The sequence below is a fragment of the Corvus kubaryi genome, unplaced genomic scaffold, assembly GCF_017639235.1.
Source record: "Corvus kubaryi isolate FWS band 111438036 unplaced genomic scaffold, C.kubaryi_AGA036_p1.0 65097, whole genome shotgun sequence".
Taxonomy (NCBI): domain Eukaryota; kingdom Metazoa; phylum Chordata; class Aves; order Passeriformes; family Corvidae; genus Corvus; species Corvus kubaryi.
Window position 1 is genome coordinate 1 of NW_024581764.1, and position 53,271 is coordinate 53,271.

Here is a 53,271-nt window from a genome sequence, read left to right on the forward strand (position 1 = left end):
AAGGAAAGGAAAGGAAAGGAAAGGAAAGGAAAGGAAAGGAAAGGAAAAGAAAGGAAAGGAAAGGAAAGGAATATAATCCATGGCAAAACATAAAAATTTAATTCAGAACAAAATTTTAGATAAATTTCATCTTCTTAAAACCCACAGAAATATATTTTCAATGTTCAGAGAAAGATCTCACACCAAACATCCTGGTGGTGCTACAGACAAATGATAATAATTTTAATTATATATTTTCCACATTGTATTTTTATTTTTGTGAATATAATAAAATGCTTAATTTACCAATATTTATAATAACTATTACATATAATTGTAATATTAAGTACTAAACATTAAATATTTTATTTTCCAAGTGTTTAGGGCAAGGTTGGACAGGGTTTGAGGCAAGCTGGGATAGTGGAAGGTGTCCCTGCCCTTGGCAGGGGTGGGACAAGATGGGCTTTATGGTGCCTTCCAACCCAAACCATTTAGGGTTTTGTGAATCAATAATCCTTTATATTATTATTATTATATTTTTAGTATGTATTTTATATCATATATATTATAATTCACATATTTCAATATTTTCTTTCTCTGGCCCATATTTCCATAAAATAAAAAGCAAACCAAAACAGCAACAAAAAGCCATCAGTGGTAACAAACCACCGATAAATCCACCACATCAGCGTCATGGGATCAGTGTCACGGGATGAGTGTTCTCCATGACCCAAACTGAGGGACTGGTGAACATAATTCTGTTAAAAAGGAAGGTGCTCTAGGGATAAATCACCCAGCAGGAATTTCTAAACCCCATCCCACTTTTCCCAATGCTGCCACAGCAGCTCAAGATAAAGATGATCAGCCCCAAACTAAAGCACCACGGAATTATTATTGGGATCTCTTTGCAGGAGGAAGGACTAATGGGAATTGTGCAGATTGCATTCCCTTTCCTGCTGAAGGCAACCAACCTCCACCACCCAGAGCAAAACCTGAGCAGGTTTTTTTCAGCTGTGGAAGAGCCACTCAGGTTTGAATTTATTTCCAAATTGTTGATTGCTTCAAGATTTAGAGCACAAGTTTCTCTTCCACATCATTACAGGACAAGCAGCCCAGCATCATTTTTAAAGGCACACAAAATTTTTCATGGATTTTAATGGCTTTAAAGGCAGAATAACTCTACTGCTGTATAACATCATCATCTGATGAGAAAGGCTGTTCTAAAAGCTCTGCCTCCATTCAGACATTCCCAATCCCACTCCTCCTGCTGATGTCCCATCCCTGGGTTGGGATAAACTTCCTGAGGATCTCCTGGGTTCCTTTGCCTGCCAATTTTCAGGGCCCCTCTTTAGAGTCAGCAGCACAAGGGGGTCCTGAGGCTGCCCAGCCTCAGGGGCTGCTGCTGTTCAAATCATTAAATACCCCTTAATACAAGAGATTTAATAGAGCTCTGTCTGTACTTTGTTCACTTTGAACCCATCCCCTAAAAACGAGTGCTTAGGAGCACTATAAAATCAGTAGCTGGCAATCTCTACATACAGGACTACCTAGAAAAGCACTGGAAATTTTTTAAGGCAGCTTCTTCAGGCAAAGGGAAGTGGCTGCAGGATTTAATTTGCGCTGTTTGATTTCTTGTTTCTTTAAACTTTTGCCAGAGGTGATGGGGATGCCAAACGCACATTTTTTTGGTGTACTTTAAAATCCAAATAAATACAAATAACATATGCTTGGGTTTGGTGTTTCCCCTACAAATTTTTTTTTCCCCCAGTAGAAAAAGCAGTCAGTAGGAAAATAGGTATTTCCAGTCTGTCATGAGAGCAGCCACAACGAGGAATCAGCAAATCTCTCTTAAAGAATCACTTACAGAGGGATTGGGAGATGAAGAGACATTTGCCTGCACTTGAAGAGATTTGTAATCAGTGGTGTTCTTTTGTGCTGGATTGATGCTTCCAAAAGTACATTTGCTGGAGCGCCGGTGTTTAATGCTTCAGACTGAAAAAACAAACAGGAACGAGCAAAAACAGAGCAGAATGCTCAGATGATCAGCTTCCTTGTAAAGGTCCTCTTTGGCTCACTTGAATTCACTAAGTACTCAAATATAACTTCTAAGAAGCTTCATGACAGTGGTCTGAAGTTTGGCATTCATTCACTCCATGGGAAAATTAGATTATTTAAATATAACCTTCATGAAAACTGTCCAGGATACCTTAAAATCAATATTTGTAAAGCAGAATATTTAAAAGCCAGCAGTTATAATTAGAGCATCAGTTCATTATATCTGCACGTACGGCTTAAATTCCTTAAATTCTTGGAATATTTTTAAGCATAGCCTGAAGTATTCAAAGTTTTTACACCACCAGAAATTTCTGCTTACTGGAAAGGAAATCAAATGTGGGTTTGATTAATTGGTGTAGTCACATATTAAAAACTTTTGCTTCTTATCCCATTAAAAGTAACACTAATGAGCAATGGCTGTGACCTTCAAGGGGAAAGCCACGTGTGCTTCAACCCCTCAATATTTACCACCCAAATTTAATCTTTATAATGGACACCTTAAAAGGAATCTGATAGGAAATACTAAGAGCTGCTCCAAAAGTAAAACACTTAAGGAAGATTTTGATTAATGCCTCGTGATTAATCAATTGATTAATACAGTTTTCAATACAGATGTGAGGACAGTGTCTACTTTAATCAACCCTCCTGAACATGGTGAAGACAAATGATGTATTTTTGAGTCGACTGAAAAAACAAAGCCCGTTTTAGCAGTTATGTAAATTACAAGTCAAGCCTTCCTTACAATGCCCAGATTTTCCCTTTTACAAAAACCTTACACACAGGAGCTGTTAATTAGGTAATTGTCATCCTTTTGGGAAGGAACTTGCTATGAACCTAAAAGTAGTCCCACTTTCAGCCAAATGAGTGCACTTCTTTAAAGAAATTGTTTTAGAATTGCACTGTAATCCATATTTAAAGTCCCTCTCCCTGATATTTCTTTATTCTGAGACTGTTTCTAATTTGTGATTATGCTTTCTACCATACTAAAACTGAAATCTTTATTCTAGTCAAAAATAATCACCCCATAATTACTGTGACAAACTGCCCAAGCTGTATCATTGTGGCCATTCCGACTAATGATATTGTATTAGAATGCCGAGCAATAGACTTCAAATGGAAAATATAATTATGTGCATTAGTTTGTCTAAGCATTTATAAGATCACATATCCATCAGTTATCAGGTCTCATAAAAAAAGCCATATATCACTGTCACTGCTGGTTTTGTTATTGGAAATGGGGGCTGTTATGAACTCTGCTTAGGATGTGTGGCTCAAATTCCATTTTTTCTGTTGTCCAGTAAATCCTTGTGAGCTGAAGTCCTACAAAATGAGCAGAATTCTCAGCTGATGGCAGGGGAAAAAAATTATTTGACTGTCTCACCAAACTTTAACTCAATGTTTATGGTGCCAAATAATCCTGGAGATGTGTCTGACTTTACTGTGCACAAAGTGGTTCACAGAATCATGGAATCTTTCAGGTTAGAAAAGCTCTCCAAGACCATGGAGTCCAGCCTGTGCCCAATTCCCACCTTGTCAACAGCTCAGAGCACTGAGTGTCACATCCAAGAATTCCTTGGACACCTCCAGGGATGGGGACTCTAAACCTCCCTGGGCAGCTCTTTCCAGTGCCTGAGCACCCTTTCCATGGAGAAATTCCTGATACTGTCCAACCCAACCCTCCCCTGGCCCAGCCTGGGGCCGTTCCCTCTCCTCCTGTCCCTGTTCCCTGGCAGCAGAGCCCGACCTCCCCGGCTGCCCCCTCCTGTCAGGGACTTGTGCAGAGCCACAAGGTCCCCCCTGAGCTCCTTTGCTCCAGGCTGAGCCCCTTTCCAGCTCCCTAAGGAATTCTCCAGCCCCTTCCCAGCTCCCTCAGCCGCTCCTGGGGCTCCAGGCCCTTCCCAGCTGCGTTCCCTTTCCTGAATATGCTCCAGCCCCTCAGTGTCCTTCTTGTTAGAAGGGGCCCAGAAATGACCCCAGCACTGGAGGTGCCTCACCAGCGGATAAATCCTGGCTGAACATCTCCGTACCTCCAGCTTCCAAAGCTAAGGAAATGCCTGAGCACCCTCTGAGCATCCTGAGCAAGCTGAGCACGAACCCAGCTTCACCTTGGCAGAACTGCAGTTCTATTTCACTCAGGCTCCTTCTCTACACACTTTGCTTTCCTTTGGAAAACCTGAACAGTTTAGGACCCTGGTAGGGAGAGTTCTTTCCAGTCTAAACAATTCCACGATTCCATGTCAAGGAGGATATGCAGAATCATAGAATAACAGAATGGTTTGGGGTGGAAGGGATCTTAAAGCTCATCTCCTTCCACCCCCAACACCTTCCACTATCCCAGGCTGCTCCAAGCCCCGTCCAGCCTGGCCTTGGACACTTCCAGGGGTCCAGGAGCAACCACAGCTTCTCTGGGCACCCTGTGCCAGGGCCTCCCCACATATCATCACACAACAAGGAGAAGTTATTACGTCACCTATTACCACATCACAATGATGAGTTACCCTCAGGAAGTATAAATAACATTTTCCTCCCTCTTTTTGGGTCATCTGGGCTGCATCTCTGCGGTTCCGACACCCCGCTGAAATAACATCGCGCTGCATTCTGGTGCCAGTATAAATTTCAGCCATCCAAACAAGGCTGTGTATTTGAACTGACAAAGAATAAATTATTTGCATCTGGCATAACTGATGGTTGTGTCAAAGCCCTGTCTTATAATTCTTAATCTTATAGATGCCTGTTTACTTGTGCATAAGATAGCAGCGCTGAGTCTCTTCCCAGAACAATTATCAAGTTATTGCTACGGGCGAGCCTGGAACTTCCAGGGGAAGCCACATGAAAATGCAGCCAACCCGGAGCAGGCTGAAAGGGAAGTACTGAATTAGAGCTCACTGCTCTGCTTTCCTCCTCTGTGCTCCCAGGAAAATGGGAATCGGAGGGTGCCAGGCGGGCACAGAGCCGCAGGTGTGTCTTTGCTTCCGTGTGCTTCCCAGGACAAGGACCCCAAATATCAGAGGAGAAATGTCACCCATCCTCCTCCACAGGCTGAGAAGATTCTGGGATAATCTACATCCTATGATACAGGATATTTTTTTTAAATGAAAACTACTTTTCAATGAGCAAGGAGTTGATTTTTTGAGTGGTTTCTTTACGGCTGCTTTTAATTAATAACGGTTTTATACGTTTAGAAAGAAAATCCAGCAATGCAGACCTGGAGAATGTTTAAGATACGTTGTTTTCCCAGGAGAATTTTCAGTGATTTTTATTAATCCTGTAGTTTGCAATGGCTGGGTTTTATATGATGTTGTGTGGTTTATATTTATATTTGTATTTAACCTATTGTATTTGATTCTCAAATATGCAACAAAAGACATGAGAACCACAAGCCCTCAAAGGAACCTTCACTGCTCCCACCTGTTTTACCCCCATAAAGAACTGGGGCTCGATTCGGAAAGATGAATAGGCCATGAAATTCCTGCCTCTTTATTAGCAGAATTAATTTTAAAGGGTCAATGTACATCCTAGAAAATTTGTCTCATATTAAGATGTCCAGATGTTTTTGGTCTCTCTGTCTGACATTCCCACCATCAGAATAAATTGTATTTCCAGCCTAATGCAATAGATAAGAGAGAGGAATAAATCTCATCCAGTTCAGTTGATAAAATTAACATGCTGATGATATTTTAATGTTTCCATATAATCAAGAGAGCACGGATCATGCCTCCACCAGTTCCAATGTAATTCTCTTCTTTAATCTTTTCTCAAGGAAGGAAAAAATCGAGCATTAGAGAGGAGTATGCAGCGAACAGCGAGTGCTCCAGCCTTGGGGCGAGTCGTTTGCGATGCGGTTGAGCAGCTTTGCCCAAAGGTATCGCAGAGCAGCAACCAGAGGCTGGGGTCAGCACCAGCCTTGCTGCAGTGCCACCGTGTCTCTCACTCATCAGGGCTGCTGGTGGAGCAGCTCCACTGAGCTGGAGAATGGCATTAGCATCTCAGAGCCACTCAGCGGCCGCACGACCTTGCACAGAGGGCAGAGAATCATCCTTGGCTCACACAGAGGGAATGGGAGCGGCTCCAGGCCTAAGGCAGGCGGAGTGTGGCCCAGAATTGCTGGAGCAGGACAGTGGTACAGGGCAGGTGGAAATAAAACTGTGTTTTGTGACCAGACAAAGTAAAGACATCAAAGGCAGAGGAGACAGAAAGCAAAAAAGGGGGAAGGAAAAAAGGAGAGGAGAGGAGAGGTCTCTGTACTGAACCTAAGAATTATTCCTACTTGGCAGAAACCATTGGTCTGTGGTGGAATTCTTCAGGCAGAAGACTGTAGCTGAAGGGGTTTAAAGACCCAATTCCCACTACATTTTGATGCTCTTTGGGTATTTAACTGATTCACAAAGCCTTAAACTCCTGGCTTTGGTCTGTACTCTACGAAATATCAGGATGCATCCCCTTCACATATTTGCAAGGGAAACATTCATCAGGTCCAGGAATAAATGGGACACATCAACAATCCCGATATATTCATATAATCTCCCTACTGTGTGTACTCAGCTTCCTTTGGCATCGTTAAAAATAGAAATGTTATATGAGGAAATTATTGTAACATTGTTATAAGTTATTGCAATGATTGTATCGTTACAATTATTGTACATACGGTTAAAAACTAATTTCAAGAAACAATGAAAGATCATCCAAACTGAAAAACAGGGAAGCTTCATTTTTGTTATATGAATACTTGATTCCAAAATAATTCCTGTGTCTTTGCAGGTGGTCTGTGAGCCGGGCAGAAACCTGCTCAAGAGGAAGGCAAAGGCAGAGGTGACACAGAAAATGTCCTGCTGAGGACTCACAGCTCTGTTTTGGCCAATGCAAGACCCAGAGACAACCCACAGAACAACCATCTCCAGAAGGAATTTCTACAAGGAAAGGGTTGCGAAACATTGCCAGGGGCTGCCCAGGGAGGTTTGGAGTGCCCATCCCTGGAAGTGTGCGAGGAATGCCTGGACATGGCACTCAGTGCTCTGGGCTGGGGACAAGGTGGGCACCGGGCACAGCTGGGACTCCATGACCTTGGAGCTCTTTCCCAACCTCAACGATCCTGCGATTTCCACATCAGGAAAGTGAGACTGCAGAAGGGTGTTTTGGGGATGTAGGAGGATGAGGTAGAGGATGCACAAGTTTGAATCTCAGTTATATTCTACAAAGCCTTAAAAACCATTCCCATTTTCCTCACGCACTTACAATTCCACCCTCCCGCCAGCATTTCCCAGCCTTGGGGAGAAGAGGAGAAGGACCAAAGCTGTGCCATCCCCCCAGAGCTCTCACACGTGCCCAGAGCTGCCCAACACGTGTGTTCAATGCTGCAGGGGCAGCATCCTCACCCCTGTGCTCGTCAGTCATGGCTCTGCAGTGATCTCAGAGCTCCTGGAGCAGCACAGCGCGGCTCAGACACCGCGGAACCGCTCGGAGCTGTCAGCACATTTCCAGCAGATTGATGGCTCTGAAGACCTCCAGTGTAGAGGGTAATGTTAAGGATCTGCAGTTACTCAGCTGAAGCTGAGATGAGGGATGCCTCCTTTCCAGGCCTGGTTATTGAATTTGAAAACCCTCATAGGTTTTGCTGTCACTGGTGTTGCTTAAAACAGACTGCTATAGGAATGAGTTAAAAAGGAACCACTGGGAAAAGAAGTTTAAAGGAAAAGGAAGATGTATCTTTATGGTTTTCAGGTTAACGCAGCGACAAAAAGATAAAGTTTCACCGTATAGTAAAAAAAAATAATCTTTGTGTTAGATTCTGGTCCTCAGAACAGCTTTTTTTACAGCCAAAAAACTCCTTAGTGTAGAAGTAAGCTCAGAGCCAAAACATTTTATTATACAAAAGTTTACCATAAGCGGAAGCTACTCTGAACTGAAATGCAATTTGCATATTCTATTTCACTGATTTTACTTTATTTCCTAATGAATAGCCTTCAACAGCAGGTAAAAAACTGAAGATAGAAAGCAGACTGTAAATAAGTGCCAAGTCAAAGAAACATTAAAAACCAGACCAGCAAAAAAAAAAAATTAAATTTTTTTCTAACTTGCTACATTTGAAACACAAAGAACTATCTATTTTCATGTAATTACTTCTCATTTTCTCTGTGAAACCATTTCTATTCCTGAAGTAAGATACACTATTAACCCTCTGCCTTCCCAATCCCACACACTCCTTCACTCACCCGCCTACAGCTCCATGAACTGATCATGCTGCACATTTGGCCTTCATTCTTCGAGGTATCTTGGTGTAACCAACACTTCGTGCAACTTAATGAGAATAAAATGGCAAAAAAATGGGAATGGGAACTTATGAAAAATCTCTGAGTGACAAATTTAGTTCTTAAGTGGTGAACCTGGCTGTACGTCTGCAAGTTCATGAGAAATGTGGTACTAAAAAATAATAATATAATCCTGAATACGTATCTCTCCCTTGGGACTGGTTTCTTTGCACCAGAAAACAACGTCTTTATTAAAGAACAAGTCCATTTTTCATTAAGCATCAGGAAGTAGCCAGAATAGTCTGGTATAGCTGGAAGGGAAAGCTTCCCCCTAGAAAGAACAGTTTGAGAAGTGCTTCTTTTCTGAACTTTCATCTGTGACTTAAAACCGAGAGTTGTCATCTCATTTGATGCTGCTGACTGGGAGGTCCATGGGGAAAGCAGGATTTAGTGAATTTTGTTGGGAATTAAGTGCTTACATTTCTTCTCCAGAAGCATTTGCCTTTGCAGAAGAAGGCTGCCCCTCTCTTCTTCCAACTTCTTGGAGATATTTTATTCCCTCGCCCTTCATCAAGCTTCCAGTCCCTTTCATGAAACCACCAGCAGGACTTTGGGCAGCTCCAGCAGGGCAATAATTATCCAAAAAATGGGCTCGTAAATTCAGAGAGTGATATATTGCTCTGGGATCCCTCTTTCCCTCTCCAGCACAACCCATCCCTGCCCATTGCTGGTTTTTCAGCCACCCAAGACCCTTTGCAGAACTTTTACTTCTTCAGTGAACCAATGGTATAAAGCTTTCCCTATAAAACAAAAGGCAAAGCTGCTCACGAGGATTCTTTCCTCTTCTTTTCATCTGTCAATGAAATATTTAATGAATCAATCAATGGAAAGTCTCTAGGCAGGAGGGTTCTAAACTCACTGCCATAAGTAGGCATTTAATTTTGATTTACTGAGGTGGTTATTGCTTATTAATCAGATAACATTATGAAAGCTGAGTACGTGTGTGTCAGTTGTACATTAATTAGTTACTAAAGTAAGAGAACTTAAAGAGCACCAAGAGCTGCTTACATGTCCCCAGAATCAATTTAATTACAAGGAAAAACTTCCAGAGCACATTCTTCCACATGGGTAACCATTCATATGAAAACAAATTGCAACAAATAGTGAGGTCTTCAGACAAAAAATGGCTTCTGGAAGTCACATAAGCAGCAGATAAATGCTTAAACTTCATTTTAAAAAAAAATCCAAGTAATTTTTTTGACAACAACTTTATCAAGTGTATGCAGGAGTCAGAAGCTTCCTTTTTTCCAAAATTATCCATGCTGTGACTTAGGAACAGTTTGGTTGTAAAGATGGACATCCCATGCTATGACCAGATTACATCATACATTTCCAATTCCCAATAACTCTCAGTTATGGCCCACTATATCTCTTTATATTTTCATTCTCTAATTAAATATTACTCTAAAATATTCACTGGGCACAGCTCACTAATGGAAAATACTGAATATTGTCAGTGTTTTGCTCTGCCAGCCACCCCACACTGCTCCTGCTGCAGGGAAATGTTCTGGGATTCATGGATTTATTCCTGGGATGAAAAGTGCCCTCGGTTGCCTCACTTTTCCCACCACTCTGATTTATGTTCCCTCTCCAGCACAGGCTGAAACAAACTTTCTAAATCTGACAATTGTTTTATCAATTTTGGAAATTTGGCTGATGTGACAACATTATTTCTTAGAAAGCAAGCACATATTTACACTTACCACGTTTAAATCACCTGCTGCAGCTGAACATTAATCCCAAGGACTAATTCCAATTGTTTTCCTGGTGATATCCCAATGCAACCAGGTAAGGAAGCTGCCAGGTTGCTGCTTGTCCTCCTGTGACATCTCCTGCCCAGCTGGGCCCTTTTCCAGAGCCAAAGCCAGCACCTCTCCATGCCCACACGTTCTGGGAATGTAAAAACAAGCAATAGCCTGTGTCATGTGGTGACAAACACAGTTCAAAGTGCCATTATCACTTGTTCTCATGGTGATAATTAATCCCATCATCATTATCATAATGAGAAGCCACACTCCGAAAACGCTGATTGAAAAACTCCAATGTAAAAAATACAGTCACTCACTGCCCTTTCAGCCTGAGGGATTCTTACATTTGCTGTTGATTAGCACACAGCCTTCCAAAGAATTTTTATGCCCCAATCCAAACTTTTCTAGTGTTCTTATGTCTCACTTCGTGACTTTTTAAAATGTTCCATTCTAGCATGAAGTGCCAGGATTGCACTTTTGTTCATTAATTTGTGATGGATCTTTAATCAGATTTTCTTTTTCCTGATTTCTCTCCTCTCCCATGGAGGAGGTGACAAAGGAAGACAAAAAAATTGAGAGAGAAAGAGATTGTCGTGGCTTCAACTCAGCCAGCAACTAAATCCCACACAGCCACCTGCTCCCTCCCTCTGTGGGATGGGGAGGAGAACTGGAGAAACCTGTGGGTTAGATAAGACCAGATTAATAATTGAAATCAATTATGATAATGTTATTATTAATAATAATAGTAATGAAGAGAGGGAAGGGAAGGGAAGGGAAGGGAAGGGAAGGGAAGGGAAGGGAAGGATAAGCTCTGAATTGCCATGATTATAAAAAGAGAGGTGGCTTTGGGAAGGGACCCCATGTAATGCCATGTACTGGCCCTTGATTCCAGGCCTTCCCACCAGGCAGAATTCCAGCCCCTCCTACAGCTGCTGAACATCCCCCCCACACAGACTCTCTTTTCAGCTTTTCAGACATCTTTATGAACATTTTGAAGCTGATAAATAACCCGAGCCTGTCCCACAGACACTCCTCTTCTGCAAGGCTGATAAGGCAAATCTATACCACATATAGATAAACATTGCATTTTTAGAGGCCTCAGATTTGTCTCTGGTTCTCAGCTCACCACTGGGCTCTGCAAGCATAAAACGAGGTGTGTGAGATCCAAAACTCCCTGTAAATGACACAGTGCCACCTTTAAAATCCTGAACTTCAAAAATATTTGTGAAATACGTTCTTCACATTCCATATTTCCATATTCTGTAGATACAGAGATATAGAATGACCTGATACTGGTGAAATTTAAGTCTTGCACTATAAACAAAGGTGAATTGGTTCATCAGAGGGGCCTTCTCCCAGTGTTTTTATCTGTTCTGGATGTATTAATTGGCTGTACACATATGCACAATCATTCCATGGTAAATTAAAAAGGGGCACATAATAAGCTTAAGTCACCATAAATCATACAATAAACATCTGAAAGAGAAAATTCATTAAACAACATGTTCCCACAACAACTTCATCCCCTTCCATTAAATCCATAACCCCCTAGGACTTGTTCTACTATTCCCAATTCCTGAGTACACATTATCTATTAAAAAAATAAAATAAAAAAGCACAACTCACCATGCCAGGGTATGTCTCTTCCTCTCACATTTTGGTCTGGCAGTTTGTTTTCTGTGGCAGGAATTCCACCCTGTGGCTATTTTGGATAGAAAATTGTGTCCTCCTAAATGAAAATTTCCTTCATTTTAATAATGTTTCTAATCTGCATCAACAAGAAACCCAGTGAATAGGTGAATGGGATATTCCCAGGGAAAGAATCTCCTTGTAGATGGTTACTGTGCCTTTTTAAGGCCAGCAGCTTGGATTTGGGATTCCTGCATCCCATATGAATGAGGACCATTCCCAACCAGCTTCTCCAATAATGCAAAAAAGAAGTTTCTTTTCCTGCAAATATTTTGTTGAAGCAGCTTCTGTCTTTGCTAGAAGTAAACTACTTTTCCCAGCCTAAAATTTCCAAGTACATATTTCATTTTAGGCAGAAAATGGATGTTCCTCTGGAGAACACACTGGGATTTAGACCTTTTCCTTCACGGAACTCCAAAGTGACTTTGGACAAATCGCTGTTAATCCTACATTGCTCAGGTGTCAGAACTGATCTTATTTAACAATTTTAATAATTAATTTGACAGAGGATGTGAGGACACCAATTACATTGTTTTTCCTGACATGAATTTGGAAGGCAGTGCCGACTCCAAGGAATATCAGACGACAGGTAAATGAAATGATCTGGGGATTTCAATGACAGAAGTAGGATAACATCTAGCAACACAAAACTGCAAGTTCAGGAACTTAGGAGTGAATAATTGCTACTTTTGAGGCTGGTTTTGGAAATGGAAGAAGAAGGCAAAGATTTCATGATATGCTTGAACATAAATCACTGATGCAACAGCCCCATGAACACAAATGGTGGGAACATCTTCTGATGGGGAAGAAATAATATTCTCATTATAAATAGGAGAATATTCCCACTCTTCTACAAGCACCGTGTTGGGACTGCCTAGTGCTGCACTCTATTCACAGGCAGGAGGAAAATTCATCAAAATATGGAATACTCAGGAAAAAGTCCAACCTCACTTAAGTGATGAGAAAGAAACAAAGTCACTTATTTAGCAGTAAAATGAATGAAGACTTGGATAAAACTACTTGAAATCGCTAGGAAAGGTTGGTGCCAACATGAACAGGCTATAAATAAATTCAGCTTATTAAAAGAATACGTGTAAATAACATCTTTTGGCAGGAGAAAGGTTTTCCAACAGGAATAGAGAAGGCAAAAAGTTATTTTGAATTACAGTGGTCAAACCCAATTCCATTGCATGCTTCCCTGGAAAAGCTAGGGGATTTTGTAGCCCTTGCTGCTGTGACTTTGAGTATGTTGAGCATTTTTTGTCTATTCCATTACACTGGAGATGAGAGCCTGACATTCTTAGAGTTGCTTCAAAATCCCAGGCAGGACCAACAGGTGTGGGGTGTTGGGTGCACCAGTTTTATTGGCACTCTTTAAATTGGATCTGTCAGCCAGGAGAGAGGTTTACATCCCACATGGATCCTCATAAAGTGCTATTGCAGCACCTCATGTCTCTGTAAATACAGATGAATATATAGCTAATGAATACAGATAAGAAATATAAATAATCACAGGTACCACATACATGAACCCATACACAGCTCAGGCATTCACATGCTCTGTAGACAAGGATGGATCTCAAAGTGAGGTGTAAATGTAGGTTTGAGATTCGTGTTATTATCACATTAAACAATAAATGTGTGTAAAAGAGGATGTTTTGCTATTTCCACTCGTTCTAAACACAGGGTACAGCCTCCCCCCATATCCAGCCAAACAGCAGACGCAATCCAGGTCCTTAAGCCACATCTTCTTATGCTAAAACCTTCCATCTTTTGCAAGTAACTCATCTGATTTCCATGATCATAAAGAACTGGATAACACTAAATTATAACAACAGCAATCAGGGACATGGGGAGCAAGAGGATCCTCGATTGCAGCCCATGCATCACTCAACAGCCCCACAGAAGAAGAGATTGAAAAGCACATCAATTCACATAACTTCCTCCCAGTGCCCATTGTCTTTTTCAGTTCCTAATGATGCTGAAGTGTCTCCATGATTAAAATTTAAAGGTTTCCCAGTAACCAAGTAATTTGCCCAAAACTCCTTATCTAGCACTCACCACGAAGACTCTGATTTTAATATACCATTAATCAAGCTCCAGCCAAGTTTACTACTGATACTTTCAATTACAGAGGAACTAACTTCATTCTTCTCAGTGTGGCAGAGAGAGACCACTTCTCTGATTAGCCACAGCCCCTAAAAACAGATGGATAAAAAGGCTGGGCTGGATGCACTTTCCTGAAGGAACTATTTGTTGCGAATTACGATTTAGTAAACAAAATTGGATCACTCTGCTGCAGGATAAACTTCAGCCAAATTTTGAGCCCTACATACCCTAATTACAATAAAAACCATGAGCCGATTTCAAGTTTTACGGTGTAACAATAACGTGGGATTTGATGAAATGTAAATTGACGCGACGGTGAATCAAACGGGCGAGTTCCAAATATCCGCGTATTTCCCACCACAAACATTCCCACAAATGCCCGTGGTGGGTGTTTAATTGAGGCACATGAATAGATCCACAATCTTCAATAGGACATCTCGTGCTCTAAGTGATGCACGTGCACAAGTGATTGCAGGATCAGTTATCAGAAAATGATCCCCGGTACAATTTATAAGAATTCCAACAGATTGCAAATAGCTATGATTTGTCACACAACATCTGGTCTCTTCTCTCCACAATCAAATGGACAAATGGAAATAACAATACAGGCTGTGAAATCGCAGCTTGGAAAAAACAATTAGAGGGAAAGGGACCCCTACCTTACCCTGCTGGAGTGATGGAATTTGCACAGGGCTGCCTGGCTCAGCTAACGAAGAGTCAGCACTTGTTTGAGCTCTAGTGTGATTGCCACAAAAGAAATATTGAATTCTGAAGTTGTTTCCACAGCTGCAGTCAAATTTTCAGGCAAAATGGGATGGTCCTGTTACTGCCCTGGGAAAAACTTTCCCTGTTCTGAGGGATCAACGTCCTGTCGAGATGGGTGAGCAGATGGACCAAATTGTAATGTGTTATTTAAATAGATCAGTATTATCATTATTTATAGATCTATGTATTATTACTATGTCAACCCAATCCCTTGGTTCTGGATGCTGCCAACCATTAATTCTATTTAATTCACCTAGAGAACACTACAGCACATCCAGGAACCTTTCAAAATTGCAAGAACTTTCTCAGCAGTGAAATCAGAGGGACAGGTAACAATTAGTTTGGCTGAGAATTAGGAATACCCATCACTAAGCTCAGATTTATGCAATACAATTTAAATTAAAAGGATGTATGTAAAAATGTTGAGGAAAAAAATTAAAGAGGGTGTTTACAATAACAGCAACTGAGACAGATTTCCATTGACAGCATTACTCAAAATCTCTGGATGGCACCGTCTGCTGGTAAGTTTGATTATCTGGTGAAAAATCAGTTTGATCTTAAAGAAAAGAGCAATGAAACGTCTGAGCTTCCTGTCATTCAAACCCAGCCTTCACAGAGGAGTTGACATTCTCCACTTGAGTTAAATAAAAGTTTCAGCTCTTATATGGGAGCCACTTTTACTAAGACGAGAGACATTTGGGTGAGGTAACAGACTTCCTTTACATTGATGTCCAAAGAAATGAAAGATTTGGGTATTTTTTCAGATAATGAGTAAATCTGCTCTTTTTGGAGTGACCTCAGCACCGACCTCCTCTCTGTACCAGCTCAGCACAGCTCTGCAAGCAGTGAACTCAAGGCAATATCCAGGCAAGGAACTTCACTTTTATTTGGTATTCATCCAAAAGTTCCCAAATTCCTGCTGCTTACTCTTCTTTCAGAATTTTTGTTCCCCAGCAATAATCAACAGTGTAAAGTGGAATAGATAAGGCATACAAAAGAAAAATAAAATTGCTAAGATTGTTCCTGAAGTTCTCCTTTATCCCAAACACACTAATACCTTTTTGGAAGACGTACAACGTTAACCAATTCTTTTCTGTCAAGTAGCAATTTTTTGGCAGATCCCTTTTGCATGATTCATGAAGGACCAGTAAAAGGCTAATTGTTCAAATTAATTTGCGTAAATGACTAAGCAAGAGATAACAAAATTACATCTGCACTTGTTTGGCAAAGATTCAATAGCAGCGGCCCTGTACTGCCAGCTGCTTCCAGACAACACTCTCGCAGAAATTAAAAGCTACAAATATTAATTAATACACTTTTTTGGTACGTTAATTTGCACTGAAAGGTTCCGGAGTACAAAACTGCTGAGAAGATGAACCATGATAATTAGAATTAATGGGATGGATGCATGTTTTTTGCAGCTGAAGTTTTAAAAACCCATGAATGGAACTGGGAACTTGGAACTGACATTCTCATAAATCTCTATGATAATGCTGCTATTAGTATTAGAAGGATTAAGTGCTGTGGCTCCGGCGTTATCCATCACATGACACGTTGTATCCCATCTGTCACCGCAGCGCCTGAGACATGAGCGCTGTCCTTGAGGAAGCCGCGTGAAAAGCTTTGGGAATTCAAGGAATTGCAGGATGGATGGCTCAACCCCCCGACTCTCCGGCAGGAATAATGGCTGGTGCTCTGTTCTTGTCAGCTCAGGGCTTGAGCAAATACTCTGGCTGTGGTTAAGTTAAGTTAAGTTAAGCAGCCTGAATTGGAGATAAATCAGCAACAGTCAAATGTCACAGATTTTTATAGTTCACTCCTTCCTGTCGTTGTGAGATGGGCGCCTCTGGAACTGGTTTTTACTGGTGTTCACCCCATTCATTTGGCATTTTTTAGGGCAGCCAGCGCCACTGGGGCTCCACTCAGTGCACTGAAATAACAAATAATTTTTACATGAAATCACTAACGAGATCATTTACATTTTTCACAATGTTATCTCCATGATACAAATCCCCTTCTCCATGGAAATGCTGTCAGAAAAAAATGAAATTTTAGATGCATTCTGTCTTGAAATTTTGCCTGGAAAATTACCTTCAAATTTTGTGTTAGGGCTTTCCAAACTTTTGAAAAATTATTGTATTTTACATCCTAAAAATACTTCACAGGGACACATATAAGACCACACTGTCCATGTCACTAATTATTTGTTCAATGCTAAGAAAGGCTGTAGAGAAGGAAGTTTCAAGCTTTCAAAGGTAAGAAATTCTTAAATAGCACTTTGCCTTCTATTTTGAATGATGCCTGTGCACACGGGCAATGGAATTGGTGAGAAAGGCTGGACCAGAGGGGGTGTCTGAGAAAGACCAGACAGAGGAGATTACCCTGGGAAGGAGCAGCTTCCTCACCCTTCCCAAAAAGCCACCCCATGGTGTTCAAAGTCCCCAAAGCAAGCCAACACTAAGGAACATCTATTAGACAGTAAGATCCAGAATATTTTTCCCCTCAAGTATTTTGGTAGGAAAACTCTCAAAATTATGCTGTCACAAGTTATTAGAATTATTAGAACTTATTGTTGGTGGAATTCTTGGGGCTGCCTTGTGCAGGGCCAGGAGCTGGACATCCATGATCCTTAAGAGTCCCTTCCAATTCAGGATATTCTATTATTCTACCCATATTTTTATTCTTTTACTCTGAACTATTGGAACATTTTCCTCTTGTACAACAACTCTGATTTTATTCTGCTTTTGTTCACCTAGGTGGGCAAAAAAAATAACAACTTGTTATGTCCCTTCTCTGATGACATCATGGAATAAAATAAAAAGCTCTCCTTGATCCTGACCCTGAGCATGTGGGCTGTTAATTTTGTGCAGTCAGACTGCTCATGGTCTCACAGCTCACGAGAACACAACCAAAATCTTCCCATTCCTCGGATCAGTCAGAGAGCACAGCAGCGAGGGTGGGTGCTCAGCTCCCCAAAACCAGATTTTCATAGCCCCATCCAGCAAAAAATCCTGGAAAACACAAATTTTATTAATCTTTTAGATCTTACATTTATAGCAATAATAAAAATATATGATAATTTATTAATTACTGTGAATTATAGAGTATGTGAATATTTTTCGTCAACAATAGCATTATGTTTATGGTCCAAAATATTCACTCAGGTGGGCAGAAATCAATCAGCCTCAGAAATTAATACATTTCAATTAATAACATAAATTAATATCTTCTTCTTTCTGCACTCTGAAGACACAACTGTTTACCTCTACACAGAGATGTGAGACAGAATTGCTGTGAGTCACATGGCGTAAACACACAAAGAGGTTTTGAGCCAAGTTAAATCAGGGATTAAAGAGAAAACTGGATAAAGTTGAGAACCACAACACCCAGATAACACAGGAGGAGGAAACAGGAGCATGGATAGAACAGGGCACAACACCAAGTCATTCCTAATCATTTAAATTGTTAAATAGAAAAGAAAATCTGAGGAAAAAATATATCATCAACAAAATTTTGCATTTCTGTAGCAGAAAATCCAAAGCACTTATTGATACCTCTGTGGGTTATGATCCTGATATTCCCAGTGGGATAACCATCACCACTATGGTTTGGAAAAAGCAACAGGAAGGGGACAAACTTTGCCCAGAGCACAGGAAAACCCAGTTGCAGAGGGAGGCAGTGCCCCAGCTGGATCCCGGTGCTGTCCAGGATGCTGCTCCAGAACATCCCACCCATGGCACCCACTGGGCAAGGAGGACCTGGAAACAGGGGTTTTAATTCTCATTGCAGCACAAGGAATTTGTGGAATTGGAGAGCCTGCCAAAGATCACCTGGAGCCAGGAGGAGTTTTGCAGGCAGAGAATTTCTCTGAAATATAATTATCACCTCTATGCCGTCCTGTTAAAGCAAAGGGTAACGGTGGTGGCTGTTTGACACCGGATCTAACGGGGATTTTGTTCCTTCTCTCTGTCTTTAATCAGCACACCGGACTTGCTGAAACTTCCCAAAACACAGGATTCTGGTGGTTTTTGGTGTGTGATTTTGGTAATTTTTGGTATATTATTTTGGCATTTTTTGGTGTGTGATTTTCACAGAAGTTTCACCTTTTTTATGCTGTTGTCACTTCTCACTCGTGGCCACATCACAAAGCAAATTCCAGGCCATTCCTGACACCAAAATTCATGCTAAGAGTAACTTGAAGAGCTTAATTATTAACTGAATGAACTTCCTTTAAACTGTAATAATAGAGCAGCATTAGTAAAAAGAGTACTTAGATTTGCATTTATGGCCCTTTACTGAAACCATTTGCTTCCCCTGAGACAATTCTTCTTTCTTCCATCTCATCAGTCTCATGGCCCAATACAGGGCATCAAACCTGTCATTATCAGTCCTGGTCTGATTGATACACAAAACTTCTCAGGAAGATTTAGGGAGTATTAGGTGCTTCCAGGGATCTTATAGCAGGAAGTAGGCAGCTGTCACCCAAAATTAGGGGAATTTGTGCCACAGGGCAGGTAAGAAATAGGTGACAGTGCTCAATGAAAATATAAGAAATTGTGCTCACCCACATCCAGTGCCCACAAAGGCTCCTGGAATACCTCAAATTTGTGGAGGAGGTTGATGACCATCAGACATAAAGAAAATAATAAAAATATGCAACAAACCACCCCCAAATGAGAATATCCTGGGCACCAATCTCATTTCCTGGCAGTCTCTTTGTGACTCTCAGAAGCAGCTCCTGGTGGCAAAGGGACAGTGCCAACTCAACCTGAATTCCCACATGGAGAATTCAGATAGGGAGAATAGGAAGCATCTTTGAAGTCCATCCAATTTTCCAATGGAAAATCTTAGCTCTGCCTCCATGAGAGCACTAAAGGAGCACGTGCAGGTTTCTTTAAGGACAATTTCCCCCTGGACAGGGCAGTGAACCCCCCCAGGGCTGGTTTTCTTTCCTCACGTTCCTTTATTTTCCCCCTAGGAAGTCAAATGAATTACAATATAAAGGCAGAAAACATGCCCCACAGCCATGTTCCCCCCTTTCCTGTTACACAGCAGTGCTTGTTCTCTGCTGCTTTACTGGGATTTTATGGAGAACCCTGGTGACCCTTTAACACACCCTGTTTGTTATCCCTGTCCCTGAGCCACAGGTTAGAAATAAAACCAGGTGGGACCTGCAGTATTTAACATTCTGTTACACAAAGCATTTGCACATAAAGTTTGGGCTTGGGATCCAAGTGCTGGTTAAAATCATGGAATCCCAGAAAGGGTTGGGTTGAAGGTTAAAGACCATCCCATTCCACGCTCTGCCATGGGCAGGGACACCTTCTAATATCCCAGGTTGCTCCAACCCCTGTCTAACCTGGCCCTGGATACTTCCAGGGAACTTGTGCCAGGGCCTCACCACTCCCTGAGTAAAGATGGACTTTTTAAAGTGATAAGAGATGACATTTCATCAGGTTTTTGCGCAAATATCTGTGCATCAAATGTGTGGCTCCTAATTTTTCAAAGAGAAACCCCACAACATCACTGAGCGATAAACGAGCGTTCAGGGTCAATGGTCTCAACCAAAATTTGCATGGGCATTTCTGTTTGCCTTATTTTCCCTCTAAAGATCCCTGCCATGCCTGGAATCTTTTGGTCGCTTCCATAAAGGAAACGGGAGAAAAGCTGCAGGAAATGAAGTCCTGTGTCTCCCCAGGGAGCAGCTGTGCCATGGATGTCAGAGGGGCTGCCTTGATCCGAGCAGCTTACGCCGTATCAGCCCCGTCCTGCAGGACCGTGTCAGGGGGTGGCGAGCAAGAAGTGATTTATGTTTGTGCATCAGACATCCTAATTCCCTCATGCACAGTTTCAATGGAGAGAGACACCAAGAGCTTTAGAAATGTGTGGCTAATTATACATCTCATCAAATGCTCACCACTTAAACTCGTGATGAGCACAAAGCACTTGTCTGCTCCACCACCTATCCCCTTCCTGGGATGTCCTTTTTAATGGTCTCTTATGTAGAGTTGGCTGCTTAAATATTTGAAGTCTGCCAGTTTAAAAGATTTAAAGTATTTTTTAAATGCAGAATAGATTTGGGTTTTGTGCGCTCTTATCATTCAAGAAAAACCTTCACCGATACTTTTTTTTTAATTAAAAAAATCCCTTTGGGCTATGAATGCCAAGTTTTAGCCTGGAGGGAATTTTTATTGCAGATATAAACCCCTGGAAATCAGAGTATGTATACATCTACCACCGAGCCTGATAAACCCTTGACTGTGACACTGCTACTGAGGGCTGCTATAATATCTGATGACAAAACTGACAGATTACTTCTGATGAGAATGTGGAACCCTTTTTGTTTTTAACTTGACCCTGAAGACATGTCATAACATTTGTAATATCTGCAATAAAGTGTCAGCTATACTGCTCTAAGACTGCTGGAGCTTGGAGTTAAGCATTTGGTTTAGTGCTCCTACAGCTTTCAATTTCAAATAAAAAAAGACTCTTAATTTCCTTTTGGACAGTCCAAGCCCAGTAGAACTGCACTAATTTGTCTTGGCAAATATGAAGTGGTAGTGGGGAACATGACTTCTGGAAAGGAAATCCAGAGGAACAGAAAGGAATAAAATAAACTTATCAATCGTCTCTACCTAAATTGGGGATTTACAGTTCAGTAGGAATGATCTTAAGAGGGGATGGCAATAAAAGGAGTGTCAATGACCACCTCAGTGGCAGGGCTGGCTGGATTTCAGTCTAACATTTCACTGTGACCCCCCAGCTGCACAAGGTTCAAGTACTTTAAGCCAGTTTCCAGAGGAATAAAAATGCCAATAGTATCTCACATCCCACGTAGTCAGATGTGATGCTTTGGTTGTTCAATTAAGGAGAGGGATCTCCTGGGTGGGTCTCCCCAGTCCTGTTATCTCCCATATTTTGGCCTGCTCTTGAACCACACTGGGACCAGAGCATCATCAGGGTTTGAAAAGACCTTTGAGATCATTGAGTCTCTCCATAAAGGATGGCAATAAAAAGCCTCATCTTGCCATGGATGCCACATCTCCTCTTTGACTCAGAGGCTGCATTTCTGAAGGTACTCTGGAACAGAGAATCCCCACTTCTCTGATAAACTGGTCCCAAAATTAATAGCCTGATATAAAAGTAAGCACCAGGCACAAGGCTGTGAAAGACAATATTTTGCTGCCACTAACAAGGGCTGATTTCTTTGTCTAAGTGTACAATATAGTCAAACTAAGCTTTATTTCCCAAGAGATGAGATACTTCACTTATTTGTGTAACTTCCTCAGACTTTATATTCTTGTGCATTTCAGGACTTCAGTAGTTGCCTTCTTGTAATATTTCAGCTTTTAAGCTGTTTTCTTGCCTCACTGAGCTCACATAAGATACATCTGAAAGCTTTAGTACAAATTTACTTCAAATAAAGTCTTCAATTCATTTTCATGGCACCAAAAAGACAGCTTTAATAACTGCAATGACAAATAAACTGGAAATCATTCCAGGCCTTTTCACTTAACTGACAAGTAGAACGCTCTCATAATGAGCCGCAGGTTTTACGTTTTCTCTTTGACCATAATAGCTTCATTTAAGAGCGTCAGACCCTGACACTTCATCATTTATCTACATTATTTCTCATCTTCTTTCAAATAAATTATGGAATACTAGACTGAGCACATAAAAACAAAGTGACTTGTTATCTGTAAACAGCAAGATAAATTGTCCAGAAGTTCCTCATTTAGTTCCTTTTAAATTTAAGGGCAAGTTATTGGATGTACCTTTTTTTTTTTTTTTTTTCCTACCCCAATTTTTTGCATTTTTTTACAGCCATCTTATTCTGTTGCCAGTGGCCCTTGTGCAGCCATCCAAAGCCTGATGATAGTGCAAAAGGCATAAAATAATTCCATTATCCCAAGGTTGGACAGGGTAGTGCAGAAAAGGAAAAAATAAAAATATTGAAAAAAATCAAATAAACAACTTCCATGGATATTCCTCTCCATCTGTAAAACTCCTCGTCCGTAATACATCTTGTCACACTGGCAAATGTGACACATCCAAAGTAATGAACAGTGGGGCTGTGACTGCCCTCGCCCTCAGAAAGAGCTGATATTTCCCGCCAGCCAAGCCCCCCTTCCAGCCTGGAATACATAAATTCCTGGCTCTAAGTGCCGCAGGATGCTCCCAGTTCACATTTCCTTTCTTTTCCAGCCACATTGTCCTGAACACAATTAGTGACCTTGCGTTTGTGTGTTAATTAGCGGTGACAGATGAAATCAAGAGAGGTTTGGTTTAATGACACCCCATGTGTTCCCAGCGCACCTCTCCCTGTGAAAATCACACATTTTCCTGATACTCCACGGTGTGGAGACCCCCTGGAGCCCGAGCTGAGTCCTCAGCTAGAACTTGTGCGGCCACACCAGCGGCACACGGCCGTCAGCAGGTTTAACCCTGACAGAGGGGGATTCTTTGGGAGGACACTCGGACTATTCCTGGTTTAGGGACAGGGAAATGAACACAGAGCATGTCTCCAGCAGGATTCCAATGGATAAATCCAACAGCCTCAATTCCAGCTGGTTTTAAACCTCATGTTTCAAGATAAAGTGAAAACCAGAGAAGCAAAATGTAGGTAGGAAGGCTTCTCAGATTTGTCCTCCTTTTTGCCTTGAGGGGTTTCTTTAAAAAGCACAAAATTACAGTGCCAATGGATTCCCTGTGTATTCCTCATCCCATGAGTCACTCACCACTATCCTCGGGAAGACAAGGAACTGAAAAGGGCATGAAAAACTGGAAAGGACACCTCACCCAAGTGATGCAGCTCGTTGGACTTTGGGTTTTGGTGGCAATTTTAGACAGAGCCTTCACTGGGTTGGACTGAGGTCAGTCCATGGTATAGAGCCAACATCCAAAGCTTTGGGTGATGCTCAGTTTGGGGACAAACCGGGCAGTGGAATCACAAGGGTGATTAACAGGTGAATAAATTCATTAACAGGTGAATAATTCATGCATGAGCTCCATCAATCCCACAGAGCAGAAAGGCACCTTCACCACTGCCATTCCCACCATGAAATTCCAAGATTCCCAACCCCACAGACATGACCAGCACTGCAGAAAAAAAATGGCAATATCAGAGAAGGGCTTTCACAGGATTTCTCAGCACATTTAAGGTCATACCTCGACCTGTTTGATTTTCCAGGTCATTTTCTGTCCAAGCTCTTCCTTTCCCTCTCCAAATCCTGGCACTGTGGGCACACAGCCATCTTGCAATTCAATCATGCTCTCTGTGCAGAGCAAGCAACAATCAAATAAAGACAAAAATAAGAGTTTAAGCTGAGGTTCCCATCAGCTGCAATTCCATATACATAACATTTTAATTATATCTCATCTCCAGTATAATAGTTAGAGATGCCATTTGATACAGCTTTTTTTTTATTATTTTATTTGAAAAATTAACTCTAACTAAATTAGCAAAAATAAAGTAGTAAAAGTTAATTGGGAATTATCTACTCCAAAATAACTCTTACTGGTAAATGCTTTGTGTGGTTATAAAAGGCTGATAAATATAATTGTATTTATGTAATGAGGATTATGTTTAATTTACTGTACTTGGTTGTTAGACAGCATTTTATGCAGGCCTCATAAGTGAGCTTCAGATTATTGCCTGTATTGCTTTTTAAAACAAAAAATCACCATCAGATGCAGCACACGGGAAACGTCCAGATTTCAAACAAGGTGGCCATGAGTTGTCCAGAGAAATATTTGGGATGAGCTGCATCTGCCTGGCCTAAAAATGAGAGTGTTTAGGAACACTGCAGGCTGATGGGTCTTGCTCACAGCCGTGATTTAAGGACTGGGATGATTTCTGAGCTCCATGGGCAATTACAGCCCAGTGCATGACAGTGGGGTGATGCTTGCTCCTGGCAGTGCTGGGAAAACAGGGAATTTCTAACTTTTTAAAATACTTTTTCTTCAGTTAATATGGTTTTTGTCCAATGTTTTTACATTCCAGAAAGCACAAGTCATGGCAGCTGCTTATTTTGTGGGTTTCTCAGTTTGCTCTGGTTTAGGAGCAGACTTGAGACTGCCACTTTTCTGTTACTGTTATTAAAAATTATCCACAAAAAAGCCTTGGCATGACTGGAAACCTGTACGTACTCTGTGCTTTTTCATGCCATTTACACTGGAGATCTGTGCATATTCTGTGCTGATTCATACCATTTAAAATCAAGAAGAAAAAAAAGAAGGTAGAACTTCTCTTTAATAAAGTTAAGACTTGAAAAAAACCCAGACTGGACAAAATGCTACTGGTCTCTGAAAAAATAAATGTGATCTCTATGGAGCAAATCAGTCCCGATCTCAATACTCTCAGTGACATCCTCAAAGTAGACAAAGAGGCAAATATGTGCTGATTTTTGTCACAATTTTAAGATTTTTTTCCATTATTCTTTTCATTTCTAAATAAATATCTTTGAATGTAGAGTGCTGGCAATACTCAGAGGCCATGAAAATCCCTGGTTCCCATCACTGGTGTGTGACATATGGAATCCCTTCTTTGGGAGAGATGTCACAGGGCACCACACTTTGCTCTCTCCTCTTGGTTACCATTTACTGCATCCTCTCTCTAGACAAATTTCTGAAATATCCTTGCTCCAGTAAAAAAAAAAAAAACCTCTCAAAAATTCATAATATTATTAAGATAATTAATATTGAAAGTTCAGATTTCCTTTTAAACCACAGCACCTCACAAGGCAGCTGAAAATCTGAGATTCTCATGCAATGATGGCAGTGGGGCCAGAACACAATCTCCCAAAATGAATATTGAAAATTGCAAAGCACATGTGGATCTGGAAGATTTTAGGCAGAGAATCCAACCAAAAATCCTCTCTTTGGAGCAAAGTGATTGGCAGCAATGACTTTTTGACTCTGAAATACCAGAAAATCACCATGTATTTTTAATTAAAGAAAGAGAATGTTTCTCTTCAACTCCCCCACATCTCCTCCAGCTTGGCCTGGTTTCTGTTATTTCTGTTCTGGATACATGGCTGCAAGATTTATTGTATCAGATTAAAAGTAAAGGCTATTAATGTCAGAGTCCGTAGGGACTTTTCGTTAAGGCTTCTTGGTTTTACTTTATTTATAAATTATCATCTTGAGGCTTGTAAAAAGGGCTTTCCCCCCTCTTATTCCAGTGACATTGTAATTTATATTGCTGGTAGTTCCATAGGAGAATTCAATTAAGAATTACAATTTCTTTCCTTATAACAGGAGCTAAGCAGGGGCTCTGTCTCTACACACAGGCTATTAACAGATTTTACACTGTTTGAGTGCCAAAAAAATAATATATTGTGCACCAAAACCTTTAAAAAAAGCAGTTAAGTCACTTCTTTTGTGTGGACACAAATGTGACTGTACAGTTTGCATGATATTTTACCTACCTACCTACCCCAGGAGAAGGGGCAGAAGCCCCTGGTACTGAGATTTTTAACGGCTCTAGTGGAGAGACAGAAAAAGTTCTCTTGAGTTCCCCTTCCTCTGCTCTCATTTGAGGTGACCTACTTGGATACTGGGAAGAAGTCCTTCCCTGTGAGGGTGGGGAGGCCCTGGCACAGGGTGCCCAGAGCAGCTGTGGCTGCCCCTGGATCCCTGGAAGTGTCCAAGGCCAGGTTGGATGGGGCTTGGAGCAGCCTGGAATAGTGGCAGGTGTCCCTGCCCATGACACGGGGTGGGACTGGATGAGTTTCGAGCTCCCTTCCAACCCAAACCATTCCATGATGTCTTAAGTCTCCCCACAAGATGGTCTGATAACATCATTTGCTCCAAATATTACTTTTCCTATAGCTTAGGTTCACAAACACCGTGCTTATGTTTTCCCTTGGCTTCCTGCATCAAGCACCCCTGAGCTATTTCACGGCATAAAATTACTATTTGGTACAGGCCTAGAGGATCATAATTAACCAAGAGCAAAAATTCCACGGACAGAAAGCACTCAGGAAAAGAGAAAGGAAGCTCTTACCCCAGCCAGTCCTGTCCTCCAGTTCAGTGCCCCAGCACGAGGCTGTAACATCACAGGTGCCAGCAAAGGCTGGTGAGCACAGAATAAGCATCAGGTGGGTCACGATTACAGACACACCTGCCCAGATGTTGGTGCTGTGCCTCGCCGTTTCTCACAATAGCCTGCAAAAGTTTACATTCCTTATCTGCAGCAGGCTGGTTATTATTCTTATTATTTCCAGTAAAATTAATGCTCATTAAAGGGATTAGATGACAGCTGTAAAGACTGAGAGCCTTCATTTATTGTCAGACAAATGATGCTGTAACAGCTTCAGCAGTACAGGTTTTTCTCAACGCTGTGCACATCTGCACAAAATTACGGAATCCTCGGTGTGGGAAGTTTTCATGGACATGGCTGGATCCCCCAAGGAGCCCTGGAATGGTCTCACCAATCCATGGCTTCACTCAAGGCCTGGTGAGGGTTCAATCAAATGTTGTCTGACATGGAACCCACAGAAAGGAACATCCTGATCATCCAGGTTCTACAGTAAACCCAGTGATTTAAGAGAAAACGATGTTTTTATGAGGCTTTAAAGTCATTTGGAAACAAAGCATTTTATAGAATCGTGGAATCATTTGGGTTGGAAAAGCCCTCCAGGACCATGGAGTCCAAGCTGTGAGCAGTCCCTACCTTGTCCCCAGCCCAGAGCTCTGAGTGCCACATCCAGGAATTCCTTGGACACCTCCAGGGCTCGGGACTCCAAACCTCCCTGGGCAGCTCCTTCCAAAGCCTGAGCACCCTTTCCTTGGAGAAATGCCTCCTGGTGTCCAACCTGAACTCCCCTTATGCAGCTTGAGGGGACAATTCCTCTTTTCCTGTCACTGGCTGCCTGGGAAAAGAGTCCAACCCCCACCTTCCTACAACAAACATTTGCAAATAAAATTCACAAGCCTGTTCTCACACACAAAAAAATACTGATTTTTTTCCTGTTTTGACACAGTCAAAGGTGCCTCAGACACCGGAATAAGGCAGTGAAAAATAAAGCAATTGAGTCACGATGAGCTTGGCAAGGTAAGCGAGCATCAGTTTCCTCTTCCCTTTTAAAGCTGTCACATTTCTCCTGCTCCCTGTGTTTTTAGCAGTGAAGGATCCCTGTGTTTCCCCGAGACAAAGGATGGGCTCGCAAACTCTTGTCTTCTGAAGTGGTGAGTTAAAGAACACCGCAGGAGTACTTGCCAAATCATACCACCATTATTAATTCAGGCATGATGAAAGTGTTCATTTTAGCTGTAATCATGTAATTCATCAAAATACTACTAGAGCATATCATTGGGAACTATTACACTGATAGAGCACCTTATTGCACCTTCCCCGAAAGCAGGAAATGTAGTTTTTGATGCTTATCTGCTGAAAAGCAATTCAGTTTGGGATTTTGGAAGCGCTATCTTATGGCACAATAAAAAAAAAGGACATTTCAAACATATTTTCTTGTACTTGGATGATGTTGTTATTATGGTTTGGGGTGATTATCTGCAGCAATGAAGTTTAAAAATGGTGGAGCACTGAAATGTTGCATTTACCCAGCGCTGAAGGAACGATTGGGTTATGAATATACAATATATGAAATTTAAATGTAGATTTTCGATCTGCCCACTTTTGAAACAACTTCAGAGGCCAGAATCTGTCTGACACAAGAACCTTTCAAAATACGGGGGGTTTTTTTGGAGTTTTTCAGTGACAAACAACACTTACAAAAAAACTGTATCCCGTGATAATTCTCAGGATGTTCAAAGGAATAAGAGCCACTTGGGCTCTGAGGCAATGGCAGATCCCAATCCCATCACGATTGCCCTCATGTTCTGACTCCTGCTTGACACACACTTCCTGAGCAAGCTGGAATTACAGAAAAATAAATAAATGAAGGAAAGAAATATGAGATTGAGTTGATTCCCTTCCCAGATTACCCACGGGTGATGCAGCTGTGCCGAGTGAGGCACCCCAGCAATTTCCAAAAAAATAAAAAGTCACTAATTATCCATGTCAGGAGAGCTCCATTACTGCAAACAGAAAAGCAGAAAGTTTCCCGTTCCCACTGTCAGACCAAATCAAAGAAAAGCAGATGAACGCAGGTGAGAGGCAGAAAGAGACGTCTTTGGGAGAGCTGGCATTGAGCTCAGAGCCCCTTTTCCTCTCTCTCCCCTTTTCCATCCTCCAGCATGGATATCAATTAGAATTTGGGGATTGGAGGTGTAGCAATGACCATGCACAGGTACACACACACCCCTGCATCACCATGTGAAGATGCCTGATGGGCCTCTCTTGCCCCACACAAATTAGGCACCAACCTCTCAAAGTTTAGTCTTTAGTTATTTATCAAACATCCTTTAATCTAGAGCAAAACACCCTTGGCAAAGGATTAAAATGTAAATTCACAACTAACAGCTCTTATAAACAGAACTCTCCTGTGGGGACTTCACAAATTTTTCTGGATATTATTCTCTAAACTATAGCAGGATTTTACACTCGATACATCAAACCCTAAACCCTTTTCCTTCAGGGAAAAAATGGGGTCTCAAGTCAGTTGCAGAGGGAAAAGATATGTAAAAACTCTCCAAAGATGATGATGAATGTAAGTACTAATATGATGAATGAATAATGAAGATAATTCCAATATTATTAGAATATAAATTAGGCCTCTAATTCTGGAAATCAGAACCATAGTTACACATCTAACTCCTATTTTTCTTCTTGGTGTGGGGATTTTGATTTGTCTTTTAGTACCCAAATCTGCTTCTACACTAAATGGATGAGTATTTTAACTCCAATACAAGCAGGGAATGTGATCTTGGGGGTCTTTCCCATCACCTTAATAATTCCATTGGCCTACAGTGTACAAGTCTCTACAAAACCCTCAGAATAGTTTCATTTATCACAAATGTTTATGAAGCAGCCCAGTTTTACATGTGTTTGTATTAAAGCTGAAGAAACAATAAAATTATTGTTGGAAGCAATGTTTTATGCTGAATATTAAAGTAAGATAATAACATTTACTATTCTATTCAGTAATTATCTGAGAGTAATTAGAAGCTAATAGCTACCAGTTTATAGCTATTAAGTCTCTTCAGCACTCCAACTTGGCTTTTATGTGATCCTTTTGTTTATTTTCATTGTAATTGTCTCTGCAGATGCTTCCATGCAAACACAACCCCCTTCTCCTCCACTCCTTAAAGAACTCAAAATCCAGGGAAACTAGTTGGCCACAGAAAAAAAAAAAAAATATTTCCCCTTCAAGGAAGCTCTTTCAATTCTCCAGCTGCAAAAGTGATTAAATTTAAGCATATGACTAATTGTGTGAAGAGATTTACTGGGATGAGCAGGAGTGTAAGGGACATCCACACACACCTGGCTCCTCCAGGATTTTATGTCTCATGGAAAGAGAGACTACAGCTTCTTTTGTCCCATTCCAGTAAGAAATGGATGCTGTTCCATTGCCGGAGCAATCCCACACCAGGAGGATGAAGCAATTTCACAGCATGTGGATGCAAAATGAGGTTTTCACATGATTCCCTTTGAACAAGTTCCTAAATGCTGCAGTGGATCCAAGATTTTCCATAGCACAAGGAGCTGTTGTCCATCTGCAGGTGGAGCAGCTGCAGTAGCACATCTGAGCTTGGGACAAAGGATCTTTGCAGCTCAGGCTGATCCCTCAGTCTGGCACAGCTTCACAGACACTTCCATGTGGTACCAGCCTGGCAGGACAAGATTATTTCATAATAAATGAATGATCGATAATTTCATAATAAATAAACCTTACGTGTCAACCAGCAAAATTCCCATGGAGCAAGACATAAAGCCAAGATTAAGTTAAATAAATCTGGAATCATAGACTGGGGTTGGGATGGAAGGGACCTTAAAGCCCATCCCATCCCACCCCCTGCCATGGGCAGGGACACCTCCCACTGTCCCAGGCTGCTCCCAGCCCCATCCAGCCTGGCCTTGGACACTGCCAGGGATCCAGGGGCAGCCACAGCTTCTCTGGGAATTCCATCCCAGACCCTCCTCACCCTCCCAGCCAGGAATTCCTTCCCAATCTCCCATCCATCCCTGCCCTCTGGCACTGGGAAGCCATTCCCTGTGTCCTGTCCCTCCAGCCCTTGTCCCAGGTCCCTCTCCAGCTCTCCTGGAGCCCCTTCAGGCCCTGGAAAGGGCTCTGAGCTCTCCCTGGATCCTTCTCCTCTCCAGCTGAACATTCCCAGCTCTCCCAGCCTGGCTCCACAGCAGTTCCAGCCCTCAGAGCAGTTCCATGGCCTCCTGTGGATTCACTCCAGCAGCTCCATGTCCTTATTCTGGGGTGCCTGAGTGGGACACAGGGCTCCAAGTGGGGACATTGAGTGGACCAGGCTCCTAACCCAAAGTCCTAAGTCCTACCGTGCACATCTCCTACAAGATGAAGCAAACCCTAAAACATGAGGATTTGGTGGCAGCTATCCTGCAGACATTTTTAACTAGGAAATTTTCATTCCATTCGAGGAAAACTTCCAGGAAAAAAAGAAGCATACAGTAGAAAAAGCTGAAGCAACCACATTTACAAAACCAAGAGAAAAGCCAATATTTAGCTGCAAAAATCTGTTTTGTTGCGCTGAACCTTTGGAGGGAAAAGCTCTGCTGTGCTTCCCAAGCTTCTCCACACCTGCATGGAGCCCCAGGAAACAGAGCTGCACCTTCAGGCATCAGAAAGTGCTCCGGAAGAAAAGCCCAAACGACAAAAAATAACCAAATAAGGTGTGAGAAGAGTGACCCCAAAGCATCACTGCACTGAGGGGGGACAGCAGACAGCAGCCCCTGGGCCACTCCTCACCTTCCTAACCCTGGAAACCATCAGCAAAGTGACAGGAATAACCATGGGTTTAACTACCCCTGAACTTTTTCACTAGGCTACATTTTGCTATAAAATATGCTCACTTGTGGTGGTTTGGGTTTTTTTAAAATCATTATCTAAGCTCATAAGTAATATTTCTGAAAGAAGAGACTGGTAGATATAACAAAATAACGATGAAAATCTCATTTGCTTAATAAAATTCCTTTGATTTGAAATCAAAACTGATCTCCATCCATTTGAACTTTAACTACCTAATTTTGTCTTGCATTTCAGATAACACACAGTAAATGCAATTTGTCACCATAAACGTATTATTATTTAATCATATGAAACTTTTGGTTTATCTTGAGAAAATATTTATGGTAGTTTTAATACACGGGATCCGTTCTTGACAGAAATGATGAAAGAGATTTATCACCCTTGACAAATTATATTGCAAAACGTCCTCTCCTGGCTGCTTACAACAGGAATATTAACAACACACACTACTGGAAAACCACCTGTGATCCTCATTTTTTCAGGCTCAGATCCCCTTTCATGGACATTCTGCAGCATTTGGAATGTGAGTTACTTATAAGAGTAATTCTGTGAGTGACTGAAACCTGTAGCCCTTTAAATCAAACTAAGTAGTGTTTTATTAAAGTGCCCAGCAAATCAATCTAAATCCAAGGATAATAAAGCCCTAATCAGGTGGTAGAAAAAATAATAGGTTGTCATGCATGAGGAAAAATAGGCAATCATGGAATGTTTTCTTTAATTAGGTTGTGTAAAGTGGAAGGACTGAGTAGGAACTGGCAAGACATTCATCATGAGCAAGGTGGGAAATTATTGAGATTACTGAGGAAGGAGAATTGAGTGTGAAATACTAAGATTTGACTGGACAGAAAATTAAAACTGGTTTGCTGTTCGTGTCACTTGCTCTTGGCAACTCCTTGGCAGGTAAGGTTTATCCAAGGAGTGGGAATCCAGAGGCTTCTGTAGTTTAGAGACCCCAAATAACTCCTTCTAACTTTTAATGGCATTTAAGTGTGCAGGTTCTGCCTGTGCCTCCCAGAGAGACAGAGTGGAAATTCATGTCCATGGAGTTTTAGCTGGAAAAATCATGTGGATTCAATTGGTTCTCTAAAGTAAAGTGGTACTCCTCTTATCCCAAGTTATCAGGACATTGTCATGCATTGGAGCGGCTTTAAAAGTTACAAACACCATGAAAGAGATTATTTAGGCAGGCAATGAATTTTCCTAATTTAAGGAAAATGTCTTAGCCCATGAATTAATTATTAGCATTATTATTATTACAAAATTATTTCTAAGCCATGCAGTGCTGAATTCACAACTGTCATGCATAGAAATATCAACAGCATTAAGACAAGATTATAAATATCCTGGAAAAAAAATACCTTGGAGCATTTTGGAGATATTCTAATTAGGGAATTTCTGATGCACTTTAATTTAGGCAGTATTTTTAACACCTGTCGTAAGTTTTAGGCAGCATAGGATACACAGAGAACTCCTGACTTCTTCCCAGCTGTGATAATTTTCAGTATGAGAGCAAGACATGGTGTCTGTGTCTTCTCTCTCATTTCATCAAGAAAATTATCACTTTGGAATTCCATAATTATAAATGTTATCAAAACAGGGGGTTTTTTTCATTACTGGCTCATGAGGGATACAGATCTTGACTCTTGCTGGTCCCTTCTCTCACCATTATGTTTGGTGGTGTTTTCCATAATACAAATGCAGAGAAAACTCCTAAACATCTTTAATGCTGATCTTACCAACAAAAGCTGCCTCCTCCTAAAATCAGCACAAGAGCAGAAATCATTTTAAACTTAAGCTGACTTCAAACCTTCTTTTAGACAGAGTTTCTGTTTCGTGAAAATTGCATCACTGTCAAAGAGCTCCAAACATTTTGTTCAAGTGAAATCTCACTATTTCCTTGTAAAAACTGCAGCTGAGGGGTATCCACAAAGGAATTACACTCCACAGGTGATTCTTGGAGTGAAGGAAACTGGGAGCTCTTCAATAAAAGGCAACAGAGGTGTTCTCCCAGTTCTTAGCCATAACTCCAGAAAAACAAACATGGGAGCAGGGCAGGAATTGACAAATCAAAATCTGATATTATTGTCAGATTTGCACACAAAGTTTGTTCGGAGAAGCCTTCAGGAAAAAACTAAGTTTGAGCTTAAAACTTGGTATTGCTCCTCTCCAAATGAGTGTTCTCTGCTTTTTCCCAGGAGCACTAAAATTGTGTGATAATTGACAAATGGAGCTGTTTTCCCTTCTCTGGTATTTTAAGAGTAAATAAAAACGCTTCATAGAAGAATTTTCACATCAAAAAGAAGTTTCAAGATCATTTTCTCCTTATTAGCTGGCCTGACCTCAGGACTGGCATTGAGGATTTTCTTGGGAGGCTGCTCGGCTGGGCGAGGATGTGAGGGGCCGCCTGGTTCGGGATCACAGGAACATCAAGGTTGGAAAAGACCTTTAGGATCATCAAGTCCAACCATCACCACCTCCAGCCCACCACTCCCGCAGAACAAACCTACAAATCACTTGTCACCAACTTTGATCTACCTTGTTTCAGGTGGTTTCTCCTCTGTCTATTATCTCTGCCAAGAGACCCGTGAAAATTAAATACAGCCCCCATCCCTGCTCGAGTGACCCAGCGCTCCATCATCCCGCAGCGTAATGGCAATAAATCATTTCAACTTTAATCTATTGTTATTGATGAATGTACAATTATTTGTCATCTAATATGCTGAAAATGATGACCAAAGAAATAGATCAAGTTTTTTTTCTTCTCCCAAGTACGGCATTGATGGATTGTATCCCTAAACTGTTATTACACTTATAATGTACTCCTCTGCTATGACAGCACAGCTAGTTTTTTAATCATTCCATAGTAATCAACTTAAGACAACACAGCAAGACTCATAACTCATGTTCTTTTCATTTTTGGCAGTGATGGGAAATGAAAATGTTTTTATACTTTTGAAATAATTCTTACCTGACTAGGCTGAAGATTGCTTTAAAATTGTAAATAAATGGTTGTTTATTGAGCTGGAACTGAAAAGTGACACATTAAAATGCCCATTTCTGAAGAAAAAATAATAATTTAGGCCTGAGTGGAGCTAGAGTTGGTTAAAGAAATACTTTGTTTTTCTTTTAACTGGTTCAGTGCTAACTAAAATCTGCACTTGCTGGTTAAGTGATACAAGCAAGGCTCTAATTTTCATATTTAGGAGCAGAGTAAGTCTGCAAAGACAGACTGGCTCAGGAAAGAAATCTCGGGGTGCATTTTCCAAAACTCCCTTTTGTAAATCTGTGGGCTTGGGAGCCACTTGGCACTTTCAGCAACAACTCAGAGGCAGGACATGAACTAGAAATTGTCATCAACTCAAGTCTGGCAGATTACATATAACATGTAAAAATCTCCTGGAAGAGGAAAACCTCAGTCATTCCTCCAGGAATCGTAAGGATGGGAAGATCAGATGCTGCTTTCTAGGGGTCACCTTGCTTCTGCAGCATGCATGCAGTACAGAAGAGGAGAAAATACTTCAAGAAACTCTTTCTTGATTAAAAAAAAAGGTCTGGGAAAATCTGGCATTGCACCACCACCAAAAAACATACGCTAATAACAATGAAATTTTTAAAATAAAACAATGGCAATTCTGTTCTGTGTGTGGGTATATAAACCCATCATATATATATACATATATAATTATGGGATATGTCCCATTAAATGGACTAATGAGGACTTTTTGAACTGGTTTATTTCCCGGCCACCTCTGCACTGCTCACAGCAGCTTTCCCTCACCTCACCTTTATCTCCATATATTTCTATCTATTTCTCTGGCATTTCTCAGCTGGTTTGCAGTGCCATATCCTTTGCTGAGCAAACCCTAACCTCATTCTTTGTTCTGCTGTGGCTCCATGGTTTGTCCCACCCCACTTGGGCATTGGTGGCCACCAGTTTGGGAGTGCCCTGGCCCTCCTTGGGCTCCCAGGGACACCCTCCTCAGCCACACGTCTGGAGGGTTTGCTCTCCAAAGCAAGAATTTGACAATGAAATCTGACATCACTTCCTCCTTAAAATCCCCTTACTGTTAAGGCTTTTCCCCCATGGCCATTGAGGAACAAATGAAACCATCTCCCAATTTTCCTGACAACCATTATGACCAACTGTTTTTCTTTTTCACTGCCATTAACACAACTTCAGCAAGAGACCCAGAAACAATGGATAGGGCTGAATGTTCAAAAAGGACACTCCATTGATGAAGCAGCAGGGACCTAAAAGCCCATCTGGTCCCACCTCACCACAGGCAGGGACACCTTCCACTAGACCTGGCTGCTCCAACCTGGCCATGAACACTCACCAAGGCCTCACCACCCCCACAGCCGACAATTTCTTCCCAATATCCCATCTAAATCCACCGTCCTGCAGCTTAAAGCCGTTCCCCCTTGTCCTGTCACTCCAGGCCCTTGTCCCAGGTCACTTTCCAGCTCTCCTGGAGCTCCCTTTAGGCACTGGAAGGAGCTCTAAGGTTTACCTGGACCCTTCTCTTGCCTTCATTTTAAACACCTAAGAAAAAGTCTTCCCCACAAAACAAACCCTTCCCCCATCCCTGAGTAACTTGCAAAGGAAACTTTGCCAGGACCAATCCTCCAAAGAAACTGGGATTTAAGCACTTCTCTGACCACGAGTGCTCCTTTACAGCCTTTTAAAAATCCTAACCTTTCCAAGTGCTCTGCCTGGGTACCAGAGCTGGTCAGCACCCAGCTGGAAAAGAAATGGAAGTGAAAACACCACTGTAAGCCATGAGAAATGCAGATTCCTGGCTTTAACAAGGCTCCACAAATCACCACCAGGTCACAAAGGTCAGCTTGGGCTTGATCCTGATCCGTCCCACTTGGTACTGGCTGTAATGGGCCCTCTCTGTCGCCCAGACTGGGGCTGGGCTGGGGACAAGCAAAGAAGTGGCTCTGAAAACAGTCCAAATCCCTCTGTCTTGGAACACAGGAAAGTCAGCAGTCAAGAACTTGTCTGCCATCCTAAAAGGTCCATAAACACCACATAATTCCCAAAAAAACCCTTTTTTAAATGCCTACACTTTCAAAAGTTGTTAAAATCAATAAAGTTTTGTTCTGATAATCAGTACATAGTGTATGGTTAAAGCACAGCACGCAATGTAATTTTTAAAAATGAGAGAAGGCTTTTCCAGCAAGCATGGGAACGTTGTTTGAAATCACTTTGTGCTCTGTCTCCATCGGGAAGCTCACACACAGATTTCAGAGCACCCATTAATCATTCCCAAAGACGGACGAGTTACAGAGGAGGAACAGGACCGGTGGAGATTTTTCTGGTCCTGCAAAAGATCAAGACCTTTTAAAATTATGTTATGGGGAAAGTAGAGCAACACTTGCTGTGCACACAGGAGAGGTGCAGGTAGTTGGAGCTCTGGAGTGACTCCAGCCTTGCACTGAGGCACACAGGGATCAGCTCTCTCCGTGAGGGCACTGGGAATGATGGAGGATAGGTTCATACCTTTGATGACGTTTAACATCTTTTCAACACCCCTTTGCATGGCCTAATTACAAGACAGTCCTGTGATATAAAACACATCTTTCTAGAATAAGGAACATTTTCTTTTCCTTACGAGCCTTCATTCCCTGCCTGTTTTGGTTGGATTTTTCACCCCTCACTTGTTGCAAATGCCTGCAGCAATTTTCATCACATCACCTCTAGTGTTCATCACAAAACATTTCTTTATCAATGCACAGCACCAAGACAGCAGAGATCCACTCAACAACTCCCTACCAGCAAGAATAACCAGTTCTGGGATATAAATCATTACATCTGCACCAAAAGCACGCAGTGCTCAACTCCAGAAATCTGCTTTCGGTTACTAAATGTGGGAAAAACCATCAATCATGCCCGTTTTAATGAGAAATGACTAACAAATAATTAATGGGGAATGTTACACTTAAAACAACAACAAAAAGACCCAACAAACAACACCTAAAGTGCTGCCTGTTTAGCCACCCGACACACTAAGCTCTGTTTGCTTTTCCACTGAATTTGCTTAGGGAATTATGGATGTTGCTAACTTGCTCGGATCTCCTTGCCTTTAGCCATCATTATCAGTTATCTTTAGGGGCAATCATTTTTCTTAAAATCATGACCCATTTGATATCTTAAAAACAGCAACATTAATTTTCATTTGTCACAGAGCAGGGTATAAATTGGCTAAATGATGATAGCATTCTTCTCGAGTAATCAGTTCTACATGATTAACCTAAATATTGCCAAAATATTGTTTACCATCCATTTGTATCCGAGGCAAAGGAGAGCCACGATCCATGAGCTGCAGCAGGATTAATTTAGGTTCTGATCTGTATTAAAACTTGCCACAATGATTCATAATCATCTGGCTCCATATTTATCCTGACAAAACATTTTCATTTGGGGAGCTCCTCCTCACGTGATAATGCTGCCCAAAAGCATCACTACTTTCTCATGCTTGCAATACACACCACAGAGAGATGAATATGGGTTCGGGGTTGGATTTGGGGTTTTTTACCTACTCCTAACTTTTTTCACGTCTTCGTTTTGTTTTCTTGCAGCAGGAGGATAAAGTCGGTGGTCTTTACCACCATCTAGTGGATTGAATGCCTCACAACATCCACAGTTATATCAAAAAATAGGGATAAAAATATTTAATCTGTGATGTAGCTGGAATTTATCTATTTTATGGCAAATATGGCATTATTTATCACATTGTGTGCATTCATGTGTGTTGTGGCTTGTAGTACAACCCTCTCTAAAAATGGACAAAACCAAATTCTGAATCAGTGACTCACTGAGACAAGCAATAGGACAGGAGAAAATGACCTCAAGGGGAGGTTTAGTTTGGCTGTTAGGGAAAATTTCTTCATGGAAAGGGTTGTCCATCCCTGGCACAGCTGCCCAGGGCAGTGGGGGAGCCCCATCCCTGGAGGGATTTGTCTTCTGTGTGGATGTGACACTTGGGGACATGGGTCAGTGGTGGCCTTGGCAGTGCTGGGAATGGTTGGACTGGATGGTCTGAGAGGGCTTTTCCAACCCAAACCATTCCCTGATTCCATATTCTCCTCTGCAAAATGCCTGGTCACTTTTTCCCTCAAGCAGCAAAAACATCTACACCTAAACCATGCCTCTGAATGACAAATTTTTCCCCCCATCTTATCAAAATGGACTCCAACCCCCCCCAAAACGATTTTTCAAATGGACACTGCTGCCCATGACCTGGAGGTGGGAAAGAGGAGGGAGTTTTCCATGCTGAATTTAGTGATAGAAGTCTGGCTTTTCTTTGTGCTACAGGATCCAGATTTGATTTTTGAGACATGATTTTTGGATTATGTTCTCTTATCTGCATATTGGAAAAAATACCTCCATTATATAAGGAGATCCCCCCCCCCATGGTGGAAAAAGTAGAAAAGATTTGACTGATTTAATCGTATTTTTTCAAATAAATAATTGTTTGGCAGCTAGGAAAATAGGTTTCTCTTTCTCCACATGCAGCAGGATGGACTCAAATTGATTCCTGTGCCTTACATGACACCAAAAAATATGGGCTAATATTTAATCCCTGAAGAGCCAAGTGGCCCAGGCACTTTTCAGATTTCTTCCCTCAGGAAAGAGATGGGCAGCATCACCTGCAATTCCCTCTCACAACACTGGCCTTTTGTGATACCTGACAGGTCAAAAAACACACCTCCAAAACCAATTTAACTCAAGATTTCCTTCCAGCCTTCTTCCAGGTTGCTCCAAGCCCCATCCAAGCTGGCCTTGAACATTTTCAGGGATGGGGCATTCACCACCTGTCTGGAAAACTTTTGCCAGTGTTTCACCATCGTCACAGTAAAAACTTTCCAACTTTATCTAACCTAAACCAACCCGCTTCTAATTTGAAATGCTGAATTACCAGTCTCCTTCCCAGCTACCCCAAGGTTTTATTTTAAACTCTGGCCTTTAAAAAAAAAAAGAAGGAAAAAAATTAAAATGAAGCAAAATCCCTGAAGCAGCTTCTCTCATTGATACCCAGGAGAGGACTGTGTCCTTCCTGGAGGGACCTCCTCGGATTTTGCACCTGATTAAGCCATAACTCAGGGTTAGAGTCATGCTCTCAGTGACTCAGTGCTCTGGTTGACTGCCTGACAATCTCCACAGGGTAGAGTGCAATTTACTTGTGTGCCCCAATTAGCAGTGCTAATTGGGGCACAAAATCTGTGTGAATCTCTTTTTTTTTTTTTTTTGTCATTTTTTTAAATCAGCCACCATTCTGGGAATGGCAAGTGAGCACTGGAACAGGAGGGGGCTGTTCTTCCCTGTCCTTCAAAGGTGTCACAGAGAGTGGGGAAAGTTAAAAGGTTTGTAGAACCATGGAATTCCAGGATGGTTTGGGTGGGAAGGGACCTTAAAGATCATCATCCAGCACATCGTCCAGGGACAACTTTCACTGTCCCAAGGTGCTCCAACCTGGCCTTGGACACTCCCAGGGATCCAGGAGCAGCCACAGCTTCTCTGGGCACCCTGTGCCAGGGCCTCGCCACCCTCACAACCAACAATTTCTTCCTAAAATCCAATCTAAATCTTTTTTTTCAGCTTAAATCCATAAAGTGGATAAAGGCAGAACTTTTCCAACAATATCAAGTTCCATAAGCTTTTCTTCAAACAATCCAGAAGTATTTTTGATAAAAATGTGCAGAGGATTGTGGAGGTTTGTGTACAATTATTTCAGCTGTGTGTCAGATTCCACAGGTACTGAGTGATACAGCAACTCTTTTAACATCAATATTCTGATATTTTCACACAGAAGTGGCGCTTCAGATGCCATCAGCATGAATTAATATTTGTTTTTAATCCAGAATTGTAAGGTTGTGCAAACTCAGGCTGGACAACTTTTGCACACACAAAAATCAGCTCATTTAAGATCAAGTGATACTCACTGTATCATTGTTGTTGCTGATGCTCCAAACAGAATCCCAGATTTCAATATAAATATTTATCAGCTCAAAGAGGATATGCAAAAGAAACAACCTAGAAAATGAGATTGCTTTTTGCTTTTCTACGATGCCATTTGATAACACTGTAAAAGAATTATTGTACGCTCCTCCAGCTAAAAATCTCCCCATTGCAGAAGTGCAAACTGAGTTTATTGTGGTCTATTATAATAATAAAAGAACAATTAGCTCTTCCCTAGAAGCTTCAAGCCTAAATCACCTCATGTGCTTAATTCAGGATGCAGTGAAAAATCACAATATTTAGAAAGGACCCTGTCCCATTGCTCCAGTCAGGAACTGAAGGGTATAAAAGCAGGATACTGACAACTTGGACTTGTTATTTGTGGATGTTGTTTCAGGTGACTGAAACAGCACAAGGAGAAGCACTTTATCTATGGAAATTTTGTGAATATCCTGCTCCAAACTCTCCATCCCAACCAGACAAGATGGGACATAGAGGAAGGGTTGGCCCTGAGAGTTCAGCTTTAAAAACCTCCATAGCTTCACTTTCCATGTGTTTTTTACTTTGAAATAAAAAATAAAATATACACAGGACATAAAATAAATTAAAAATAAAACTAAAAGAAAGTTATCTGCTTTTATAGCTCTATCGTAAATGACAAGAAGAAAACAAGATTGCTCCTATTTTTTTGTGGGCTTTACCTTTTCATACTATTGCACTTAAAAAATAATTAAGTTCACACACCTGCTAAGGTGCCAGGGGAACAAATGTTGAACCAAAAACACACAGCCAGATAAGTTTTTAAATCCCACAGTCCCACTGTCCAGGTGGCACCTCTGGAGCTCTTCTCCATGGCACCAGGTCCTGCCTGCAGCCCAAGGACAGGAGGCATTTTCTCCCCTCTCTAAATTAGCCCTTCTGGAAAAAGCTGGCTCCAGGGTGGGTGTGGAGGCCCCTGGTCCTGCAGCTGAGCCAAAGGCTGTCTTTGCCACAGATCGGGAAATAAGAGAGGGGTTCCACATCCTCCCCTGAGCAGAAAGATCCATCTTTATCAGGAGCCCAGCAGGGCCATGGATCTGGCTCGTTTTAATCACACACAAACACAGCCAAAGGCTTCTGGAGCTGCTCAACAACAGGGTTAAAATGAGCACAGGCAAAATCAAAATCAAAGAGAAATCGAAGCCACTGCAGGAATGCTTTGGCCACAGTAAATATCTGTGGCTTCCTCTGGATCACACCCAGAACTGGAGGTTTGTGCCACTGACATTGCCATCCTTCAGCACCCAGAATTGCACAATGACATTACTAATGCAGCCTGGCTGAATTATTCCCACACCTTTGCCTGTCAAATAATTCCCTTTCTCTGGCCAACACTGCAACGCTTGTATCACTCACTCATTGCAGAGGGGTGAAAGGAACCCTCAGCTCCAATTCCTGTCTCAGGATTCACTTCCCAGCAACCCCAGGGAGTGCCTTGAGGTCAGTGTGGTCCAAAGACACAAGGAAGTAGCAAAGGAGCCATGCAGCAGATATTTCTCTGCCGGGACACTAAAACCTGTCTCGTTTTATCTCCCAACCAGGTTGCTCCAAGTCCCATCCCCACCTGGCCTTGAACACTTCCAGGGATGGGGCAGCCAAAACTGAAATTCTGAGCTGAGTTTCAGAACTGAAATTCATATTCTGAAATAAATTTTTAAATTTATATTCAGAACAATTCTTTCAGTAAAACAAATTTTCAACGATTTTGTTTTCCCCACAGGAAGATAAAAGCTCAAAATGGTTGGAGCGTGATACAAAGGAAAGCCCAAAGAGGAAAGAGCTGCAGGAATTGGGTGCAACTGAGAAGGAAAGGCTTTTGGAACAGTAATTAGCATGGAAACAATCTTCACCCACCCTGTGGAAAGCCTGACATATGTTAAGGTCAGGCACAAGCTAACTCAGAAAATCTTTTCTAAGCTGAATCCTTAAAGGAGGATGATTTCAATTAATAGGTACAAATACCCTCAGCTCCTAGGGACTGCAATCAGAGGCAGAGGCCAGGAGAGAAGCAAGAGGATTAGACAAGGCATAGTTTGACCCAACAGCACCCTCTTGATGTGTGGACTTGGGGTTGTTCTCTGCAGGGACAGGAGTTGGACTTTACGATCCTTGTGGGCCCCTTCCAACTCACAGGAAGTACAAAGAACGGGTGTTCCTTGAAAATCCAACCTCTGGACACAGAGATGGAGTTGGGGAACTGTAAAATCAGGAGTTCTACACCAGATATTCCTGCTACAGGATATTTGGGAAGAGCACAGGGGAGTTGCAGGGATCAAGGTCTCACAGCAGGCTGGCAATGACCGCTCTCCAAGCTGAGCTCCAGCCACCACCACCGAGGGCACAGACAATCCCACTGGACCTGCACAAGTCAGTCTGTCCCTCTGGTGACTCTAACACAGCCCTGTGCTCTTCCTGGGAGTGACAAACCCTCTGTCTTCAACACAAACCAGGATTTCCTATGCAAATCACACGGGCAAAAATACATTCAACATGACAGACTAATCAATGACAACACTGTGGGGACAGCAGAACAGCACTTCCGTGGAGCAGCCCTTGTTGGGAGAAACTCTGGGCCACAAATAATTCATCTCCCCTTTATTAAATAATTAGATATTAACAGAGAACCACTGATTAGGCTGCACTGCTATGATAGTGTGTATTTTCTCTCTTGACTTTGTCACCGAGGTCACCAAACCACCCAAAGCCAAGGAGGAGAGAGGGAGACAGTGCATGGGCATGGCTGGAGAGAGAAGCCTTTCATTAACCTTCCTGATCCCCCATAATTTCATGTGTCAGCAGCTAATCAGCCACTCACTGACATCATCAAGGGACAGGGAGAAAAGATGTCCCGAGGGACCGATCACTTCTCACAGGAGAAAATCTACACTTCCACCGCCAGCGTGAGCAGATTTTGCAGATAAATAAAGTGGGTTTGCATTATAATCAGTGCTTCAATTTATGTTTATGCTGTTGGCAACAAAGATTTATACCCAGCATGATGGAGATCATTGTTAAAGGAGACAGTCCTTGAGAGTCCAACCCTTTCAGACTTTGTCTCATACTTTGTCACTTAAAAGACACAAGAAAATCATCTCCTTGCTGACTCCTGGCCCACAGCTTTATTAATTCGCTGGTTTCCCAGGCAGAGGAGGAAATACAAGGGATGCTGCATTTTTCAGAGTTGGATTTTAATCATTCTGTATTTCCTTAATACTTTGATCCCGAAAGATTTTGTAAATCTAATCAACACAGCAGTTAATTCATCTACAGCCAACAGAAAGCCCCTTTTAAGCAGGATAGAGATGTGTCTTTTACAGTGCTACCAAAAGGGCAGGGACATGGAGGGGTCACCCCATCAGCCTGGGGTCCCCAGGGCACAGCAAAGGATGCTGGCCAGGGGCTGGGGTGTTGTACACCCGAATTTCCAGGATTACATGGGATCTACAGGGATCAGAGATGGAAAAACTGAGCCTGTATCATGCAAGAAGTTTCCCAAAGCGACATGTTTCCCTCACCAAGAGAGAAGGGAACGTCCTGCTGAGCATCTCTGGCTCTGCCCAGGAGCAGCGGCAGCTGGTCTGTCTGTCAGTCCAGCCTAGAGCCTGCCCTGGGTGGGATTTAAGGGATCCCCCCTGGAACTGCAGGGGTGTTTCCAGCACAAGGTGTGGGTGGGGAACATCCCACAGCTCATTAACACTGAGAGAAGGCAGTCACCAACAAGGAAGAGGAAGAAGCAGGGACTGAGGTCCCTCATACCCCAAAAACGAGCCTTGAAACCCTGAATCACTTTCCGTGGGGATGTATTTTATATTTGGAAATAGGATGCTGCCTGCACAGTCCTTCCACAGTCCAGGCATCAATTTAACAAAACCCACCTGCTAGGTAGGACTTGATCCTAAAGGTCTTTTCCATCCTAAACGATTCCATGATCCCATGATCCATTTGGAAAGCCAGAGGACATTCCCTCTCACACACCTCCCACAGTCCCTTCTTACAGCACCCTCAAGTCCAGCTCAGCACCACGCTGCACAGCCACAAGGCAATAAACCAAAACCAATCTAAAATATCTATCTCTTGGTCATCATTAGCTCAGGGACCGATGGATTTGTGCAGCCAGACCCGATTTTGCAGGATGCTGGAGCTCCTAAATCCTTGATGGCCCCATGTGAGCTGATGCCCAAGGTTTCTGTCTCTCTGTACAGCCATTGACCATCCAGAAGGAGAAATCCCATGTCCCCACTTGGAAAAATGTCCCCTACCCCAATAAAACATTATAAATTTATAATTAACACATCCCCATCAATAATCTAAATGGAGGCTTTCCAAATAGCCAGGGTAGCTTGGAGGTAGGAGGTTCACTTGGACCCAAGAGGGTATCCAAAATTTAGTTAAAATAGTGCTTAATAATGGTTGAAGGGCAGAAAACCCTCACCCTGCAATCCTTCAAAATGGAAAAAAAGACATCCCTGCCCTGACAAAGAACTTTGAAGAAATTAATATCTAGAAAGAGATCATGGTTTGGTAAAAAAAAAAAAAAAGAACTATGGAAAAAATATGGAAAAAATTTTGGGATGTGAGGATAATATTTTGAATTCTACTTGGAATTGGCCATTTTTTTCTACTGGAATAGATGTTGCCCTTCCAGCAAGCAGATCTCACTGAGTGGATTTCTATTCATTTTTCTACGTTTTGGGTGGTAACAAGGTAAAAAATAATTCATAGAGGGACAGTTACTGAATTTTACACAATTCCTTGTCAGTAATAAGTCAATGACAGCCCAAATCACTGAATTAAGTAACTTTACAAAGGCACTCAGGTGATAACGTGAAACATATGCGTTTATATTGACTGCAAAACAAGAGCGAAAAATGTTATTTTTATAAAGATTTGCACCTTTTCTTTCTGACTGCAATTATATATTTCCAAGTATACGTATACAAATATATCTATTCAAAACTCCTTTTTTATTAGCACCTCTTCTCTCAGCACTGACAGATTCTACACCTACAGATCTCATGTTTCTCACCAAACTGTCCGAACCCGGAATTGAAAATGTTGGGAATACAGAATTATTCCCTGGACCCTCATCCCAGTTGCTTTGCTGGACACAAAGATTGGAATTGCTGGGGAACTGTGCCTGAGTCTCTCTGTTCTAGCTCAAATCCTGAGTATTGTAACCCAGAGCAATTAACAGCAGAGCCAGAAATTGCCCCTTAGATCAGCTGCCACCAACACATTCAAACCACACCAAAATCAAAGGTGGAATGGAATTTTCCTCATATTGAGAATATTTCCTCTCTAATTTTAAATGTTTTTTGTGAAGCAGAACATCACTAAGAGGGAAACTTTTGCCTCTCTCCCATGATTTTCATTTTCTAATGTATCCCTTTCTTCATTTTTAATTCCAGCTATGTTGCAAAATTCAAATTCGGAATAAAACAAACAAACAAAAAGTTACATTGTTTTAAAATTGATTTTTTTTTTTCCAGCATGGTATTGATTTATCCTTATAGTGAGACCTAATTTCTACTTATGAGGGTTTTTCCTCACATCTAGTTCTCCTACAAGGTTCATTTTTAAATAAAAAGCTGAATTTAACCCAGTTTTACTTTAAATTAACAGGTTCATAATATAAGAATATATAAGGATTTTTGAACTCAGAACCAGATAATCCCATTTTCTCTCTGTGATCTGGGCATCATCTTTAGGCATGAAAATAACCTTTAATGTTCACATCCTTAAACAAAACTTATACAAAAAGAGATATGAGAAATAAATAGAACAAAATCAAAACCCAAGGCAAAAATAGGATATTCCAAGGCTCGTCTTTGCCATGGGTCCCTAAAAGTGAATTTGCCAAATGCAGAGCAAGGCTCCCCAGAGTTCTGGGGGTGCCCTGGGATAGGAAATTCAGGAAATGGATAAATAAACAATATAGAAATTCTCAGCATATGCAGAAGCTCCATCTGACACAGCCTCATTACACAGTTTGTTCTTCTGGGAAGAGAATAAATTTCACACCTAAAAATATGTATTTTCAGGTACTAAATGTTAAATATCTGTTCTTTGTTCCCACCTACCCTGACACTACCAAAATCTCTTTTTCTGCTGTTATCCACCTGCCCTGAAGTTACCAAAAAGCTCTTTTTTTGCCGTTAGGGCTGTGAAGAGGATTCAGCCAACCTTCTATTTTTAATTTTCTTGAAGAATCCCGAGAAAGACACGGAAATTGTTTCTTTCAGAACCCAGAGTGCTTTGTTTGACTTTAAAACCCATCACTAGGAGCAAAGTCTGGGCTTCAATAACTCCTGAATGTCAGCACATCTCTGATTCCCAAAATACGTGGTTTAGGGAGGGATATGGAGCCCGTTCCGACTCCAGGATAATTCCAGCATTAATTTTCACCTCTAATTGTTTCCTCCTCAAACAGCCCCACAGAGAGAGTCTCCCAGTCCTTCATTACACATAACTTATCACAGCATTAAATTTGCCTAAATTGTGCTCCAGTGCTGCCACACTGCTGACCCTTAAGTCTGTAAACAAATACATTTGTTCTCCATATATTTATGCTTTGTCTTCTAAATGGTGAGAAAATGAGCCTGGAATCTTCATATTGTAATTGTATCATCAAAGCCTGTTGAGAATACGATAAAGTAACCAGAAGTTAAATTATCAATAAGAGTCATTTATTTTGCATTTTTATTTTAAAGAATACTTATGAGAATTGTGATAAATTAGCAGTGACAAACTACTTCTTGCAGGCTGATTTTGTGTGGAGAGTTTAATTAAACATTGCAGCTGTTTATCTCTATGGTGATTAAATTTTCATATGTAAATTACATGTATTAAGATCAAGATACTTATGTAAATGTCACTTGCCTTAATGTTTTGTGTTACTGTTATTAACATCTCACCATCAGCTTGTAATCTTCTTGTATTGCATTACGCCGCCGTGCACTACACGACTAAAATAAGTAGATTTATATCTTAATAACAAACAAGTTTTTAAAAAGAACATCTCGCTGTGTAATTGAGATGGAGATTAAAAAAAATTTTAAAAAATAAGCTGTTGAGGGGGAACTGCTGGAAATTTGAGAACCTCGTTGGTTCGAGGTGTGTTTGTTTGTGGGTGCGGCACTTGGGGACGTGGTTTAGGGATGGGCTTGATGGCCTTGGAGGGGTTCTCCAAGATGAACAATTCCATGGATGCCTCCTATCTGTCTGCAAGAAATATTTGAACTGGGAAGCAGCATTTTTACACAGAGGAGCCACAAACAGCCCCCAGGGGCAATTCCATTCCTTCCACTGTGGGGAAGACCAGGCTAATTCCACTGCACCTACCTGAGAACAAAACACACTTTACCTGGACACCTAAAAATCCACTCAGAATAACTCTCCCACCTCCTTAGAGCAACCAAGGGTATCGTGTTTTATCCTGTGCTGTCCCCACCAACTAAAAAGCAGAATTCTGTTGTAGATCTGACAGGAACACTTTCCAAATGACAACAAACCAGATTTATGCTTCAAGCAGAGAAAAAAGCTCAAGATCCACCCACACCCATTTCCAGCAACCAAATAGGTCACAAATGTTTCTTTAAGAACAGAACTTTAAACTCCTGGTTCTTACAGTGAGTCAAACAAAGAAAATTACTGAAATTTGCCATTTACTAAATTTTCCACCTCTTTTTTCTGCTCTCTCTGTACCCTGATGAACATCATTCTTATTCCCTTTGATGATAAAGATTAACTACAATTTGGAGTGAAGGAATAGAAAGATCTGCTGTCTGATCTTAGTTATTAGACAGAGGGAAGTTCTTAATACACAAAGTTCCAACTCCAATGCAAGAAACACTTTTCATTATGCCAGTCATGCTTGGAGCCTTCCGACAGGCAGACACTCACTGACAGCAGGAAATCAAATTCATCGTTTGCAAAAACAAATTAAGAGCCCAAATTGCAGTAGGCAATACACAGAAAATGAGATGAAACCACCTGGGATTAATTTCTTTTGAGGAATCCATAGGTTCTGTGTGATCTCGGAGTTTGCACTCACTGGTAGGATGGGCAGGAAGAAAAGGAAAGATCCCTGGGAGGTGGGGGCTTCCTTTTCCCCCAGTGTCATCCAGAGGCACATGGAACTATCAAAGGAGAGCAAGTTATCTCCAGGATCTACTCCAAAGCACTGCAACGCTTTGAAGATGCCCCAAATAACCGTGTGGATGTTCTGATGGGCAAATTGAAGATGAGGCTCAGAAGGAGTTTGGTAACTCTCTCCCAACGCAGTGTGCTTTGAAGGAAGTGCAGTTGGCACAAGGAATTAGCAGTTATTTTAATGGGCACTATCCCTCAGTGCCAGTAATTCCATCTGATGAGAGCCTGACTTTGTACTCGTAGGGAGTCACAAACGCATCTCCCTCAGCAGCTGCAATCCCTAAATCCACTCTGAGTTGCCTTTTTATTTGAGTCTTCAATTACACCGCAAACTCACTTCGGGGATTAATTGTAATTCCTTACAAAATTTTCTATTTCCAAATTTAAATTAGACCGTATCTGTCCTTTAAATCCACTCACACAAACTGCTAGAAAAGTGGTTTTATTTTCCTTTTCCCAGCACCAGATTTCAGGTCTTGCCACAGGATGTTTGCAATGTTTAGACTGTCCTAAAGTACTTATCCATGGCTTGATGCTCCCACACATCCCAGCTCTGCTCTGCCTCTATTCCACATTTTTCCACGTTATTCCTGCCTTCATCTGTTCAGCTAAAAAGATGAGAACAACATTTTGGAGATTACCAACCTTCCACCAAGGAATGTGATGGATTCTTAAAAGCCAATTGTTCTAGAAGGAATTGGTGCTCTGTTGCACTCACTCTGCTCTGAAGAGGCACAAGAACAATCTACCCTGAAGACCACTGAAAATTTGCCTTTAAAATTTCTTCTTCAAATTCAAACTTCGTGGGGTTTTGTTTCAATGAAACGTCTGTTTCAATGAAAGTCTGCATTTTCAACTGTTCCTTCCCATGGAAAAACTGCTGCAGCAGAGGAATAAATCTTTCCAACTTTCTGAGATAGCAACGTTTTCAATTAATTGGAAATTGGATATCATAACATTTTGGGGGTTCTCTCCTGCACAGAACACATCTTTGATGGGAAACTCCAACCTGTGACACTTCCCCAGCTGAAATGGGGCAGAATTTTTGCAGCTGCAGAAAGACCCCATCCAGACACAGAAAATTGCTCCCGAGTGCCATCTGCAATGTGGGAGAAGCCTCCCAGGCTACCAAGGGGAAGGACAAAATCACACGTTCATGTCACAGATCCTTCTTCACCGGCAGCTCCATACTCCAATGGATTTCTTGGGCACTAAAGTGTCTTTCAGGTAAGTGAAGGATTTGTCTCTGCATCCACCAGTGGATTCATTTTCTCTCTCAGAGTTTGCACCAGTTCAGGCTGGAGTGTCCTGGTTTATCACCATTACAACCACGGCATGAAAAATGGAGTGTGGGGCCATAAAGAGACAGAGACAAGAGGAGCAGGCTAATTGTGAGGGAGAGAGCTTCTGCTTCTCCACACAAATCTCAGTCATCATCCCCAATCAAGGAGAAAGGATGAAATATTGTTTATGGGGAGTTTGGAAATTACTGCATTATCCTAAAGATTGCCTGGATCTCTCCACAGACAGATCATGATGAAGTTCACCACGAGGCATTTTTCTTCAACAAAAAAACCTTGTGCTATTTAAGTCTAGTTTGCCTGAAAACTTCGTCTATTCACTGGCTGACTGTCTACAGAAAATAATAACCCTGAGTAATGATCATAGCCGGGATAGTTGGCAGCAGGTCCACCACAATTACCAGAAGTTAATTAGAATTATTAAAATAACAAACACGAGGCCACCAATATTATACATCTACATTTAATAATGGAACCCAACGGCGCATCTGATTCATGAACTACATTTATTATTTTAAAGCCTTTTCTTTCTCACCAAATTAAATATTGATGGATTATCCTCTCCAAATCAGTTGGTGGATTTGATTCTATTTATACAGGTCCTAAAAATTAAGCTTTAGAGCAGAACTATAAAGAGTCACTTGTCTCCCTGAACAGTAAAATAACTTGCAGTTCATTTTTGCTTGTTGCTGCCCTCTCCACAGTGTTCTGTTCGGAAAATGAAATTCCAGACTTAAAACCAATTTGCCAGACAATTTCATCAAACACAGTTTCACCTCCTGTTGCTTATTTAATCCAAATTTATTTAAGGCCACGCTTGTAAGAAATTTCAAGTTCAAGTTGTCAACATCTTTGCACCCACGTGAACCCTAATAATTTTAACATGCAGAGCCTCCACAGTTTTAATTTTCAAGGGCATTTCAACACCTCTCTGCTCTCTGAAATGCTCGGCTGTGCCCCTCCTGCCTCCTTCCTTCACACCACGATTATTTTAATCAGACAACTCGGAACAGATTGAACACGTGTTTACTCCACTCCAGCATGTGCACAGTGTTGTAAAGAGCCTGGCTTTATTTTTAGATCCTAAAAGTGAATTATGCAGCACATGGGATCAGGAGAGAATTTTTAAGCTTTTATATTGGCGGATTTGAGGAGGAATTGCTGACACACATCACACTGCCTTACACAGACAAGCATTGTCAGGGCCATGCATCATCACATTTTCTGTTCATTTTTTAACCAAATCAACCCCTTTTCAGGCCACTGTTCTCCTCAGTAACTTGGCAAAAGGCAAATATCAGTTTCTTCTCAATAATTGAAAATATAGAGCTCCCTGAGCTGCTCGGAAGGTTTTCTTTTGAGGTAAAAGAAAAAAGTTCAGTTCTTCTTTCCCTAGCCAACTACCTTGGTCATCAGCCTTCCTCTATCCTTTATGTATGAAAGGAAAACACATAAGTAGTTTAAAGTCTTTTATATATATATATACACACACATACATATATATATGTAAATTATAGTTTCTCAGTATTTAAAAAAAATCTATTCCTAAAGAAAATTAGTAACAAACGCAAAAATACAAATGTTATATATTTGAACCCCACAAATGACAATCCAGGTACGGGGTTTGCATCCACTCTCCCTTCAATTAGTTTCTGTGGGTTCAAATGACCACAAGCAATTAAGGAAGAAGGAATCAAAGGTTCAGGAGAACCATTAAAAACCCTGAGAGATTTTCAGGCTATGAATTGCTTTTCCAAACTTCACAGGAGCAAAAGGGATGAAGAGACAGGAAATGCAGCTCCACTAAAATGACTTAAAAACAAAGATTTACACTTCCTATAAAAGCCAGTGTCTCCAGATTATTTTCACTATGAGTAAAACCCTTCCAACCCAAACTATCCAAGGATTCTACAAAAGTTTAAAATTAATAGAGCAAGGAAAGAGCAAGAGGGAAGAGCTTTTCCTGCTGCTGCAACTTGAACCAGACTTTAGTGTCAGATATTGTGGGACCAACCCATCCAAGGGGCTGGTAGAGCAAAACACACCAAAGAGCTGAGCTTCCCAAAAAAGGTTCTGCACAAACTCTGGGGGAAATACATGCGAGTCTGGGAAACAGCTTGCTGTGAGAACATGTTAGAGACTCTCAGTCTTAAAATAAAGGTTCAACAACAACTTGCCACAGTGCAAAAGCCCTAATAAAGATCAGTCTTTAAACAGCAGCTCTCCAAAACGAGCCACACACAGCAGATCCAACAGGACTCCAGCCCACCAGGGAACACAATTTACCCTTTTCCTCACTCCTCCAGCAACAACACAAGGCCATGGAGACTCCCACACTCGCTCCTTGACCACTTTGACATTGCCTCCCTTCCAGTCTGCTCCTTTGTGTTTCCCAGAATATCTGGGGATTTTCCCTAATTAAATGATTTCACACCATATTATCTCTGGTTAACATGAAACCAAGCTTTACTAATTTGATCTCCCCATGTCTGGCACCATTTGTTCATGCTCTGTCACCACCTCTGAGCACAGCCTGCGTTTGACCTCTTGGGCTCAGTCCTAAAGCTCTCACAGCACCCTCGGTTGTCCAAAGCCAAGGGTTGAACAAAACCCAGTATTGAGACTGAGAAAGTGTCCAGCTGAATTGCAGATAGATTAGATAATCCTTATTTTTTAATGAATTTACATCATTTTTCAAGGTAGTTTGTCCTTCCAGGGAGGCACTGGAAAAGAAGCAATTTTGGAATTTCATTATCCTCTTTTCCCCCTCTTTTCATTCTCACCACTCTTCTTTCTACATTTCAAAACTTGGCCATTGTTGGTGATCAGTTCTTTTGGTTTTCATTATTGTGAAAACACCTTTTTAATTGCCATTCCATCATGAATTTTTCCCCATTTTCCTACTGTATATGGAGTGCCCCATCTCCTGAACATGAGGATGTGCACCTCCAGCACGGGCTCCCCTGAACACAGGGAAAAATCCAATTTGTTCAACTTTTACCCAGAGTAGACATATGGATTGCCTCCCTCTGATTTTTAAAACCTCCCTTTTGTAAATTTTTAAGTGTAATGTCAGGTTTGCTGGTTAGGGCAAGGGGAAACAGCCTCAAGTTTGGCCAGAGGAGGTTCAGGTGGATATCAAATTTCTTCCCTCAAAGGGCTGTCCAGCCCTGGCAGAGCTGCCCAGGGCAGGGGGGTAGTCCCCATCCCTGGAGGGATTCCAAAGCCATGTGGATGTGGCACTTGGGGACATGGAGCAGT

At 41.5% G+C, this 53,271-nt stretch overlaps 1 long non-coding RNA gene across 1 annotated transcript; it reads right to left on the reverse strand.

Moving 5' to 3' along the window:
* Nucleotides 1-992: 992 nt before the first annotated feature.
* On the reverse strand, nucleotides 993-28,524 carry LOC121673014. Its single transcript, XR_006019113.1, has 7 exons — nucleotides 28,389-28,524; nucleotides 23,819-23,925; nucleotides 17,490-17,661; nucleotides 11,714-16,680; nucleotides 10,043-10,229; nucleotides 8,244-8,328; nucleotides 993-2,185 (listed from the first exon to the last, which is right to left on the reverse strand). It is a non-coding gene; the product is annotated as an uncharacterized LOC121673014 (long non-coding RNA).
* Nucleotides 28,525-53,271: the final 24,747 nt, after the last annotated feature.